The 71208-nt window shown below is 43.1% G+C and overlaps 3 protein-coding genes across 3 annotated transcripts in view; all 3 read left to right on the forward strand.

Annotated features, from left to right (window-relative positions):
* The first annotated feature begins 2053 nt into the window (after nt 1-2053).
* EIF3D (eukaryotic translation initiation factor 3 subunit D) lies at nt 2054-16418 on the forward strand. Its single transcript, XM_060245521.1, has 15 exons — nt 2054-2196; nt 4212-4345; nt 6014-6059; nt 6455-6591; nt 7685-7770; nt 8144-8216; nt 8392-8504; nt 9422-9554; nt 10202-10349; nt 10564-10694; nt 11149-11234; nt 11430-11559; nt 12326-12468; nt 13997-14277; nt 16276-16418. The coding sequence occupies exons 2-15, from the start codon at nt 4223-4225 to the stop codon at nt 16287-16289; spliced, it is 1644 nt and encodes a 547-aa protein (XP_060101504.1). The 5' UTR covers nt 2054-2196; nt 4212-4222; the 3' UTR covers nt 16290-16418.
* Nucleotides 16419-24629: 8211 nt separating this feature from the next.
* Nucleotides 24630-48750, forward strand: FOXRED2 (FAD dependent oxidoreductase domain containing 2). Its single transcript, XM_060245522.1, has 9 exons — nt 24630-24940; nt 27925-28677; nt 29152-29403; nt 32659-32922; nt 34510-34676; nt 38512-38677; nt 41134-41375; nt 45427-45597; nt 46386-48750. The coding sequence occupies exons 2-9, from the start codon at nt 28112-28114 to the stop codon at nt 46646-46648; spliced, it is 2091 nt and encodes a 696-aa protein (XP_060101505.1). The 5' UTR covers nt 24630-24940; nt 27925-28111; the 3' UTR covers nt 46649-48750.
* Nucleotides 48751-51657: 2907 nt separating this feature from the next.
* Nucleotides 51658-71208, forward strand: part of TXN2 (thioredoxin 2) — a 22242-nt gene continuing 2691 nt past the window's right edge. The window contains exons 1-3 of the mRNA XM_060245523.1: nt 51658-51964; nt 56669-56952; nt 62083-62206. Of these exons, the coding sequence (XP_060101506.1) occupies nt 56669-56952; nt 62083-62206 (408 nt within the window). The 5' untranslated portion in view covers nt 51658-51964. The remainder of the gene's footprint in view (nt 51965-56668; nt 56953-62082; nt 62207-71208) is intronic.

The raw sequence follows: 71208 nt of genomic DNA on the forward strand, positions 1-71208 counted from the left end.
TACTCTCAAACAAATCAGACATCCAGACCTTGTTGGCTCCATTTCTTGAGTGTGATGTGATCCTCTTGGGGAACCCTCGGTAAGACAGCTGCATGGCAAAACAGCCAGGATGGGCAGCAGCCTTGACAATTAAAATGATACACACTGTAGTGTTTTGGTCTTAGGCTTTGATTATGGTGGATCTATATATTCTACACAATAAAAGGAACAAAAACATGTTATAACAATTGCTATTTCCACAACATCACATGGAAGCTTGCCAAAAACACTGTATAATTTAAAAGTTCAGTGATTTCAGATGCTGAATGACAATAACACAAATAACAAATAACTAATACAATAGCAGCAGTGACTGAATTAGGTGTAATATGCAAAGGGGAAGTAGGTATGGAGAAATCAGTACTGGTAATGAGAGAAGAAACCTACGTCTTGATTCAGTCTAGGAGGATGCATTGTCTTGAGCTTCATTGTCAGTTGCAAATTCAGCAGTCACTTTCTAATCTCCCTTAGAAATTCCTTTGTAAGAGAACTACTATTCTTAGGTCAGCAACAGAATGTCCTGGAAGGTTAAAATATTCCCCCACTGGTTTTTTAATGTTGTGGTTTCCAATGTCAGTCTTATGTCCATTTATTCTTTGTCATAGGCACCGACCTGTTTGTCCAGTATAGAAGGTGGAAGAGCATTGCTGACACGTGAGGTCATGACATTAGCGGATGAGCGGTATGAAACTGAGATGGTATGGCTGATGTTGCTAGGATCTTTAAGAGCAAAGTTGGCATCTTGGTTTGTTGCAGGCCTTGTTACCAGAGTCCATGTTACTGTTAAATAGTGTATCATAGAATCATAGTGTTGGAAGGGACCTCTAGGGTCATCTAGTCCAACCCCCTGCACAATGCAGAAAATTCACAAATACCATTGCAGATTAGTTGTTTTAGGTTTGCAGGCTGCATGTAAGCAAGTGAAGGTCAGCCCCCCAGGTGCCAGTGTGAGGGAAATGTCACTATCCAGGTTGTAGGTTGTTAATAGTTGAACTGGCTTCAGTTGTGAACTGTAACCACCAATGTTGCTGTTGTCCTTTTCTTTGGGCTTCTTTGGAGTTCAAGTGTTGGAGCAGGGGAGAGAAATTTACTTGTCAACTATCTCCACCCCATGCATAATTTTATAACCCTCTATCATGTTCCCCCCTAGTCATTTCTTTTGCTGAAAAGTCCCAATACTTTTGGAGGAACTTCTGTATAAAGGAAATAACTGAATTATCATGGAAGTATTTTTGTACTTGACAAGGAGTCAGAAAATGCTACTATGCTTTTTCTTTGGTACCATAAAAACATTATTTGGGTGAATTTGCCAAAGCTGGTTGATTGAAATTTGCTTTTAAGCCTTTGCCATCTTCATTTCAAATGCAAGCCTGGATTTTGTTCTGTTCCTGTTCTTTGAATTAGCATGTGCTCACCGTTGTTTATCCCTTCTGCTAAGAAAACAGAAGATCCAGAAAAGAAACAATAAACTAATCTGGGTGTGCGGGTCTGAGCAAGCGCAGAGACAGCTTTTGTTTCCAGCCTTTTTCCATTTAAGAAGGCAAAAACAAAAAAAAAGATCGCTTTTTAAGATTTTTTAAAAAAAAAAATCCTTGCGGCTACCATACGCTTTCCTGCCCTTTAACAGTTTCTCTTCGGTTCAGCTAAACCTGCCAAATAGTTATTATCGAATGTTTTCCCTGTCACCGCCTTATAATAAAGCACACACAAAACAGATAACGAATGGTGTTACCCCCTGTCCATCTTTATTTCCACACCCATACCTATAAAGAGCTAACGTCCCTGGGGCGGGTAATGACTGACATGCATGGTCTTTGCCTTCACATCCTACCTATGCCCATCATGTTAAGTCCCAGTGTGTTCAAACTCCTCTCCCCTAAGCATGCGTACTACAATCACAGTTATCGTATTCGTCTTATACAAAGCAACATCGCCCCACAGAGACAACCGCTCCCTAAAGTAAGCCTTTTGCTTTACGGGCCAGACGTAAGACGCGGCAGCTTTTGCGACAGCTGATAGCGTCGCGGTGGGATGGTGTCATCGCAGAGAAGCCGGGCCGGAAGCTGTTGGTTTTTTTGTGGGGCGTAATTCCTTAGCTGCCCCGTGGCCCTTCCCGAGCCGAATCCGTCGCCATCGGGACCCGCTTGGGTCGCTTAGGTGAGACGGGGGCCTAGGGCTGGGCCTGGGACGCAGGAATCCTTCTCACTCGCCTCATTTGGACGACTCGCGCCGTCTTTGGGCGCAAGGCGGGTCTCCAAAAACTCGGCCGTCGCCTTTCAAGTGAAGGGAGTGCGAGACTAGACCCGGGTTCATGGGGGAATCAGGGGCTTAATCTCACGCAGGTTCCTCTTCGGTCTTCCTTGCCGCGGCTGCTGTGATCCACGCCCCATAGATAAGTCATACACGAATGGGCGACCCCATGAAATATGTGGACAGTGTGCTGTTTCTGTCCACATCATGGACTTTTTAGGAAAATCTGCTTTAGCCCGACTAGTGGGAGGTCTGCATTGCTGAGTGTCCCAGGCGGTTCCCCGAAATAAGTTCGCAGTTTTATTCGGTTTTGTGACCAATTTCCTAGGAGCCGGCTGACACTGTAGTCTTCATGCCCTAAAAAGTTAAAATCTGTTCACTCGTTGGATCACAATAAAAGAGTTACACGGGGCGGGGACCTGGAGCGTTACCGTGGTGTAATAGAGTATGTGGCCTAGGATCTGAAAGAGAAAGGTTGAATTTCCAGTCTGCCATGGAAGCTCACTGACTAACCCTTGGGCTGTCTCTGCTTAACCCTACTACATAAGGTTGTTGTGGGAATAAATGGGAGAAGAGTGATGTAAATCCCTTTGTGTACCCATTGGAGAGCAAAGGGGGACATAAGCAGGGCTTTTTTTGAGCAGGAACGTAGTTCCGCCTGACTTGGTGTCAGGGGATGTGGCCTAGTATGCAAACGAGTTTGTGCTGGTTTTTCTGCAAAAAAGCCCCATGCCGAACAGTGGTGCTGTCAGGGGGCATGCCCTAATATGCAAATGAGTTCCTGCTAGGATTTTCTACAAAAAAAAGCCCTGGACATGTATCTAATCAAATAAAATTGAAATATTAGCAGTATTTATTCCAACAGAAGCTTTCACAGACTAAAGCTCTAGTCTACAAAAGTTTTACTGGAATAAAAGCTTCTTCCTCTTTAAGGAGTTGCACGATCACTATCTAAAACTACTGTGGAATTACTACTTGGGGGTAATAATTGCAAGGTGGGATGATATTTTAATTAGACTGTTTGAGAACTTTATGCTCTCTGATGCAAGATTCTCAGTTCTTAGTCCCTAATTTAGATCCACAGTTTTGCTTACGCATTCAGAAGAATCCGGATGAGTTCTTTCTTATAGTTTCTTGGGCACCTGATCTAATAGGCATTGAATAGAGTCCTTAAATAAATTCCCATTAGAAGTATGAGGAGCTTTTGTTACAAGACTGGTTGTGTACCTTTTCAACCAGAGGTGTCAGGTTAATTTTCATATTTGGACATAAAACTAAGCATAAACACTACAGCAATAGAGTTGTTGGAGTATTGTTGCTTTCAATCTATTTTGGTGGATACATTACATTTGCAAAAGTTGAGCAGGTTCTGTTGTAAGGTGAAGTGTAGTGCTTCATAGCTAGGAAGTTAATATTTCATTGAATTGTGACAGAGATGCTGAGGAAGAGACCAAGGCTCAAATCTCCTCTTAGTTGTGAAATTTACTGAATGATCTTGGGCCAATCATTGGGTCTTAACTCCACCTACAACACAAGTTTGTTGTTATGATAAAAGTGGAGGGGCCTGTACACCACCTAGAACTCACTGGAGGAATGCTGTAGTCTGAAAGACAGATGTGAATCAATTGACTATCCTGCTCAGTTTTAGGAATTACAATTTCTGTATCTGCCTCCAAGAGAGATTAGAGATATTGGGGCATACTTTATTCTCTATTAATTCCCTAATGTCTGTCAGTCATGTAAGGATACCCTTGAGTATAAAGATTGAAGCCTAACTGGGGTTTTTTTTTGGGGGGGATAGGTTTCCAAGGTGACTTTTTCCAGCATTTCCATTTGTTTTGAATCTTGCTTTATTGAAAAGCAGTATCATCTACTCTATAATTAATTTACTGGAAGTTATCTCAAACCCATTTTCTCTCTAGAGTTGTAGAAGATGGCAAAATTCATGACACCTGTGATTCAGGACAATCCTTCAGGATGGGGTCCATGTGCTGTTCCTGAGCAGTTCAAAGACATGCCTTATCAGCCATTCAGTAAAGGGGATCGGCTGGGAAAGGTACTTAGCATGACAACTCCTATTAATTGTATTTGATGTATTTTTCTGCCCAAGATGTGTGTTTTCATTCATTCTGCTGCATAGCATGCAGTTAGTCAGTTACTGCATTGCTCTTGACAATGTTCTCTTATCAGATGCCGCATGCTGCAATTTTTAAGGCTGTTTTCACATGGCAGATTGACTGAAATTAAGCTATATCACATAACAAAGGGGTTGGATCCTACCTAGAATTGTTAGGCCTGTGTTTTTGGGTGCAGAGCATGTGACACAACTTCTGAGTGAAGACCCACCAGTGACTTCATCCTGTTAAGCAATGTACTAGGAATTTCCTGATCTCTATTGTAAAGACTATAAATTGGGGAAATTCCTAGAGTGTCACTGCTGCTGTGACCAGAAATGACAACACTGTGTCTGTGCTGCCCCCCATTTTCTCCTGTCCTGCCTCTCTAGTGAGGAAAGTGCAGTTTCCTCCACCAAAAGAACCACTTAAGTTGGTGAAAGGTTCTGTGGAGGAAGGTACATACAACATGCTATTATTTTGGGAGTTAACTGCAACATGAAATGTCATTGTTAATTGGTAGTTTATAGTGGCTTGCTGACCTCACAGTGTAGATGGATGGCGCATGTCAGCTCTGGAGTTGGTTTGCTAGAACATTGCATGGAAGTTTAAAGGAAAGAACTGAACTTTAAGTTAGGGCCCAGGTAAATGTGTTTTATATTATAAAATGATGTCATAATTATGTTTAAGAACAGGACCTTTGGAATTTTTTTTCAAATACTGATCTGTACCCCTTTAGGACATATTGGAAATCTTAAGGATGACCTGATAAAAATGGCATTCCTTTGGTGAATTCTCCCAGATGTAAAGTGCAATCATGTGGACTGTTTAATAGAAAGAGGGTTGATCAGAGAAGTGTACTGAATACTGTTTTGACATGCTGCATCAAAGTGCAGTTAAATAGAATATTTTTTTAAATGTAGAGTTAAAACTAATTAAATATTGAATGAGCTTAGTTACAAGCACAAACTCATTAGATCCAATAAAGAGATACTGCTGAATACTTCAAACCAGTATAAAATGACTTTAGAAAATCCACACGTTTATTAAGAAATGCCATGACCAGACTTCCCCAGATATGATACAGAAATCCATTGGAAGATACCAGATGCATTTTGACATCTAATTATTTGTTGATGCAGAGGGACTTCTTTTAACTTATTGTTTGCAGCTTGTACAATGTCAAAATGTTTTTTCCAAAGGAAAATCCAAATACAAGATTTTAGCATTCTATAGGCTTAGCCTCATACGGTCTGTTACAGTCATGTTAAGTGTTTCCATACTGCCACCAGAGCTGTCTAGCTCTGGGGCTCAGGAACGCTTTCTGTACTAGCTGTTTCCACAGCAAGATATGCTACTGCATTGTATAGCTGAGGTTGTGGAGACTGAGATGGGGATGCCCTCTTTAGCAGATGTCTGCTGGCAAGCATAATATACACTGGCTCTCTAGGAGGAGAGCTTGGTGTTAAAATTTGGACTGAAGAATCTCAGAACTTGAGCTGGCATGGGAAGCATTTTTAGCAATTCTGCTGGAAATCTTGTAAATTTACTGAAATTAAGCCATATCACATCTCACAGACCTGTTGTTATTTTTGCTTACTGTTGGCTAGGTTGCAGACTGGACTGGAGCTACTTATCAAGATAAGCGATACACAAGTAAGTAAGGTAGTGCTTGCTTTTGTTTTCTGTGCTTGAAAGGGAAGATTATATTATGAGCTTTGACAGATATCTGCAAGTTGTACCAAATGGTCACATTGGGATTTAGTTGTGTAAACACTGATGTAGTAATAGATTGAAACTTTGGCTGGGTAGAAATCAAGGGGATGTCTTATCTTGTGTTGATCACTATACAGATGTTTTTCTTTCTCAAACTGCAGGAGAGGAAACTTCCATTTTTGTTTTGTGACTGCTTAGCAAAAAATTCACAGTGGTGTTAACACTTCTTGTTTCTATAAGATTTGGAAATGTCACCTCCAGTTTTTCAGTACAGGAGGAGAATGACCATTCCAGTCATGGGAACATTGAAGTGATCACAGTAATTTTGTTTCCAGATAAGTATTCATCCCAGTTTGGAGGAGGCAGTCAATATGCTTATTTCCATGAGGAAGATGAGGCCAGTTTCCAGCTGGTGGACACAGCACGGACCCAGAAGACCGCCTACCAGAGGAATCGTATGAGGTTTGCACAGGTATGATGAAGGCTGCTTGAAAAGCTTGGGTTTGGCCCCTGGACCTGGGGAGATTTCTGTTCCATATGTAGATATGAAGTTGAGAGCCCTCCTCTTAATGAACAGAGTCTCTTTAGGTGTCTGACCAAGTGAACAGTGACTCACAAAAGCCCATACCCTGCCACAGCTTTTGTTAGTCTTTAAGGTGCTGCTGGACTCTTGCTCTTTTCTACTCCTAACCCATCTTGGCTACCCATCTTGATGTATCATTAGGATTTGTTAAAGATTTATTTTCTTGCACACCAGAAAGCTGGATAGTTTCAGAGGGTAGCGTGTCGGTCTTAGTTGAACAGCTAGATTCAAGTCTAGTAGCACCTTACAGATCAACAAGGTTTTGGGGCTGTAAACTTTTGATAATCAAAGTTCCCTTCATCAGATGCGATAAAGCAGGGTGTTGCAGTAGATCTTATAGTCCTGAAGGCAGAATATTGTAGAAAAAGGTTTGCTAACTTTTTAAAAAAATTGCGGCAGGGCATAGCAGATGCCATTACAGCATTAAAAGGTTGAATCGTTTCAAAGCAAGGGAAAGCATATTGTGAACAAGTGATTAGGTACCTACTCAGAGCCTGTATTTTTTTTAAGTGGAAGATGTTTGCAATATTTGCGTTAAGTCACACAGAACCCAAAGCCTACCTACTTCTTTGCCATCCCAAACAAAATTTTGAAAGGTTTACAAGTTATTGCAAGATTTACTATTATTTTTAAAAAATATTTTAAACCTCCGGTGTGGGAGGAGGCTTAGGATTGCAACTTTGGCACATTAGGAGCACTTTCATGTAAGTAAGCCTCACTGAACAATATAGGACTTAATTCTGGGTAGACCTGCTTAGGTTTACTCCCCAAGTAATGCTTTTGTTTTCCCTGGATTCCTGTTTGTGTAATGTTCTTGATCATTCTGAGCTCATTTAGTGATGTGTTTGAGTGCATATTCCATGCATTCCAGTGTCTGCCAAACAATCCTTTGCTGGGTTGTCTGCCAACAATGGCACTTCAGAAAACATTTCTGAGATTGATTATGCCCCGCTCTTTTGTTTACACAAACAACCTCTTTCAGAGGAACCTTCGGAGAGACAAGGACCGCAGGAACATACTTCAGTTCAACCTGCAGACGCTGCCTAAAAGTGCCAAGCAGAAAGAAAGGTGAGTTTGGTCTTTGGATGCCCTAAATTGGCAGTTGTTGAGCAGAGCTAGTTTAACAAACATATACATTATCCAGAAAAAGTACATTGGTAACCAAGCATTTTGACCTGCTCTGCTGAGATCTGCCCTAAATTTATGATTCCTGAATTGATCCCAAAACCAACTCAAGAGCCAGTAATCTGTCATTTTTAGTTTTGATTTTAAGGCTATGTTAGTTATTCAGTGGTATTACAATTTGGCTTCCAACCATTCTAGGACCAAAAATATCAGCAAATATCCTTCAAAGCTTACAACTTAAATTCTATTTTTCACTGCAAGTGGATTCTAGGGACCCTCTGTCTTGATGTTGCTGTTGTTTTTTGTGTCATTGCAGAGATAGGCTGCGTCTGCAAAAAAAGTTTCAGAAGCAGTTTGGAGTGAGGCAGAAATGGGACCAAAAATCGCAGGTAGAGTGAACTTTCTAATCTGAAGAGATTTCTCTTTGCCTGATATTACATCCAGCCTCACACATTTCCTGGGGTGCCACCATCTTGCCCCCTTTCAGCTCCTACTCCCTTGTTAACCATGGCTGTTTTGTCCCCTCTCCTCCATCCACTTGTATTTCCTCTGCCTGCAAAGCAGAAGCCTCGTGACTCTTCTGTTGAAGTTCGTAGTGACTGGGAGGTGAAGGAAGAGATGGATTTCCCGAGGCTGATGAAGATGAGATATCTAGAAGTGTCAGAACCTCAGGACATGTGAGTTTTTGAGTCAGTTGATGACTGTGGGGTCCTGGAGCTAGCTGTGTATGGGCTGTACCATTGCTTAGATCTGCATGATGATGCTATTAATCATGTCCTCAACAAAACACAAGCTAGTATCCAATATCTGAGTATCTTTAACCAGTGGTGGTAGCAGGTCCCTTTTCTTCCTTTGTGTTCTAGACAGGCATCTAGAGTTTTAATTAATACTATTTTAGTTCTTCCAAGTGTTCTCTACAAACAGGAAGATAGGACTGAATGCAAGGAACGAGTGTGGAAACTGGACCTCTAGGCCTAAAGTGATGTGGTAGGCATGCATATGGAGCATCATTTTGGTTGTCGCTGTTTTGTTTGTAGACTAGACCTAGTCCCTCAACTCTGATTTAGTCAACATAAAGTCAGATTGTGGTGAATACATCCTGCCCTAGTGGATTTTGATCTCACCTTGAGAAGAACATAATGACATCAGTTATTTTTATTTCCATTCCTTGATGTTCCCAAGAAGACTTTTTTGTTTTGACTGTGAATTCTCTGTTGAGAATCAAGAGTCAGAAATTGCTGAAAAACACTGTGATAAGCTTCCTGAGTGAAGTTGTATATGAAAACATAATTGGAACAGAAATGGGGACGAGAACACATGAACTAGGGGAGGAAAGAGAGAGATGCAAGTGCTCAGAAGCTGCACCCTAGATGCTCACATTTTTGTAAATAATTTAAAAATTCCTATCTTGAACCCAAACCTTCTTTTCAGAAGAAGCATCCAGAATGGCACCGTTCTGCTGTTTGTTATTTTGAGGCAGATACAGAAGGGCAAAGCCTTGAAGAAACTGACTCCATCCATAGATGGAGAAACTGGCCACTCTGCTTTTGGCAGTCAGTGTTCTCCCTTGATGTTCCTTAATTTGTACTTGCAGAGAGTGCTGTGGGGCTCTAGAATACTATGACAAAGGCTTTGACCGCATCACCACAAGAAACGAGAAGACCCTTCGCAGCATCAAGCGCATTTTCCATACCGTGACCACTACTGATGATCCTGTCATCCGCAAGGTCTGCCTCTTCGGTCTGTCATGAAGATTATAAAATAGCCAGAGAGTAGAAAGCAGCGAGCCTTACCTGTGACTGAAAGTGGGGAATCGGACAGACATTAGGGGTGCCTATAAGATTTGCACAGACATCAGATGGGTAGGGGAGGTATTCCACAATCCTGGCATCTCCATTATGAAGACCCTGTCTGCTTTATTCTCTGCCTAACCTGCAAAAGAAGGAGTACCTTAAGAGGGCCCTCTGATAAAGAGCTCAATCGAGAGGCAGGTTCATGCGGAAAGCAAGCCATCTTTACTGGATTAAGGGAGAAAGTTAAATATTTTTGGTCAGACTTAATGAAGGCTGGGAGACTTTTTAGACCTTGTATTTCCCATGAGCCTTGGAGCTGCCTTCAAGATAAAAATCTAGTTAAATAGTGGATTGTGAACATTTTAAAATATTTCTTCCCTGTGTTGGAGAAACCATTTTCATCGCATAGGGCCTCCTCTGTTTTCCCCTTCTGCCCATTTTATAATTGCTGAAAGAATAATCTCAGAAAGCGCAACTTGGATCCAGTTTCATTGTTCTTTTCTACAGAGACAAAATATTGTCCTGTAGCCTTTGGGAGGAAAAGGATTCACATTCTCTTTCTGACTGTTCTATATGCACAGCTGGCCAAGACTCAGGGAAATGTGTTTGCTACCGATGCAATCCTAGCCACCCTCATGTCCTGCACTCGCTCAGTGTATTCCTGGGATATCATTGTTCAGCGAGTTGGATCCAAGCTCTTCTTCGACAAGAGGGACAACTCTGATTTTGGTGAGTCTTTAGTATGTTATGGTTGAGTAAGAAAAACAGATGGTATCTGGAAATTTTGGATTTTGAAGGAAAGATTAGTCTAAGGAACAAGGAGGGCTAGGAAAAAACAATCAGATGCAGTGTCTGAGCCCAATTACCATATTGGACTGACTTGGTGCTGTACTCTTGTGATATTTTGACCGTCCTGATGTTTTCCACTTTGCTGTATTCTCAGATCTCCTAACAGTGAGTGAGACTGCTAATGAGCCACCACAAGATGAGGGCAATTCCTTCAATTCACCCCGCAACCTTGCTATGGAAGCCACCTACATCAACCACAACTTCTCCCAGCAATGCCTGAGAATGGTAAGAAGAAAGGATGGGCTTGAATCATTCTACACTGTGTTAACATTTAGGAGGGTGGGAGTTGCTATGGCTGTTCAAAACTACTTTCCCATGAGAGGATTCTCTTTCTTAATAAGCAGCAATGGGATCATATCTGCTGAGAAGGAGTTGCTTAGCTCTTAGCCACTTTGGACAATTCCCCCAGAAAGGCTTATCATAACAATATTCAGTAAAACATAGGGCCTCTGGATTTGTTCTTTGAGATTAGTATGCCTGTTGGGAAATGCCAGATAAAATTACAGCTGATGTAGCCATAAGGAAATGATCTTGCTACTCAAGCTCTGAGAGGAAGGAGTTGATGAAGAAAGGAAGTTTTCAGATTTCTCATCTCAGAGATGGAAAATAGGAGACCTTGTCTGAAACCCAAGTTCTCATGTCATTCATCTGGTAAATTTTTGCATGGCTTCTTTTACAGGGGAAAGAAAAATATACATTTCCCAATCCAAACCCATTTGTGGAAGATGACATGGATAAGAATGAGGTGGCTTCTGTTGCATACCGGTATGTGGTATTTTCTAACCTGCAAAGAGATGGGGGGCAGTGGCTCATTGCGTTGTTCAGCAACTTCCAGACTTGTTGGATACCCCATGCAAACTCACTGTTATTGCCTGCATATCTTGTTATGATGATAGAAATTGATCTGGGTTTGAATGAATCTCTAATGGTAATGTTACTGACCACCATTCTTGGTTGTAGGTATCGAAGGTGGAAGCTAGGAGATGACATTGACCTGATTGTGCGTTGTGAACATGATGGAGTGATGACTGGAGCCAATGGAGAAGTGTCATTCATCAACATTAAAACATTGAATGAATGGGATTCGAGGGTGAGGGAGATCCCAGAGTTTTAAGTTTTTATCATGTCTGTTGTTGCTGGGTACAATATCCAAGATACAAAACAGCCTGTGTAAGAGGAGTATTTTGTAGAAGGGCTTTTTCAGAACTTGTTTATATATTAGGCCACACCCTCTGATGCCAAGCCAGCCGGAACTGCATTCCTACTTTTTTTAAAAAGCCATTTTGAAGGTTATCTGGCTGCTTGTGACTTGTTTGGGCTGGGCAATTTTAACTGATGTTTGCTCTAAATGGCGACCAGTGTATTTCTCCCTTCCCTTTGAAGAGGAGTCATTTAAAGTGCTGACTTCTTCTCCCATTGATCTATGATAGAGGAAGAACCCCAGAGAACTCACTTAATAAGCTCACAGTGTGTTGGAACGTGAGATTGTCACATCTCTGTTTACTGTTGAGAACCAGTTTGAGTTCAGTGGCACCTTTAAAACTGATGACATTTAATTCTGGATATAAGCTTTTATGTGCATACACAGTGCAACAGATGAAGTGTTTTGTGCACACGAAAGCTTATAGCCAGAATTAAACTTGGTTGGTTTTAAAGGTGCCATTGGACCCAAACTGTTGTGTTGCTACTGACCAATACAGCTACCCACCTAAACCTATCCTTATGAAATCAATAGAAATGATTTATAACCTGTTTTCTTCTCAGTGGGGACCCAAACAATCATTCTTCCTCACAACAGCCCTATGAGTTAGTCTAGGCTGAAATGAAATCTTCATAACTGTACCTACTTTTTTCAGCATTGTAATGGAGTAGACTGGCGTCAGAAACTGGACTCTCAGAGAGGAGCTGTGATTGCTACTGAACTGAAAAACAACAGCTACAAACTTGCCCGTTGGACATGTTGTGCATTGCTGGCTGGATCAGAATACCTAAAACTTGGGTGAGACTAAAGATTAATGTCTCTCAAATGATTTTTGTCTGAAGATTGGGTGTGTAAGAAGAGGGAAACACACCTTTGTCAGGGACACCAAATGCTAAGATCTAGAGTCAAAACTGCAGCTACTGGTCTCGTACGACTTCCAAAGTAAAAGAAATTAGACTGAATGATTAGCTCGTGGGTGAAAACTTGAAATATCTATAGTTAGGTGAAATATTGATTTTTTTTTTAAAGCTTCTCTGGGAGCATGATGTGCTTAATGAAATATTGGGCATCACCTGAGCTACTGTTCTGAATTAGACTCCATTACCTATTTGTCAGGTAATTGATTGCTGCTTTGATAGTCTTTATAACAGAAACACAATAGAAACATGGAGGACAAGAAGCAGATTCCCCAGAGATACCAAGTACCTCTTGATTTTTATAAAAAATTATCTCTGAATCTTGTGGAAGCCACCTTCTACAACATTGTCTATTAGTCTCCTTGGCCCCATTAATTGGGTCCCTAGTGTTTTGGGACATGTCTTAATGATTTTCATTTATTCTTGGTTATAAGCGCACACAGGCAGCACAAGATCACAAGTGGTATGTTACTGGTGAAGCGCACCTCCTGAGAGAAGCATAGCATTGCTGAGATCTGGGTTCTTCTATTTGTGCTGCTGCAGCACAGGAATACGATGTGTTGCTGCAAGCATAAATTTGCTCAGGGCTCTGCTAGCAACTGGCTGGAAGGCTGTTAAGCAATATGAGAAGAATCTGTTTGGCCAGAGATGTGGGAGTTGCTGTGATGGTGCTCCTTTTCCCAGGACATGCTAAATTGAGTGTCCTTTCATGGTTGCTGGATAGTGTAGGCTGCAGAACCATAGCCACATTCTAAACTCATGATTTCTGGGTATAGCTGTTATATGTAAACAAAAGGCGCTTGGAATCAGTTTCTTGGTGTATAGCTTCAGAAGCTCCAGACTTTGGAAAAACTGCTGCTTTGGCAGAATACTCCAGTTATTTTTACATTTGTTCCCCTGATCTGGAAAGCCCATCGGACACCTTAAATAGACTGTACAGACAGAAAACCGTGCAGACAGAAAGCATTCTAAATAGCCTCAAAATAAAGGTTGAGAACTTAGTTATATTGAAGTTAGCCTGAGAAGTAAAACCCTTCAGGCACACAGAATAGGCACGCAAGTAAAGTGGATATTTCATGTTCTGAGCACAGAGAGGGTGGTAGGTCAGCAAGAAGCGAACACATTCCTACTTTCCCTAGATTGTTTTGCATCAAAAAATTAGACTTCAGAAGCATGTCCTGTTGAGTTTAAGAGTAATTTTCAAATAGATGTTTAAATAATGTGTTTATCAGTACCCTTTGGAAGATGCTAACATGGAAGTGATGTTATGCAGACTTAAGCATGAAGGATGCTCTGTGAACTTCATTCAAAACACATTGACCCCCTGCATGTTCTTTCTATCTGCCCATATCTGTAGCCCTGGGCTTCATTGCTGCCTTTCCTAACTGTCCATTGGCCATCCTTTTCAGGTATGTGTCCCGCTACCATGTCAAAGACTCCTCACGGCATGTGATCCTGGGAACACAGCAGTTCAAGCCCAACGAATTTGCCAGCCAAATTAATTTAAGCATGGAGAACGCCTGGGGCATATTGCGCTGTGTCATTGACATCTGCATGAAATTGGATGAGGGCAAGTACCTCATCTTGAAAGACCCAAACAAGCAGGTCATTCGGGTCTACAGTCTGCCTGATGGTACCTTCAGCTCTGATGAAGAGGAGGATGACGAGGAGGAGGAGGAGGAAGAGGAAGGTTTGTAGAACATTACATTTCAGATGCCTGCTAGCGTTGTCACAGCACAAAGAACAAGACCTGAAAATGCCCAAGTTTTAAAAAGCTGAGTCATGGGGGAGTACTTTTCCCGTTCTTCGGTTTCAGCAGGGGTGACTTGATAAAACCATTAATGAAACCTGCAGTTTTGTCCCCTCAGCACCATATAGTAAGAAGAGCCAAGAGCACCCACATGAAATAGTCACAAGTGACAGTCAGGAACATCTGAAACAGGTTTATTAAGAGAACAGTCAAGAACAGAGGAATTTATTGTTCAGAGCAAGAGATCTGTTGCTATTAGAGTTGACATACCATGGAAGACTTTCCTCTTTCTACTTTGCATGCCCTCTTCTTGTACGCAGTGGGTGAAGCAAATGTCCAGTGATGTGATCAAATTGCTGCTTTTGAAAAAAATCTCACTCTGTGCCCACCTGTCATTTGGCACACTTAGTAATCTTTAGGGAATCCTATGTACAATGTATTGCAACATCCTGCTGCCTTTCTCTTCCCCTGTTTTGTTAGATCTTTGAAAATAAGCAAAAGAAAGACATGGAATGAGGTTGCTCAAAATAAATGTATATTCTTTTTAAAAACTACTTAGTATGACCCTGATGTGGATAGCCCAGGAAAGCCCAGTCTTGCCAGATCTTGGAAGCTAAGCAGGGTTGACTCTGGCAAGTACTTGGATGGGAGACCTCCTTGGAATACCAGGAGTCAGGAGGCGGGGCAGCCTTTATTCAGGCACCTCTCTGAATATCCTCCAGGGCCCCAGTAGGGGTCAGTCTCCAGAAGTCATCATGACTTCCAGGTGCACACACACACAATACAAAAATACCCTGCCCCCCTCCAAAAAAAGTATGGGTAGTTAGGAAATTTGGAGAATGTGATAGAGATTATGTGAGTCTTGTTCAGGAGAGAAACATTTAAAGGCAGTTTAAAATGTTGATCAGAATGCATCTAACAATATCTGGTTTATCCATTGTGGATGTGGCAATGTACATATTGCTGAGGCTACAGTGTCCAATGTTGAAAGGATATATTGGAGAAACTAAATACAACTTTATTGTAACTAAAAAAGGTAAAGGTAGCAAGCACCAGTCGTTTTTGACTCTGGGGTGATGTTGCATCATGACGTTTTCACAGCAGACTTTTTATGGGGTGGTTTGCCATTGCCTTCCCCAGTCATCTACACTTTACCCCCAGCAAGCTAGGTAGTCATTTTACCAACTTTGAAAGGATGAAAGGCTGAGTCAGCCTTGAAGAAGAAAAAGAAGACTGCAGATTTATACCCTGCCCTTCTCTCTGAATCAGGGACTCAGAGCGGCTTACAATCTCCTATGTCTTCTCCCCCCACAACAGACACCCTGTGAGGTGGGTGGGGCTGAGAGGGCCCTTTCAAGGACAACCTCTGCCAGAGCTACAGCTAACCCAAAGCCATTCCAGCAGTTGTGTGGGGAATCAAACCCGGTTCTCCCAGATAAGAATTCACACACTTAACCATTACACCAAGCCAGCTACCTGAACCCAGCTTCCGCTGGGATCAAACTCAAGTCGTGAGCAGAGCTTGTACTGCAGCTTACCACTCTGCCACAGGGCTCCTCCACTGTAACTATTATTGTAACTTATTTTTATAATTACTGTAATTAGGTATGTTTAAATTTCAGTATATTTTTCTGGTTGCATTAGACCTTATTAGAACATACTGGTTTCTGAAAGTTTTCTTGATAAACATTGAATGCAGGACTTGGATTGTCTCCATTTAAATCTACATCTTGAAATGATCAGCTATCAACATGCTGAGAAAGGGTCTATTGTGTAAGAAGTTATGATCTATCTTCACGTTGACTGGCATTTGGCAGTGTGTGGGAAAAGGGCAGCAAAGATTGTGGCTGTGTTTGTTGTCTGCTTTTGATGTTTGCTTTGTTGCCTGGCTTGGGATGGGAAGAAACGTTCTGTTTCAATTTTTCTTCTGTGTTCCAGAGGAAGAGAGCTGAACATTGTACCACATCACAGTGACTGTGACTTGAAGGCACACACATTTGGTACTCAGTGGATGGATCGAACCTGAATCTGTGCCTCACTTACTTACAACCTAAAGAATACAATAAAATCAGTTCTCTTAATGAGTTTTTCCTTTTGTCTGATTATTAAGGATGTTGCAGGGGGAACTGACAGATCTAACAATAAGCACTGCCTTTCCATTTTTAAGTCTGAATTGCATGATACCACTTTTCCTGTTCCTGTACTGCTTCAAACTGCAGGTGAGGAATTGCATGTGTGCTCACGTGGGAAAGGAAACTATTTTCTGAATATAGAAAACAGCCATATTGGGTAAGAAAGCTAAGGATCATTTGCCCTAATAATGGCTTGCTTTGAGCAGGGAGGCTTTTTTATTCCCAGGTATAAGGTCCCTAACTGTGTGTGTGTAACCAAAAAAGTGGAGAAAAACACAACTCTACATGAGAAAGATAACCAAAAAGGTTGCAACAACCCCCCCCCCCCTAAATGTTACACACATAGTGCTAATGTGCAAAATATCATATATAATTCAATTATACATTCAAAAGTGCTAAGATGTTTTAAAACAATCCTATGGTTCTGCATGTAAGTACCTAGTCCAATCACATAAATACAGGTTAAAAGATATAAATGATATCCATATACAAGAACCAGTACTAAATGTGTTTCAGCTAAAAGCCTTCCTCAGTGGTAAAATGCAAACCAAGCATTCCATAAATATAACAAAAATATACATAAAATTCATCATATACAGAATGGACCTTATTCACACTGAGATGTTCACCCATGGAGTAAGTGGTGATAAATATTGTTGAGATGCAATAAAGGCAATTCATCAAGATAACTGAAATGGATTAATAAAATTATCTGCTCTGAAATTTTGTTCAGTAATGAGCTACCATTGCAAAGAAATGCATAAAGAAACCCTTTCTTTTTGGTTTAGTATTGTATTCACACCCAAGGCACTACTTCAAAAGTAATTTCTGAGGAATCTTACTCATGGGTTGTTAGCCTCTACTTCCACTCTCCTCTACTTTAGAGGAAACTGTGTTCTCTCCTCAGGGCCTTCAGGGACTGAATTCAAATAGAAAACAATATGTCTTTTCCTGTGCTCACCAATTGCAATAAACTATTAAAAGCTATTATCAGTAACATTTTAATGGATGGTATTTGTACTCTTCCGTTGCCAAAAGCATGCCTTGGACAAGGGCCTTTGCAAGGGAAGCAGCTTCCTGCCAATTAAATGAATTTTTATGCTGCAGAGCTAGAGGGGGCAATTGCTTGAACCTCAGCGTTCTCATTAATGGCCTTGGCAGGCAGACCTGGCTAGATGAGGGTACTGCAGGGTTTTCTCTAATCATATTCCAATAGTTCCCGCGTGGCCTTATCTCTTCCCAGCTGCTGCAGAGAGGCATACGTGTGATGCCTGGTGCTCCGTAGGAAGAACTGGGAGTTCCATTGCAAGGATTTTCACTGTTGAGAGATTGGAGCCCGGGATCCGAGTTCATTATCATCTTAGATCCCCAAAGTCCTTCACAAAATAATAAACAGCGCTCATAGCCTCGTTAACAATGCACAGCAGGGAGTCAATGCACCACTGGCTGGTGCAGCACTTCCTTGCTATTGAAGGAGCAACAAGCTGTTCTCCCATATACACGCGCAAACTGGGTGAAAAAGAAGCAACAATATGCATTTTGAAAGTTTGAGTGACTGTTCAGTGTGGGTGTGTCTTACGATGTTCTAAGCAGCAACACCAAAGTGCAAGTATTTTACAGCTGTATTTCTACAGCTGGACCTCGTTATCTTTGGTTTATGCTGGCTTTATCCAATGAACATGAACAGTTTCAGACTAGGATATGGGAGACCCCAATTTGAATCTTCATTCTGCTATGGAAGCTTTTTGGGAGACCCTGAGGTAGTCACTCTCGGTCTAACCTACCTTGTAAGGTTGTGGTTAGGATAAAATGGAGAAAATGTATGCTGTTTTGGGTCCCATTCAGGAGAAACGTTGGGTATAAATGAAGTAAAGAAACTTGCAGCGATAAATATTAGCTGCTTTGTGGCACAGTTCTATGCAAACTTCCCTGGAATCCCCCACTGTATTCAATAGCACTAATCCCTATGTGTGTACATATGGCTGTAGTGTTAGTACATAAGTATATTTTGTTTTGTCTGATTGTTGCAACTGGCCGTTTCAACCTATTTATGTGTGGGAGCAACTGCTTTGAGAGTGAGGGAAAGAACAGATAATTGCCTGGATGTGATTTAATGCCGCTCTTCTGTCTACTGGGCGAGCTTATTTCGAAGGCAGGAAAGTGAGTAACCAAAGGATTATAACAAAAGAATAAACACTGGTTGGTGAATAAATTTCACAAATTAATAAATTTCAAGGCCTGAAAAATATGTGGTATATAAACCTCATGGACAACAAAGTTCTAATTATAAACTCAAAACTGGTTGAAAATGCATTCATCAGTGGTCAAATCCATGCAACCATCAATCAGTTTACATACACAAAAGACATACACACAATAATATATAGTTTCCCTTTGAATATCCACTATACTGATCAGGTATAATCTTCAAAGAGCACCACTGGTAAAAAGTACACATAAAAATTAACTTCCCAAATTAAACATAATAAATCATGTAGAAAATACAAAAATGTTAAAATCATAATTAAAATGTCTTCACAAAAAATTCCAATTAACAAATCCCAGTGCATCCATAAACATGATCATAAAACCTTTTTTAAAAGATACTTTATGCATGCACATTTTCGATAAATATATAAAAAATACCAAATTCCTGATCATTATGCAGCTTACTATAATATATGGTTGTTTTAAACTGTTCTGGGTCATTCACATTTTTAAAAGGCCATACACGACTAGTTTCACTATAGAAAAATGAAATGAGTTAAAGGATAGATCAAATGAGCAGGAAACAGCTACCATGTACATATATCTGTTTAGTGCGCTCAAATTGCTTCCATGGCCCATGGTGACCCTATGAATTAATAATCACCTGAAAGTCCTATTGTTGCCTTGCTTGGGTCTCACAAAATGAGGGCTGTGGCTTCCTTGATTGAGTCAATAGGTTTCATGTTGGGTTTTTTCCTGCTGCCTTCAGCTTTTCCTAGATTATTGTCTTTTCCAGTGACTCTTGTCTTCTCATATTGTGACCAGTGTTCCCTCTAAGCTGAGTTAGCGTGAGCTAGCTCACGGATTTTTAGCTCAGGAAAGATGACCCCAGAGTAGATTAATTTATGAAGTAGCTCACAACTTTAATGCCAGTAGCTCACAAAGTAGAATTTCTGCTCACAAGACTTTGCAGCTTAGAGGGAACATTAATTGTGACCAATGTACAATAGCCTCACTGTAGTCATTTTACTTTCTAGGGGGGAGTTCACACTTGATTTGATCTACAACCCGCTTATTTGCCTTTTTTATGCCTGCCACCTTTAATGGTGTCCATAAAACTCTTCCAACATCACTATCATAGGTATCACAAAAACATGAACATAACCGTAAATGAAATGTTGTAGACCGCATAGAGGTTTTTAAGTCATTTAGTAAATGAAACGTCCTGGCCTCAAGAAGATGTGACTTGGAGTAATTCACTTGAATTTCTACCCATCACTCCTAAAGTTGGGAATTGAACCTGTATAGTTTTGCATGCTACTTCTCCACTGCTGTCATAGGTTTATTGACTCAATGAATGTCAGATGTTTGAGAGCTGCAAGACAGGAAGGAAGAAAAATAGATGGGAGAGGGAGGAGGAAGAGGTAGAAAGACAGCACATTTAACTTTAAATGCATTTTCCAAGCTGCCAGCTGGCTTGGCTCAGAGAAGTGATTTAAAGAGAAAAATACTTTCTTCAAGCCAACCAATGGGGTGGTGGGGGCTTCAATAGCCACACTATATGTGTGAAAGAGCCACATGTTTGGCCACCCCTGGACATTATGAGATTAGACTGATTCATGGAGGATAGGTCTGTCAGTGGTTACTAGCCATGGTGAATAAATGGAACCCCCATGTTCAGAGGCAATAGCAATAAATGGAACCCCCATGTTCAGAGGCAGTAACAATAGCAGGAGATGCCCTTTGCCTCTGTGATCTCCAGAGGAACTGGTTGCCCACTGTGTGAGATACTGCGATGCTGGACTAGACAGACTGGTCTGAGGTGGCTGGCTTCTTATGATCCAGTTGGAGTCCCAACATATGAACTGCAGAGACCACTGCATGAGGAAGAAGTGTTAGTGAGCAATGCACATTCTTAGGAGGCTTTGAATGGGGATGTTTCCATTTATCTTCTAGCTGAGGAAGGCTTTGAGGACCAGCAGCAGAGCATCTGCTTTGCTTTCAGAAGATCCCAAGTTAAGTCCCCAGTATATCCATTTAAAACTTATCAGGCAGCAGGTGATGTGAAAGACCCCTATCTGGGACACTGTGGAGAAGCCTTGCCAGCGAGAGTAAACTGTACTGATCTCAATAGGCCAATAAGCCAGCTTAATGTGTTTCTGGAACTGATGCATGGCCATGACCTCATCCCTTCTGATTCCCAAGCTGACTCCATGCAACCATACTAGAGGCAGCAGCAGTACAGTCCAGCCTATGCTCACATTAGGAGTCACATGTTAACGTCTATCAAAGTGGCTTCAAGAGCCACACTATACAGTACAACTACTATCAAAGGGGCTTCAAGAGCCACACTACACAGTACAACTACTCTTCTGGCTTTGGCTCCCCTACTTGGTCCCAGTCCTGTTGTGTAGATGCTGAACTTGAACAACAGATCAGCCACCTAGCTATGCTCACTTGTGCATGCAAGTACAGAGTGATGGATGTGTCTCAGTGTGGTAGGCATAACCTCTCCAGACCAGGCTATGGGGAAAGGGGGCATGGCTCAGTGGCATGTGGAAGGCCCTAGATTTAATCCTTGGCATCTCCAGTTAAAGAATCTGGAATTTGTGATGCAAAAGAGCTCTACACGTGATCCTGGAGAGCCACTCCCGATCTGAGCAGACCATGCTGACCTTGATGGACCGTAGGTCTGATTTAGTATAAGGCAGATTCATGAAATCAGCTCCTCCAGGATGCACAAAGAACAGTTTATGCACATGGTCTATTTTCTTGAGCAGCAGAACAGACCAACTTAAAAAATAATTATAACCTCCCTTGTAATCCAATCTGTATTGTTTGCAGAGAGTGAGGTGCTCTCAAGTCAGGGACAGCTCTTTGGCCAAGCCACCTAAGTAGTTGTTGGGGGCAGGATAACAATAGAAGTGGCTAAGCTTACTCCCAGGGAATGCAGCAGTCCTTTAAAAAGCTGATGCCAGAGGTTGAAACTAACTGAGGGGAAGCACCAGGGCTTGTGGAGAGGCCTCAGCTGGAATGTATTCTGTCTTGGTCACTGGAGTGCAAAAAAAGATCACATGAAATTAGAAAAAAGGATAAAGGCAGCAGGAAACTGCAACAACATATAAGCAGAAAGCTGTTTGAAAGGAGGCCAGGGGAAAATCTACACCCCCATTTCTACTATGATGTCCATGGGCAGAAAGGCTCCTGCCAATGTGTTTTCTGGTGACAGTGGCTTCTTCAAAGCATCTGCAACTCAAAGCAAAGAACCAGTCCTGGCTTGCCTCCCCTTCACTGGACAAAGAGGTGTTCAGATAGGGTTGCCAGGTTCAATTCAAGAAATTTCTGGGTACTTTGGGGGTGGAGCCAGGAGACACTGGGGATGGAGCCAGGAGCAAGGTTGTGACAAGCAGAACTGAACTCCAAAGGGAGTTCTGGCCACATTTAAAGCGATCACACAGCTTTTAAATGCCTTCCCTCAATTGGAAATAATGAAGGATAGGGGCACCTTCTTTTGGGGTTCACCAGGGGGTCCAATTCTTTTTAAACTTAGGGGGAGTTTTGAGGAGAGGCACCGGATGCTATGCTGAAAATTTGGTGCCTCTACCTAAAAAGCAGCTCTCCTAGAGCTGGTGATACCTGTGGATCCATTCTCCATTATACCCTATGGCAGGGGGGGCCAACAGTAGCTCTCCAGATGTTTTTTTGCCTACAACATTGGCCATGCTGGCTGGGGCTGATGGGAGTTGTAGGCAAAAAACATCTGGAGAGCTACTGTTGGCCACCCCTGCCCTATGGGAATTGGTCTCCATAGGGAATAAAGTGCCCAGCAGATATTTCCCTTCCCGACTTTCTGATGACCCTGAAGCAGGGGGAGGGCCTCCAAACTGGGGATTAGCAACCCTAGCTTCAGAAGAGCCCAGGAGGCCTCACCACTGGGTCTGCAGAAAGTACACATTGAAAAGAGCATCACATACACTGAAAAGCATGCTGTTTTCCATGGACCGTGGACAAAGAGCCACACATTCTTGCTGTCTACCTGAAGTGTACCTCTAGCATTTCTTGGTCTCTTTGCAGGCACTATTTACAGTTTTCTTTTTTATACACATATATTTGTAATCTGCTAATGACACATTCTCATATATCTAAACATATGGATCTATGAATGCTGATGTTACATCTGCTAGTGTTTAAAGTTCCACAAGGTCTTTTCTTTGGCTGCAAGACAAATAGAGCTTCTCCACTGGGACGTACTAAAATGAATGACAAGATTGTCCATAGGAAAAAATGGGAGAGGCTGGATTGTCCATTGAATATAATGGGAGAGAAGATTGCCAACTGACTCGCATGGGCTCCATTGAAATACATTGAAGCACAAAAATGGCTGCACCAGCCTCTCCCATTGTTTCCTATGGACTATCTCGTCATTCGTTTCAGTACATCCCTTCTCCACTGGACTTTATCTACATTCTTCCCAGCTTTTCTATACTGCCCTAATAGCTGTAGGGCAGTGGGTCCCAACCTTTTTGGCACCAGGGACCCACCGGTTTCATGGAAGACAATTTTTCCAGACTGGGATAGGGGGTGCGCAACACTAGGGATTTTGGACCCCAAGCTGCCCCCCCCACTTGTACCCCATCCCTCCCCCCTATGGAGGGGTCTTAAAATTGGACGGGGAGGGGAGATTGGGGCTGCTCCCCCACTCCCCACCCAAGCAGAAGCAGCAGCCAATCTATAAATGAGGGGTAGACAAAGGTCGCAGCAGCGCTGCCCCTTCCACCTGAGGCAGCCTCAGAGCAAGGCCACACCACCTCTTTCATTAGGGTTGCCAAGTACAATTCAAGAAATATCTGGGGACTTTGGGGGTGGAGCCAGGAGACATTAGGGGTGGAGCCAAGATCAAGGCTGTGACAAGCATAATTGAACTCCAAAGGGAGTTCTGGCCATCACATTTAAAGGGACGGCACACCTTTTCAATGCCTTCCTTCCATAGGAAATAATGAAGGATAGGGACACCTCCTTTTGGGGCTCATAGAATTGGACCCCTGGTCCAAACTTTTTGAAACTTGGGGGGTATTTTGGGGAGAGGCACTAGATGCTATATTGAAAATTTGGTGCCTCTACCTCAAAAAACAGCCCCCCCCCCAGAGCCCCAGATACCTGCAGATCAGTTCTCCATGATTTTCTATGGGAATAAATCTCCCTAGGGAATAATAGAGTTCCCAGCAGACATTTCCCTCCCCCCCCCCCCCGCTTTCTGACGACCCTGAAGCAGGGGGAGGGTCTCCAAATCGGGGGATCCCCTGCCCCCACCTGGGGATTGGCAACCCTATATTTCATCCACCCGCAGCCAGATGGGCGGAAGGGGCAGCGGGGCTACTCTGGCTGGCTCCGAGGCTGCGCTGCCTCTTTTGTCCGCCTGGGTCCGTGGCCCAGGGCGGGGGGGCGGAATTGGGGACCCTTGCTGTAGGGGAAGAGAAATCAAACTAGCTTATCAATTATAGTGCAGCAATTTCATGCCGGAGTCTACCCTTCGAAGTTGTTGTTGAAAGCAGAACTGTGCTACAGACCTCGTCAGCCCCCCAGCCCCCGCCTTCAATTAGAAACTTGAGTGTTACATATTAGACTTGGGCTTATAAACAACTTTTGATTCCATTCATTTACGCTTGATCAAGTGCGTTGTTGTCACCTGCTGTTGTAATTGCTCGGTATACCGTATGTTTTTAAAGATTCCACATTCAAAGTCTGTGTCTAAATGCCTGTTCAGCCCATAGTATATCCACCACGAGTTATTATTTTCCTCCTAATGCCAACTGACGACACACATAATACACCTGATTAAGTGAACCTCGTAAAGCCATTTCCTCCACAACAAATATTTCATCTTCATGGGTGCTACAAGACACTGTGTGTTAGGGCTTTATAGTGTGGTACACGACGGCGGGCGGTCCCTTTAAGAATAACGTACTTCCGCCTTCATATCAGCACGTGACCGAGGACACGGCGTGGAAGCGTTCTCTTCAGCGAAGGACCAAGGCGGTCACGTGACTCGTGCAGGGAGAGGCGCGAAGCGGTCCCGCACTTTTCCTTAGGGAGGAAAAGGGAGGCCGCGCTAGCCGAGAATCCCGTTGCTTTTCTCTCACGTTTGCTTACTGGAGGACCGAAGCAGAATCAGCTCTACTGTGCGAGTTTAGGGTTCACTGCTGCGGGGCAGCCGCGCCAGACCAACAGCCACCTGCCCAGTTCGGGGCGGCGGGGCACGCCAGGTACGTCAATGCGTCACGTCGCAGACCGTCATGGGGCTGGTCTCGCTCCCTTTTCCCATTGGGCGGTAAAAGAGGGTCATCCGATGTCACGCCTCAGTCTGTTCGCTTCGCGGCCAAAAGAGGGCGCGCCGCGCTGATAGGGAAAGTGAATGTTCCCTGGCTCTGTCCCAGAGGGCGGCACAAGGGTGATCCCGGGTCAGTCTTTATAGACTTTCCTTTTTCTTGCCATTGCCTTCCCCAGTCATCTACACTTTCCCCCCAGCAAGCTGGGAACTCATTTTACCGACCATGGAAGGCTGAGTCAACCTGAGCCGGCTACCTGAAACCAGCTTCCGCCGGGATCGAACTCAGGTCGTGAGCAGAGAGTTCAGACTGCAGTACTGCAGCTTTACCACTCTGCGCCACGGGGCTCGTGCCTTGGATGTTACAGGTGTACAAAATCATCGCCATCAGTGTTCATAATCCAAAATTGAAGTAATATATGTCATTGAGACCATATTGTTGCATTATTTTTTGTTCTTAATAAAAGGCATTCATGGATTTTGTTTTGCTATGGTCCAACACAACTTACTTTTTGAATTGATAGGAATCATGTCCTTGTGCCTGGTTTCCAGGACATTACAACAACTTTAGTCCTCTGGAGGGTCTATTCTGAGCTCACCAGCTGAATTACATAAGAGGCAGAGCAGCACCCATCTCTGCACTGCTTGGCTCCCATATTTTAACATATTTCCTAAGCTTGCCTTTTTCCAGTACAACTTGAACCCAAGGCAGGTAACAACAGCTGGACAAACAAAAAATATTCTAATCAACATCATAACTAAAACAACAACAACAGAATCTATAGTTAGCACACCACTGATTCTAGGGAAATCATCAAGCCAGAAGAAAACCTGTTCAGCCCATATCATGTGCCCTCCTAAATAATTCAGTTTTGTAGCGTCTTCTAAAAGGCAAGCAAGATAAAGCCTGCAGTACTTTCCCAAGAGGACATCCGGAGCAGAGGAACAGCAAACAGAAAAGCCTGTACTCAGGCAGCCATGAAACTAGGGTGACCATAGTGCCTAAAAAAAAGAAGATAAGAACCCTGAAAAAAGATGGGAGACATGTACATAAGATTTGCATATGCTAATTTACATATGTAGGTATAACTTTACAGATTATTTACATAGAAATGCAGTTCACCGTGGTGCCAGCTCTGTCTGGGGCAACAGCCTGTCAGTCAAATGTTTACAAAGAGCTTCTTTAGCAAAAACAAATGGATATGAGGGGGGTGGACAGTGTGCTTAATTTGCCAGAAAAGATTGTTTCGTAGTCTCAGTTGACTGGAAGGTGGATGGGTTGAAAATGTGTACTTCATATGTGTACTTTGTGCATCCTCAGAAGTGCTCTTGTTTCCAGTTAAACAAGCATAGCTGCCCCAGCTAGTGCATGGTACAGGTGAGTCAAGCTGCAATCCTGTGCACGCTTACTTGAGTGTGTAAGTACCATTTAACTTAATCAATCTTATTTCCCAATAAACACAGATAAGATTGAGCTGTCAGAATCCAAATCCTCACATTGGCTTCTGAATAAGACAATAGATACATTATGGTGCCATCTTACACTGTCACAACCTTCTCAGTCCACAGAAGTCAATGGGTCTGGCAGTAATTTTGGTTAGGATTGCCCTGTTAAAGAGGCCTGTTTATATAAAGCACTAATCCCAGATCTTCTATTGCTGCTGCTGTGACAGGGTCCTAACTATTGAAATGTAGACACAATCATGTCAGATTTCCACAGATAGGAAAGAATGTAATCTGTGTGATAGATAAATTTTACTAGGTTTCTGTAGGGCTACGTCCATGCAGTGGCTACACACAACAGCCATATGGGACTGGCCAGCTAATAATAATAATTATGGTATGATAGCCAGGAAATTCTAAAATTGTTTGGCAGCCTTAAGTTCTAGCTCTTTTAGTGTTATGCATGACTAGATGGCGAGCTGTACTTGTTTTGAGGGGCTGAGAGAGCTCAGAGCTTTGTGAGTGGCCCAAGGTCACCCAGCTGGCTTCACGTAGAGGAGTATGGAAGTGAATCCAGTTCTCCCGATCAGAGTCCATTGCTCTTAACCACTATACCACGTTGGCTCTTAATGACCAGCTGTTCAAAAGGTGACTCCTAGGCAAAGAGCAAATCCAAGGTAAACATTTGTCTCATAGCACCTTGCCTGAGATAATCTGTAAAGCCAAAAGCAACTGACTCCTGGCCTAAAGGGAAGGTCGAGAAAGTTGCCTACTGAAGTATGTCAAAGGAAGAAAATACAATCTGTGACTGGCAGTTGTGAAAGGACAATGGGAGAGAAATATACTGAAATGCTGGGGAGAGAAGCTATGATATTAAAGGCTGGGGAACTGTTGTGCAGAAGTACAAGTGGCACCAAGTTTCCTGTTTTGCTCATTATGAAACTAGCAGACATATTGCATGCATCCACCAGCCAACTGTGCCATAAATGAAAGTGTTACATTCAACAAAAACACACACAGTAAAAAAAAACAAACCCAACAATGTGTTGTATTAAAGCCATTGTAGAATATGCCACAAGTACAGGCAGAAAGCCCACTCATTTTGTAACATGTTTGCCCTATGCAAGAATTGGTACGTGTAACTCTTAGGTTTGTGCTCTGCCTCCCAAATGCATTCCTATAGAAGATCTGCAAATAGAAGCCACAACACTGGTGGTGCTAGAAGAAAAATTGGGAAGCAAAGAACAGACAAAATAGAGGGAAAGCTTTGTTGAGTTGTTAGGGCCACAGAGCTTTGCAACGGGGTAGAGCAACAGGGCCAAGTCATTTCTTAGATGAGACATTTGTCCAATCCCTTTAGCTCCACTATATAACCGAAGCCAAACAAATGATGACATTCATACCCAGCACAGGGTCATCAGCAGTCCTGGAGGAAAATATCCTGTCCCATTAATAGATAATCTTCTTGATGTTTTCCAGGAGTGGGTTTAGCAAGATCTGGCTATACATCAATCCTGGAGAAGATGGAAGACACAGAGACATAGAGTTGCCTGCATGAAGTACCTAGAGAGGCTAGTACCAGTAAAGCCACCTCTGAAGTTTGCAGTGAATTGATCTGACTTCTGCCTCCTTGGCTCTTGCCAGTGCCTTGTCTTTAGGTTTTGCAATGAACAGATTTGACTTGTTTGCCACCGCCATGCAGCCATCTGCCTTCAAATGCGTGCAAGAACTTCTGCTAACCTTTGCGTTCTCTTTGGCCTCTGCTTGGGCAGATGACCTTCCAGTGTTTCCGCACCATGACTATTGCATCCTTGGGGCTGGCCCCTCAGGATTGCAGATGGCCTATTTTCTCCAACAAGCAGGCCGAGACTATGTGGTCTTTGAACGTAGCCACATGCCAGGACATTTCTTTGCCTTGTATCCCCGCCATCGCAAGCTTATCAGCATCAATAAGCGCTACACAGGCAAAGCCAACCATGAGTTCAACCTTCGCCATGACTGGAACTCATTACTCAGCCATGATAGTAGGCTTCTTTTCCGACACTACTCCCCTGACTACTTCCCTGATGCTGATGATATGGTGCGCTACCTGAGAGACTTTGCTTCGTTGCTAGACCTCCAGGTGCACTACAACACATCCATTACTCATGTGATGCTGGAGAAGGACACCAAGGCATGGAATGGACACTATTTTTTCCTTACTGATCAGAACGCTCAGCTCTATAAATGCAGGTGAGTATCAAAGAAGCCCATCTAGCCTGTTAAGGCATTCACATGTTGCAGTTCCTTCAGTCACAGTTACAAAATGGTAATTGCCTCAAAGTGCCACCTTTCTTGGTCTTTGCATGATGGCTCTGTGTCATACTGAAACAAAAACAACAGCTTGAGTTGCCTTCTAACTTTGAACTAAAACAGGTTAGTCGAAACACTGTGTGAATTTTTTTTTTAAGGGTGAGCTGCTACCTTGGCATTATTGGCTCTTGGAATCTTGGACCACTATCTGAAGGCTAATTTTAAATCAGGCGGTTTATTGTATCCATGATCATGAGTCGTTTTCAGGGCCATCATTCCGTATTAAATATAACTGAGGTAAACTTCAGATTAAAATTATATGATTCTATGTAATTGGCCAGAGTGTGGACATCAGATCTTTTCTTTTGGTGTGTGTATGGTGAACCTGATCAGAATCATTACCTTACATTGCAGCGTTCTTTTGGTGGCCACAGGGACGTGGGTTCCTCACAAAGTGAACTTTCCTGGTTCAGAGTATGTCGAGGGCTATGAGTCAATGTCTATTGACCCAGAAGACTTTGTTGGCCAATCAGTATTGATCCTGGGCCGAGGTAACTCTGCCTTTGAAACAGCTGAGAACATTTTGGGAGTCACCAATTTCATACACATGGTGAGCCGCTCTCGAGTTCGCCTCTCTTGGGCTACCCACTATGTTGGAGATCTGAGGTAAGTCTTTCTCAAAGTGAACTGACTACTAAATTCATCTAGGGCTGTTTTAGAAGTGATGGAACAAAAGGCACCTGCACTTTGTTCAAGCTGAGTAAATGAATAAAACAGGAATCCAGTGCCACCTTAAAGACTAACAAAATTTATTTCAGAATAAGGTTTCATGAGTCGGAGTGCACTACATAAAAAGTTAGTGTGTCACTGGACTCCTGTTTTTGCTGACACAGACTAACGCCTCTGAAGAGCACCAGTGTGCCGTGACATGCTGGGCTCAATAACGTCACCTGGAAGGCACATGGGGGGCATGCTAGTATTTGGGGGGAAACTATGATAATCAGTTTTTTCCAAACACTAGAACCATCCCCCCTCCCTCCCATATGTGCCTGGCATGATAACATCACTTCTAGGTGATGTCATGCTGTATGTGTGAAGAAAACTCCTTGCTGAGAGTCAGGTAAGACCTGGCAACCCCATTGTTAGTTAATTATTTGCAGTATTGGGTACACTTTATTGGGTATTTGTTTATTGGGTATGTTTTTCTTCCATGAATCCCCCATTGTTGCATTTGAACCTCCAGGTGGTGCCTGGAGATCTCCTGGGATTACAACTGATCTCCAGGCAACAGATCAGTTCCCCTGGAGACAATGGTTGCTTTGGAAGGTAGAATCTATGGCATTATACCCCCTCTCCTCCACAAATCCCACCCTCCACAGACTCTGCTCTCCAGGTATTTACCAATCTGGAGCTGGCATCCCTACTAACACAGCTGCCCATATGGAAGGACAAGCATTAGAGGTGATATATCTACACCAGGCCTATATACAAATTCTAACCCAACATACCAAACAAAACTCAATGACTGTCTTGTAGCCTATCAAGTTCTTCACTCTTTCTCATTCTCACACATATATATCAGTTCTGCAGATCCAGGCAAGCAGCAACAGGAATTTTATTGAGCTCTCAGTAGACCTTCATAAATGGCTGGTGGACCATATTTTGTTTGGTGGGTCACAACATATGAGTCTACAGAAAAGAGCCATTCCAAATTCTCTCAGGGCTGCATTTGTGACTGTGTACCAGGGGAAGCTCTACGCTTGCTGATTCTGTATAATTTTAGCTAATCTTTCTGCTGCTGCTAGGTTTGATCCAGTTTTTAGTGATTGCTGGTTTGTGTTTAGATTTATTTATTTCTTAGTATTTTGTTATTTGTGATGTGTTATGTCTGTGTGTGTGTGTTTTATTCAACTGGAAGTTTTTGTGAGAATCCTTCTGGTTAGCCAGTGGGATATTAAATATTAGAAACAAATAACATTTCTTGCATGGAAGAAGTTTACATGTAGTGAAAACTTCTTTGTATTAATTTTTGTGATAGCTAACTCAGAATTATTTCATTATAAATTCAGTTCCTTGGAGAGGTAGCAGCCATTCAGAGTTTCCAGGCACACATAGAGAACAAAGTGTGCAATCATGTGATCTTCATGCCTTTTTTTGACCTGGAAGCGTTTGCAATCTGTAATGTTGTATTTGTGGCACAGCTGTCTCCTGTAGAGTTACTCCAGTCTATTTTCATTGATTCCAGCATGCTTTGCTTGTAGTAACTGCACAGAGTTGTACTATCAGTCACTTTTCTGTTGTGTGCTCAAGGTATCATACCATAATTAGGGTTGCCAATCTCCAGGTGGGGGCAGGGGATCCCCCGGTTTGGAGGCCCTCCCCCCACTTCAGGGTCGTCAGAAGGTGGGGGGAGGGGAGGGAAATGTCTGCTGGGAACTCTGTTATTCCCTATGGAGATTTACTCCCATAGAAAATCATAAAGAATTGATCTGCGGGTATCTGGGGCTCTGGGGGGGCTGTTTTTTGGGGGTAGAGGCACCAAATTTTCAGTATAACATCTAGTGCTTCTCCCCAAAATACTCCCCAAGTTTCAAAAAGATTGGTGAAAGGGATCCAATTCTATGAGCCCCAAAAGAAGGTGCCCCATCCTTCATTATTTCCTATGGAAGGAAGGCATTGAAAAGGTGTGCCGTCCCTTTAAATGTGATGGCCAGAACTCCCTTTGGAGTTCAATTATGCTTGTCACAGCCTTGATCTTGGCTCCACCCCTAATGTCTCCAGGCTCCACCCCCAAAGTCTCCTGGCTCCACCCCTAAAGTCCCCAGCTATTTCTTGAATTGGACTTGGCAACCCTAACCACAATACAAAGCAAAAATAACATTAATCTCACCTTCAACAATGAAATTACAAAGACAGGAAAACCAAAATAAGCAAAATAGGGCAGCATGATTTTTAAAAGCTTCAAGACATAATTTTTTTTTTACCATCCATTGGTAAACGTACAGGGAAGCATCTTGTTGGATCTCATGCTGTTTTCAATGTGGGACATCATGAAAGTTGTGCTCCATGTTCTAGGTAGTCTTCCTTTCACTTTAACAAGAAACAGTGCTTCCGCTAGGGACCTGCAAGTCCAAGAGGTTTGTGTGTCCTCCTCTCTGAAACTATGAATTTCATTTCCCGGAGGTAGCTCCCTTGCTCTATTTTTAATCGATACTTCATGTCAGAGCAAAAGGGCAGTGCATTAAATGTCCTTGAGCTGCCAGTTGTTATTGTTGATTCTTTTTCAGTACATTTCAGCCTTCCTTTCCCAATTCTATTCCAGAATTCCTGATTTTTTAAACCAGGGCCCCTTCAGCCTTTTTTAACCTGTGGGCACCCTTGAAATGTTAAGTACAGGTAGTGGGTGCCAGACCAATATGGCTGCCATGGCAGGAAACCTATCAAAAATGAGTGTAACAGGAACTCAGTACAATTACGGAATGTTAGGACATTCCATAGAATCTTAGACAGCTTCAGGCATCTTTATATTATGGAGGCAGCTGTTTCCAATTGGGTGCTCTGTGCAGGCCCAAAATGATGCTTCCTGAGTTCTTACAAAGCATCTCCTGCTGCAGTGACCTGAGGAAAGCCAGAATTGGCTCTTTGTTTTGATGGGGTGTTCTGCAGAAGAAGTATGTGGGTGCCAGGAAATGCACTTGCAAGTGCCATGGCATCAGGAAGCATCACTGATATAAAGAAACAGGCCTATAATATAGGAATTTACTTACTCTTGGAAAAGATTTTTTCCAGCTTTAGTTAATTGCTGCAGCTTCCTACTGAGTACGTGGTCTGTATTCATCCTCTGAAATGTTTCCAAGTGAGACATGTAAACCTCTAAATCTCATTCTCTTCTGGACGTGTTCCCAACTCGTTCTCCTTTAGAGCAATTAACAATGGCCTCTTGGACACATATCAGCTGAAATCTCTGGATGGCCTACTGGAAGGTGATTTGGAAGACCTGGTTCTTGTCAAGGATAAAAAAGGGAAACTGCACATTACCCTTCGCTTTTACCTGGAGAACCCTAACAGCAGTGAAGAGTCCATTACCCTCCCCCAGGATGAGCTGGACAACTTTGCCACTCGGGCACCCTACGACCGTGCCATTCGCTGCCTGGGTTGGCAGTTTGACTTCTCCATATTTAACAAGTAAGACTGAACTGGCACTAAAGTGACAGGGAGGCTAGATGAGAGTGACCATAAATGAGGTTGCTGAAATACTCCCAGTGTAATTGGAATGGGTTCAGGGTTAAGCTGAGCTTTTGAGCCGCTCCTGGCACTGTTGACATGTATGCAGCAGAATGTTGACCCAAGTGAGTGGCAAGAGAGCATTATGGTAGCTAGTCCCTTGGTTTTGCAGTGATGGCTGTCAGGTCTGTTCTCTGTTGCCTGGAGATAATAGTTACTCACTATAGGTGACTATGAGAACTCTAAATTAGAAGTTTGTGTTAGAAAATGAAATCAGGCTTTCCAGGGATGGAGGGAAGAGTCTTAACAATACTCTGTTACATCACAGTGTAAGCAATCACATGATTCTCTTAAGTGTTCAAAAGCAAGTAGGGATTAGAACAGGGATGTCAAACTCATTTGTTAGGAGGGGTGCTTCTGACATAAATGGGACTTTGTAGGACCGAGCCACATGTGTCATAACATGTAATGCCAGGTAGTATAGATATAAACTTTTAAAAGACACAAACACAAAAATATTATTTTGACTAAAAAAAATACAAACATACTTAAAACTCTTGCAATATTTTGTTTAAAATGGAAAGGTGGGGAAATAGTAGGATTTGGCAATGCAGGTTTTAGAACAGAACACCAAGAAAAAGCACAAGGATCACAGCAGAAACTAAAAATGCTCTGAGCCTAGGAAAACATTAAATGGCTGGGCATTGCAAGTTTCTCTCCCCCCACCCCCTGTGTCTACTGAGATTGGCAATGGCTCTACAGTGTAATATCCCCCTTTGACTGTAGTACTCGTTAGGCACCAGTTCTCAGGTCCATGCAGCAGAGACAAACTGACTCAAGGCATCAACTCTTTATTTGTAAGGACACAACACCAGGAAGCATGAGCTTCAGCTGGCCATAGGAATGCTGAAAAGTGAAACTCAGCTCCATTCCATTGAAATACATTGCAGCACAGGCAAAGTTGCAAAGAAAACATGGAAAATCCATTCTGCATTTTCTTTGCAGCTTTGCATCTTGGTGCAGGGTGCAAAAACAAGGCAGAAAGAGCAGGGAACTTAGGCAGCTTCTGAGCTTCAGAGGGGGAGGACAGGAGGAGAAGGAGGGGAAAGAGAAGAGCCCTGTGGGCCTGATTAATGTCCTGGGTGGGCCAGTTCTGGCCTGTAGGCCAGACATTTGACATCCCTGGATTAGAAGGTGTGCAACATACACTGCCTTGATCACAATACAGAAGGTAAATTGTGCACTAAACTTGGAATGAGGTCCATTCAAACATTACCACTGTGGTGTAGGAACCTCTTTTGCATGGCCTGCTCCCATGCTGCATTGGTAGTGTCTGTAAAAAGCTACCCTGTGGCGCAGACTACAGTTTCATCCCATGTTAGAATTGCCATCAGCTTTCTCTGGAGGATTCACTTAGGTGAGGGTTGGAGGCTCTCTCTAATGACCTGCTCATCACTTCTGGTTCATTCTCTGAATCCAGCTAGCTTCCAGTTACCACTTGCTAGGGCTTGAATTACAGCATGTGCTATTTGTTGTTTTTCCAATCAGATCTGTTGGGCTGTTGCATGGCAAAGGCAATAAGAAAAAATATCCTTTGATCAAGCCCAGCTATGAAGCCAAAGCAACTCGAGGCTTGTTTGTCCTGGGCACCGCAAGCCACTCTGTTGACTTCCGCAAATCTGCTGGAGGCTTCATTCATGGGTTCCGATACACAGGTAAGCTGGAAGACATTCGCTGGCAGTGTGGGAGACAGAAGTCACTGAGCCTGTTGGCCAAGACTAGTCAGGTACTGAAAAGGCCTCGCTCAGTTTTTATTTTTTGTATTTTGTGTAATTGTGTGTGTGTATGCGTGTGTGTGCCTGGAAGTCATGGCTGACTTCTGGTGACCCCTACTGAGGCTTGGACATTCAGAGAGGTGGATTGCTGCTTGCCTCTGCCTCCCAGCCCTGGTATCCCTAGGAGGTCTCCTGTCCAAGTACTTGCCAGGGTCGGCCTTGCTTAGCTTCCAAGATCTAAAAAGCTCAGGCTTGCCTGGGCTATCTATTTTTTTTTTTAAATAAATATTTTTATGTTTTATTGACTTTAGTACAATTGGCCATTACAGCATATGGATGTTGAAATTACAAATAACCCTCGCCCCCCCCCCCCAACCCTCCCCATCTTCTTTTAGTCTTTTCCCCTCAGCCAAGGGCACAGAGTCCTGATCTTCCACTGAATGTCCTTCCTTGCTTCTCCTGAGATCCACTCTAAATAAGGGTTCCATCTGGTCTCGATTTCCTTGACTTTATCTTCCCACGTGGAATCCTTGTTGATTGTTGCCACGATGTCAGACTGTATGTAATCAAACAAATAGCTGTGCCAGCTTTCTATTGACCATTTACTTTTATCTTTCCACCCCAAGGCGATGACCGCCTTCCCCGCTAGTATCATTGCCTTGACAAGGTTTTGCATGGGTCTACTTAGTGCCAGACTTCCTATTGTGCTTAACAACATCATATTAAAGCCAATGGTTAATGGTACATTGCAGACTTTTCTAATAAATTGAATAATTTCCCCCCAAAAGGGTTTAACCTCTTCACACTCCCACCACATATGTGCAAACCAACCCTTAAATTGTTTGCAATGCCAGCACTTGGAGCTCACTCCTGGGAATATATTGGCTATTTGTGCGGGAGTTTTGTACCATTTTGTGAAAAAATTATATTCCAGTTCTTTAAATTTGGTTACTTTAATCCTTTCTAGACCATCCAAGATTTTCCCAGCCAACCCCTCTGTTAACTGACCTTCATGACTCCAAATCTTTTGTAAATGTACTATTATTTCATCTTTATTTGAAATCATTTTTCTGTATAATAACCCCACTAGACCCTTCCTTTGTTTGGCCATTACCTTATATATCTCTTCCATTGGAGTGTTTAACCAAAGCTCTCCCTTTTCACTGATCATCTTAACTCTCTTATGCAAGCCTGCTATGTTTAACCAGTATTGATTACCTAAATCTTCTATAATTTCCTGTAAGGGTTTTAGCTTACCACCCCTAAACATATCGTCCACTCTAAAATAGCCTTTGTTTTTAAGCCTTTCCCACCATTTTATAGCATGCACCTCCTTAACAATAGCTTCTAGGGGGCTCCACCTTGAAACCTTCCCTAGCCACTGTGGGTACCATTTCATCCAGGTTTCTAATGCTGCTCTTCTGGGCCCTATAGCTAATTTTAGATCTTTTGTCGACACAGTTTCCGCCTGGGCTATCTAAGTCAGGGAAGGCTTAGTTTGCTTTCAGCCTTTCCTATGTGTCTCGGTAAGTTAAATGAACTATGAAATGCATGTTCTTTCCAAAGTTTTCTAACAACTGGAACTGCAAGACAGTTAATGCAAATAACATGTCATGGAGTACAGCTATTGATTTTGTTACACCCACAAGTTTCCAGATCATACCCATCAGTCTGGAAGTTGCTAGAATTTTTCTTCCTTTTTAAAAACAAACAACTTCAACAACAAACTCCACTTCATTGCATAAACATTTTTAATTAATTTATCTGTAGCCACTTCACATCTGTTCTGAATCAGTAAAAACAGCTGTTGGCTATCCACAACAACATTTTACCTTTAAATAACAATTCAGAATAAATTTAAAATATCAGATTTCAGTTGAAATTAGCCTTATAATGATTTCTTTTAGTGTAAGGACATCTTCTTTGGCTTTGTAGTAAAGAGCTAGTCCTTTGCATCTTTTATCATTAGCATGCCTCCCATTTTCTCCCATATTTTTTTTAGTTATTTCCCAGTGACCTTTCTAAACACATTTAGATAGAATGTGCCTTTAATAACATTCCTCTCACATGGCCATCCTAAGCAGAGTTACACCTTTCTAAGACAATTGCAGTCATTGGGGCTTAGAAGAGTGTGACTCTGCTAAGGACTGCACTGTTGTGGATTTATTGCCCATAAAGGTTATTTCAAATTTTGTCATAGCCCCCCCCCCCCCGCTCCTTACAATGTAATTCCTTAACTGAAAATGCTAAATCATGGAATAGTGGCATAACTATCATAAGTCTTATTTAATGCCAACAAACAGAAGCAACCCTGAATTTACAGCCATGTTTTATCCAATTAAGGTATAGCTGTGACAACATTGTGGTTGAGTATAAAATAATTTAATGTTCAGCTATTCTTTTATTTTTTGCTCTCAGAGGCTTTGAAATGTGGTGCTGTTTAAAGGACTTTTATATTAAACTTTAGTAGGAAAAAATCTGTAGATGGTGTTTTGTGTGTTGTTTGGATAAAGAGTAACCTTGTTCAAAAATTAATTGTGATTTACTCACATCTGCTGTGAAGCACTGGAATAAAGCATTAAATGAGCAAGCAAAATGAAAATGGGAAGGTGTTTCTAACATGCCTGGTTTGCATCTCCTCTTGGCTGGGTGTTTTGTTTTCTCTTGTGTTCGCTGCCTGGCTTTGGCCAGTGAAGTGTTAACAGAGTGCATGTATTGAAAAATAAACAGGGGAATAAATAGCAAGAGACCCTTTGTTCTCTTCCTGGGAGAGGAGACAGCAGGAGGTGGCTTTGCTGTTGAGGTACTTTACCCATTGTCAGGCAATCCTCACTTAGGAAGCAATCCTAACCAGGTCTAGTCCTAATCTTACTTAAATCTAGGGCTTTTTTTTGTAGCAGGAACTCCTTTGCATATAAGGCCACACACCCCTGATGTAGCCAATCCTCCAAGAGCTTACAGGGCTCTTAGTACAGGGCCTACTGTAAGTTCTTGGAGGATTGACTACATCAGGAGTGTGTGGCCTAATAACCAAAGGAGTTCCTGCTACAAAAAAAGCCCTGCGTTAAGTCTATTCAGTGGGGCTTTCTCCCAAGAAAGCATTTGTAGGATTTCACTGTTAAACTCTTATTTTAGCTAGCAGTAATTTCAGAGCTCCTGTGTCACTAAGGTGTTGGCTACAGACTCTCTGTCTTTACCTGTCGCTTTAAGATCTCTTCGGCCGCAGTATAGCAGTAACTCCACACACACCCTCCCCTTCTACCAGCTGAAGGGTGAAACCACATTTACCAACCTCCAGGTGGAGCTTGGAGTTCTGTCAGAATTACAACTGATCTTTAGACTACAGAGAGCAGTTGCCCTGGAGGAAATGGCAGCTTTGGAGAGTCTACAGTATACCACAGCACTGAGGAGAAATGGAAGTCACAGAATGACATCAGATTCCTGCTTAATCCCCTCCGCATGTCTCCAGGAACCCCAAATCTCCAGGAATTTCCCATGCTGGAATTGGCAACCCTGGATAAAGCTGGGCCAGAAATTTGCTTGTTTGGCAGGCATCCATTAGTTCTTCTAATGGCTGCTTTGCATAGTAGGGCAATCATAGACAGTGTTTATACCCTTCAAAACCCATTGACTTCAGTGGACTTAAGAGGATGTAAATCTGTTTAGGATGGCACAGTAAGTGGCATAACAGCAAGGTTTAGATTTCTCAATCCACAACCCTTAGTCCATTTTTTAAAAAATAGCACATTTCTTTCTTTTCTTCCATACTGTACAGCTCGTGTTGTCCATCGTTTATTAGAAGTGCGCCACCATGGTGTCCCATGGCCATCCTCCACCTACCCTATTATTCAGCTAACCAACTCCATTGTCAAGCGGGTGAATGAGGCATCTGGGCTCTATCAGATGTTCACGGTGCTGGCAGACATCATTCTGCTAAAAGAGTGAGTACTCGCCCTCTAGTGCCTTCCTCCCCTGTGGGTTGGGGCAACAGGGGACTTCCATGACCTTTCAGTGGGAAAAGATTGATTGGGAACAGAGCCATAGCCAGCAAGGGGGCACTGGGGTGGTACCCCCTATAGAATCTGCAGCACCCTCATTCTCTAGGGGGCACTGTCCCCAATGCACCTTACTGGCAGCGGCCCTGATGGGGAATGATACAACTTTTGCCTCAGCTTTGTTTTGTACTTCAACAAGAGAATGTCTTTTCTCCCAATCAAAGTCTTCTATTAAGTCAAAACATGTAACTAGAAATCATTACCATTTCAGAGGCATTCACTGACCTGAGGGGATAAAATTAACCCAGCAAGCAAATGTTTTGTTTTAGCATTGGAGAAAACTGTCAGTAGCTTTGCAGTTGAGCCTGCGGGCTTAGAATTCTACATTATCAAAACACAATGCCATGGTCCAAAAACTCAATTCAGAATCTGTCACTGGAATAAATTGGTGAAGCAGGGAGTATTGGCCAGCATGTTGTAATCTGAATGCACTGTTTTTTTGAAGATTTGGAGTCAAGCTCAGTGTTTGTCAGGTATCAAGGACTGATTTTTATATTATGCTTTGTAAGGGCTTTTTTGGGTAGAAAAGGCCCAGGAGGAACTTATTTGCATACTAGACAACACCCCCTGAAGTCACCATTGCCGTCCAGCAGGAACTCATTTGCATATTAGGCCACACCTCCTGACACCAAGCCAGCCAGAACTGCGTTCCTGCTCCAAAAAAAGCCCTGTTTATAGGATATACTTCCCCTGGTGAGTAACCTGTCAACACTAAGCCCCATATGTAGTCATTTCTAGCAGGTTTAGCTTATGTACCTAGGAAGAGAGGCAAGTATTTGTTTTATTTAGCCAGGGCTTTTTTTGAGCAGGAACGCACAGGAATGCAGTTCTGGCTGGCTCGACCAGGGCTTTAGCTCAAAAAAAGGTCTCTGGGAGAGGGAAGGCACTAGGCAGCCATGCAATCCTAGACCGTGCACTCCATCCTCTCTGCTGCCTCCATGAGCCACCCATGAGCAACCCCTCCCAGGAGAAGCTGGTCCTGCCACTGTCTGCTCTGCTGCACATGGCTCTCTCTCTCCAGTCGCAGGGGTGGGGACGAAACAAGGTCTCTCATTGGACTGTGTGAGAGCACACATCCATGAAATGCAGCTGATGGCACTGTACTGTTCTGTTTCAATATGCAGAAAGTAATCTACTGAATGGGTGCCATCACTTCCAGTGACATCAGGGGGTGTGGCCTAATATGCAAATGAGTTCTTGCTGGGCTTTTTCTACAAAAAAGCACCCTGTATTTAGCACATTTGTATCCCACTCCTCTTTCAAGGAGTTCAGGGTGATGTGCATCATTCCCTATTTTATCCTCCCAACAATACTGCGAGGTAAGTTAGGCTGAGAGTGAGTGACTGACCCAAGACCACCCAGCAAGCTTTCATAGCAGAGTGGAGATTTGAACCTGGGTCTTCCAGATCCTATTCTAGCCACTACCCAGTGCCAGGAGAAGTTGTTTTACTTGCAAAAACAGGAAGATAAAAATGTGTGTGTGTGTGGGGGGGGGGGTTTAAAGGTCTGTGCAATTTAGCTGTATCACACAGACCCCCAAGCATTCAGTGCAGGCTGTCTGTGGATTTTCAGATGTTCAGACAAAAAACTTGCACTTTTTTCCCAGTGTGAGACTTGAAAGATTTGGTGGGAACTGCTCTAAACTGCACAGCTAGGTCCTGTGCTCTGTGATATGCAGGGCTAGCAGCACAAAGCTGGCAACTCTGCAGGAGACTCACTGTCAAGGGAGGTCCTCCTCACTGGAGATTTACATACATCATCACCTCACCAGTGAATCTGTAGCATTCTGGCCAAATTCCTTGGATTAACTCTATGATGACACGGTGATGTAATTTCTGGTCACACTGGAAGTGGCATCAGCACATCAAGATGCTGACAATTGCTCCCCTTGGTTTTCTCTTCGTGTCCAGTTGTGCATTGGCAGGAATGGCTCACTGGAGGCAGTTGTCCCCATTCATAAATCACCGGCAGAGGTTTTTTTTTTAAAGGTAGTGATAAATAATAATAGTAATAATGATGGTAATGCATCGGTAGGCACTGTATGAAAGGACAAGGCCTTGCCTGCTGGTTTATATCTTCATTCCTACTGTGTGTCTGACTGCCATGGAGAGAGGGATATGGAGGTACAATGCGATGGCATCAAACAGTCCTGAAATACAGGTTATCTTCCTTTGCATGTTTTTTGCTGAAAAAGAGCAGCAGCTTTTGGATATTGTCTTCCAGTCTTTCCCCCCTCACCCCACCATAGATTGGTGCAACTTCCTTGTTTCTGCAAGGTGATAGTATACCTACAAAAACTGTACTATTGACAAGTTTCCAGCTAATGTGATGGTTGTGTCTAGGAATGCCACTGAATTTGAGTATCTGGAAGAATTTCCAGTTGGAGTCCTGCAAGACCTCGAATGGCGCACAGGAAGGAAAGTTCAGAATGGGCTTTTTGTCATCATAATGGAATATGGGAAGAACTTCTCTGGCCCTGACAAGGATGTCTTCTATTATAATCGGGCAGTGGGTGAAGCACAGCATGCTTGGCAATCTAATTTTTTGCACCCTGTCATTTATTACTACAAACGACTTCCCACTGGTAAGTACAGTGATTCTTTCCTCCTCCTGACACCAATGACAGCTTTTCATAATGATGGAGTGGTCAGAAATGTTAGAACGTTGGAGTTTTTCTGGTGAGGACACTTTGGTCCCTCATGATGTAATTCACAATGTATGTAAAGAAGCAGGTGTGGCCTTTATGGTGCAATCTTGTGCAGTGTTACTCCAGCCATGGGCTTAGACTGGAGTAACACTGTATAGGATTGCACTAGTGATCTGTTGAAGCTCATAGTAGTTTAGAGTTCAGTGTGGCTAGCAGTGGCATTTATTTATTTATTTATTCATTCATTCATTCAATTTATATCCCGCCCTCCCTGCGAAGGTAGGCTCAGGGTGGCTTACACACCCTGGGGAGGGATGGTGGCTCAGTGGCAGAGCATCTGCTTGGTAAGCAGAAGGTCCCAGGTTCAATCCCCGGCATCTCCAACTAAAAAGGGTTCAGGCAAATAGGTGTGAAAAACCTCAGCTTGAGACCCTGGAGAGCCGCTGCCAGTCTGAGAAGACAATACTGACTTTGGTGGACCAAGGGTCTGATTCAGTATAAGGCAGCTTCATATGTTCACCCATGTAAATACATGGAACAAAATCACATTAAAATATAAAAAGATACAGAAAACATAAAACCATTTCAGGTGCTATAATGATATTCAATTTTTCTATTTGTTATTCCAGCTGGTGTGTCATTTCCATCATATCAATAGCTTAGGGTTCTCAGCACTGCCTCAGCAAATTCTTGGGGATTTTGATGATGGTGCTTGTGGACAGTGGAATGTGGGGAGGATGTGATGTGACCTCCGGATGACACTGTAGGCTGCCTCCCCAGTTTCTGTGGTCTTTACCATAGAGACTAGCGGAAATTCCTAGGGCATCACTGTTTGGAGGTCCTTTTTTTCTTCTGCTTCTCAGTGCCTTGTGGCCAGGAAATAGGAAGTGGGAACATGAACTTTCCCACCCTGGGTGAGTAAATGGGAGGCTTATTATAGCTTCAGCTGAGAGGTACTAAAGAAAGTACACACCCTTTCTCTCATTTTCTATTTGACTTTGTATTTGATTGACACTTGCTTGTTTAGGGTTGTCAGCTCTGAGTTGGGAAACAGCTGGAGATTTTGTGACTAGAAGATGATGATGATGATATTGGATTTATATCCCGCCCTCCACTCCAAAGAGTCTCAGAGCGGCTCACAATCTCCTTTACCTTCCTCCCCCACAACAGACACCCTGTGAGGTGGGTGGGGCTGGAGAGGGCTCTCACAGCAGCTGCCCTTTCAAGGAAACCTCTGCCAGAGCTATGGCTGACCCAAGGCCATTCCAGCAGGTGCAAGTGGAGGAGTGGGGAATCAAACCCGGTTCTCCCAGATAAGAGTCCGCACACTTAACCACTACACCAAACTGACTAGAGCCTGGGGAAGGTGGGGTTTGAGGGAGAGGAAGGACCTCATTAGGGCATAATGCCATAGAATCCCCCCTCCAAAGCAGCCGTTTTCTCCCAGGGAATTGATCTCTATAGTCTGGAGATCAATTGTAATAGCAGAAGATCTCCAGGTGCTGGAGGTTGGCAGCCCTGTGTTAACTCAGTTGTTTCCATTGAATCTTCTAGGAATTTTGGAATCCATGGGTAATTGTTTATTAAAAGTTCACTGTAATTCTCAGTGTGGTGTACAAATTTTATAAAGTTGATCTGCTAATAAATTCTGGGATGAACAAGAAAAGGAGGCAGTCCCATCTGGAAACAGGTTTTGCAAAAAATGTATTTATTTAAATGACTTCTTGTCTGCCTTCTCCCAAGGGCTTAAGGCAATAAAATTATTGTACCATCCCCCTCTCTGTCCCTGGCCAGAAAAAGCAGTTAGAATAAAAAGATCTTGTGCCACTCCTGGAAGATTCCTAGGATCAAGCTTTGGATACTGACCGGAGGAAAGAAGGACATAGAGGCAAAGCACCATGCCATTTAAGGAAATAAGGTTGCCAGGTCCAACTCAAGAAATATCTGTGGACTTTGGGAGCGGAGCCAAGAGCAAGGTTGTGACAAGCACAATTGAGCTCCAAAGGGAGCTCTGGCCGTTACATTTAAAGGGACCACACTACTTTTAAATGCCTTCCCTCCATTTGGAAATAATGAAGCATAAGGGCACCTTCTTTTGGGGCTCATAGAATTGGACCCCCTGGTCCAGTCTTTTTGAAACTTGGGATGAGGTGAGGAGAGCCACCGGATGCTATGCTGAAAATTTTGTGCCTCTGCCTCAAAAAATACATGGGGCCCCGAGCCCCGGATACCTGCAGATCAATTCTCCATTATACCCTATGGGAATTGGTCTCCATAGGGTATAATGGAGTGCCCAGCAGACACGCTTTCTGATAACCCTGAAGCAGGGGAAGGGCCTCCAACCCAGGGGATCCCCTGCCCCAAACTGGGGATTGACAACCCTAGAGAAAGCAGTGGGGGAGGGGCACTTAAAAGCCCTTTCCTGATAAAGAAATAAATTTTGTACTGGATTAAAAATTTTATACCCTATTTTTCCCCCTGAAGGGATGCAAAGCAGCTAACAATTTTTTTAAAATACATAAATAAACCAATATACAAAACAATATATTGGACTGTTCCTGGATGCAGCAGCTGGTTCACAGAAAGTCACAATCTAAAATCCACAGGGGCAAGAGCCTCTTGCTTTTCAGCTCTGACCACACCCAAGTACCATCAGGAAAGGAAAGTGAAAGATGTTCCTCCCAGCATTTCTCTCCCTGATGAGAGTGCTTTACTAGTTTGATTCCTGACTGGCATGATACCTAAGCAAAGGAAGAAGCCCTCTAGCTCATATACTTCCTGCCTCCTTGTTAAATTTGCACACAGCTAGAAAATTTGAAGATTTTTGGTTCTATAAGTTTTGTCATGACATTCACATTAAGAGAAACAACGGATTTTAATTTGTTCTCTTGCCTTCAGATCAGGATTTTAAATCAGAGTCAAACTGTTTTATATGACACAGAGGGCATGATGAATTTCAGTTAAATAGAACCGAGGAAGCATTCATTCATTCATTCAGCTGCCTGCAAGGGAGGAGGGAGAGGAGTTCCTGGCTTACTCTTGCTACAGACAAATCGACATTTGTCTGTAAGACCTGGATGCAACTGATATTTCCCAAATCATCTGTGGGGAGTTGCGATGCCCTTCAAAGCAGGATTTTACTTGTTGAAGTCTGTTTACTTCAGTGGTGTATTTCTGTTTAGGCTGGTGCTAGTAAAGTATCCATTATTTGTCAAGGTGTACAGGGGATGGGGAATAGATCATTCACTACATTAGGGGGGAAAGGTGGAGGAGATTCATGTGTTCCAGTGCTTGAGAGGGGATGCTCATAGCCTTTAAAGAACTTTTTTTTAAAAAGCTGTGGTTTCAAGTTTCTCAAAATAGTGAGTTATTGCTTCAAAGGAAGAAAATCTTATGTTTCCCTTTTTTGTTTGCTTTAAAAGCTGCAGAAATGTTCAGGTACTTGAATGATACAACTGATGACTGCTCAGAATAAGGCAGATAGGAGGGAATGCTTGGGCTACTTTTATATCGAATGCCACCGTTTTTATTGTTAACAGTAGTCCGCATAGCCCACACATACAGCAACATTAACACATAGTGGCTTTACAGAAAATCAGACCTGTAGTCCATAAAGCTCAGAACTGTCTACCCAGAATTGTAGCTGTTCTCCTCAGTCTCTTTCATGTCTACCTATATCTGATCCTTTAACTGGAGATGCTATGGATGGAATTTGGAACCTTTTGCATGCAAGCATTTAAGCAGCGGCCCCTCCCTTTCACACATTCCTCAGAGCACTCTAAATTGCATGAGATTTGTTTGCTAAAAGACTTTCATTTCCAGAGCAACAAAATGTTGTAGGTTTAGTCTTGGAAAAACAAAGTTTTCCACCAAAAAACCCCCAAACATAACCTTGTGAACAGGGTGGAAGAAGGTACTCTTTCTTTTAGATGACTGTACCTAGACAAGGCAATCCTAATCTTCTGTCTTTCTTTATGGCTCACAACAGAACGTGAAATGAGGCGTTGTCCACCAGACTGGCCCCTGCCTCATCCAGACGCCATCCATCACATTGTAGAGGACTTCCTGACAGACTGGACTGCTCAGAATGCCCACATCCTCCCTCTGAGACGTTTCTTGGAGAATTGCCTGGGAATCGACCTGCGCAGGTTCTATGCAGGTAAATGAGATGGGGCTGGAGTGGAGTTGCAAGCTCAAGGTTGAGAAATACCTGGAGATTCTGGGGGTGGAGACTGGGAAAGGTGGGGTTTGGAGAGAGGAGGGACCTCAGGAGGGTATAATGCCATAGAGCCCACCCTCCAACGCTGACATTTTCTGCAGAGGAGCTGGCTTTGGTTGTCTGGAGATAAATTGTAATAGTGAGAGATCTCCAGGTGCCCCCTGGAAGTTGGCAAGCCTAGACTAGAGAGAAGCCAGTGGGATGAGAGCACGGAGGCCTAGGAGCAATGGAACAAAAGCAATCCAACAAGGCAGTTAGCAGTTATGGAACATTCGGCTTGTTAGTGATCTTATCATTACTATGTCTGCTAAAATGAACAGGCATATTTCCCCCGTTGTCAAGGTCAGATCTAAATCAGTGGGTCTGTGCAGCATTCGCAGCTGAGCTTGCTGCAGGACTGTTGTATCATCCCAGACTTAACTTGGATCAGGCTCCTTCTGGCTGCCAGTGGTCCACTGGGAATTTTCCCAGCAAGTTCAAGGGCCAGTTAGCTCTTCTGGAACACTCTGCATGTGAAACACATGCTTGATGAATGAGCCACATCCCCACCCCAATTACACTTTATAACTGAGGAACCTTCAGTCTTTTTTCTTACCAACCAACCAGATTAGGGCTCTTCTATTGGGTTACTGAGAAAATGTTACTATTGTTAATCCTTTTGATTCCCTGTGTAGTCTGGAAAATTTAAGAAATTTGCGATTGTAACATTTTGTTCTCCTCTTCTATAGAGTCCTGTTTCCTCTTTGCACTGACTCACCAGAAGCTGCCAGTCTTCTGTCAGCAGGGATACATGAGAAGACAAGGTCTGATGGGTAATGAGAGACTTAGACGACATGCAGTAGAAGCTGGATTGCTGGAGGACTATGCTGCTGTGGATTCTCTAAAAGAGCCGGAAGAGGGCAACGCAGTGTTGCATGACCACCTGTTGGAGGATCACATGATGCCAGACCATCACCTGCAGCATCTCATGAGCACCAAGGATGAACTTTAGTACTCCTTGGTCCAAATCCACAAGGAACTGTGGTCTTGGTACCATGACAAAGATCTGCAGAGGATGTCTAAGCTCCATTATGCAGAGATGGGTCCCTACCTACTCCTTCATGGGGACCATGACTTGCCAAAGGTTTGTGTGGGCCTTTGCACATTCATGAGGGATTAACAAGGGCAGTCAGTGGGTAATGCCAAGGCAGTCCTTTGCTCCCATTCATTGCCTGCTGATGGTGTTGCATTTCTGTTATATGAGCCAGTCTCTAGTTTATGACCCAAGGGAGGAAAAAGTGATACTTGCCAGGGAGTATTATTCGTGATCGCATGTTTTGTGGCTATCTGCAAGGGATGTGTCGTTTATGGATGCTGTCTGTATTGTGTTCTTGCATATACTGGCAAAGTGGTATGTGCATGGATGTATAAGCAATGTGGTGGAAGTTGCTGGGTGAGAGGTGAAAGTGCTTGGAACTTCCCAAACTGGGAAATATGAGCCGCTACCTCCATGAGGGACCAGTGTCTCTCAAGGCACTATAAGCCTGGATCCCTTTTGTGTTGTGTGGCCCAGTTGCACCCACTTCCTTAGGCATTATTTTTTCCTGTGGGAGTGGTATTCCCATGTGCCAGCTTGCCATTCTCAGGAGGCCCCTGAATCCTTACAAAACATCTCCTCTTTGCACTACCCCCCTTTTAGAAAGCTCCCTTAGTTCTGTTGAGTCTAGATGTAATCCTATTTCTTATTCCAATCATATTTTTTAAAATATCCCTTTTTTGTAGATTAGATAGGAAAGCTATTTGCACTTTATTGCACACCCTTCTCACATTTCCTGCAAGTCAGGAGAAGAAGACTGGAAGGAGTTCAAGTTCTTGTCTCTGATCTTCCTATCAGCTTATAAGAGGTAGAAGAAGGGACCTTTAAATCCTCTCTAATCTCTGCACTTGTGCTTCCTTGGTGACACCTCTCCAGCAGCTGATGCCCTAATGCTGTTTTAGCTCCCTTGCTCATCTAATATCTAATCCTTCAGTCTCACCTGAGATTTTTTTCAGCTTCACTTTCAAGAGTAAGTCTCGTTTGTGTCTGTGGTGTTAATGGTACACTAGTAAAAGTGCTGCTGCAAGTTAGAATTCCTCTGGGCTGCTGTCACGGGTTGACAGGTTGAGACAATCTCTGTGGGCATACGAGAGCCCAGAGAGCACCTTCCTTGCATGCAGAGGGTCCCAGAGTAGATGCCGAGCATTGGCAGATAAAAAAATCTCAAGGCCTCGGAGTGCTGCTGCCATTCAAAGTAGGCAGTGTTGCCTAAATGGAAGAAAAGATGTGATAGTAAAAGAAAGCTTCATGTTTATTTAATGCAGCAGTTGGGGTTTACGTGAGCTAAGAATCCTGTGCAAAAGAGAGTCCTCAGAAGGAATCTACAGCTAACATTTGCTCTGTCTTTGACACTTTGAGGCTGCCTTGGTCAAACTGGAATGTTCAAAGATCTTAAAGACTTTTCAAGCAGGGAGATCTGAATCCCTTGCCTAGAGCAGCCTTTTTGCTGACAATCCCTCTTCTTCCAACCACCATAAATACCCCAAAGAACCCAGTGCTGTAAATTGATAATATGAGTGTTGCCTTGAATTATTTTCTTAAAAGGTTTTTTTTAAGGCATTGTCCTGTTCTGCGGGTAATTTCCCCCTGGTTAGGCCCTGTGTCTGCTGTGCTGCTGCTCCACAGACAGAAGCCCAGCTGTCAAGCCAGAATCTAGCATTCAGCTGCTTTATTCTCAGTGCCTGCCACATTCATTCAGACATTTGCAGAGAACTTCATGGCTCCATAGTAGACGGGGCAGTTGCCAGCCATCTCTTTGATTTTTAATGCTCTTTTTCCTGAACAGTATTATTTTTAAATATCCATCATCAAACAAGTGGGGACCTGGTAATGCTGTTGCATTGTAAATGTGTCATGTATGGTTGTGTTCTTGGAATGAACTGTTTAAAACATTTCCAAGCTCGGGAGCTGGTATACTGCATTATTTTGCTAGAAGGTTGTGGTTGGTGTGGTGTATATGTAATGTGCAAATCAGTACTGTATACTTTGACCACGATTGGAAATCCTATCTCCAACCATTTCTATCTGCCTCTGCTATTGTTCAATAACCAGAGTTGTAACTTCAGCCACAATATTTTAATATGGGTTTAGGAAACTGCAAAACACTGAAATAGGTTTGGTTTTGAAAATACTGAGTAGCTTCAAAGCAAAGGCCTTGCAGTCTTACATCTGGAGAGTCACGTGATCTAGAAATCTAGTTCTGTTTTGCTTTCTAAATGAGCATCAGATGTTAAACAAAGGCCTGCGGATGTAAAAGAAAGCTGGAGAAATTATGCTGCTTGCCTCTGAATGTAGAGGTGTCTTCTCTAGCTTTGTAAAGGCCATAAAAGCAGTTCTTTCTCCCTCGTGGCCTTGTAGTAATGCACTGAGAACACAAAGCAGAGTGGGGTGCTCTAGGGTTTTGTATCCTTCCCAACTAAGAAATTCACAAGGCAGCTTTAAAAAATCAAAACAAAATCCATACAAGAATAAAACCACAAATAAACAGCAGCAAAAACATCAACAGGAAAGCAACAGCATAAATGTCCAGGAGAAGTAAAACCAAAAACACAGGAGAGGACAAGGTACAGAGAGAGAAAATAAGTCAAGGAAAGTATGTAACAGATTAACACAATGAAAACAGCAACTGACATCAACATCAAGCCACAAATACCTGGGAAAGCACAAATTTTTTACAGTAATTTCTGGACCATGGCAAATGGCTGCAAGTAGTCAGTTCCAAAGATGAAGTGCCACAGCCAAGAAGGCTGTGTTGGTATCCACCTCACTTCTGATAGCAGAATTCCATAGAGTCACTGAAAATTATCTTCATAGGTGGGAAAGTTTGTACAAAATCAGCCAGTCTTCTGTAGTGCCATCCTTAGAAGAGTTACATGCTTCTAAGTCCGTTGTGGACTCAGTAGGGTGTAATTCTGTTCACAATGGCACTGTTAGATGTCTTGGTCCCACATTCTTTGATGCGGTGTGCTACTAACATTCTATCAAAATAGTTTGGCAGCAAAGTTATGATCTGCAGGCACTCTCCACCAATGCTCATCAATGCCTGGTTCCCTCTTTGGCCGTTCCTACATGGCTATCTGCAGAGTTCAATTTTGGGATGATATAAGAAAGAAAGGCATATCTTTGCAAGAGAAATTCTAGAGGCTAACTTTTTAAAGAAAAATGAAAGCTGGGAATCCAGAAAGCCTGCTGTATTTATTGTTAATGTGGAATTTACTCTCAGAGGATATAGTGATGCCCATGGGAACAAACAGCTTTAAAGGGGGATTATATAAAGAATATGGAGGAGGAGGAGGAGGAGATTGAATTTATACCCTGCCCTTCACTTGGAGTCTCAGAGCAGCTTACGACCTTCTTCCCTTCCTCTCCCCACACAGACATCCTGTGAGGTTGGTGGGGCTGAGAGAACTCTTCAAGAACTGCTCTTGAGAGACAAGCTCTGAGGAAACTGTGACTGACCCAAGATCACCCAGCAGCTGCATGTGGAGGAGTGGAGAATCAAACCTGGTTCTTCAGATTAAAGTCAGCCACTCTTAATTACTACAAACTGAAGTATCAGTGTCTACTAGGCATGGTGACTGAGGGGGAACCTCCACATTCTCCTTATGTTCTTACAGCAGTATATCAATATACGGATATTCTAATGCCTTTTTAAAATTGCAAAATGCTAGCATCCTAGGGGAGGGGGTGCCCACTTCTGTGTGATTGGGACAGGGAAGCTGCCTGGAAATCACACTCCTTGATCCAAGGCAAAGTCACCAAGTCCTGGTTGGGAAGTTCTTGAAGATTTCTGGGTAGAACCCAGGGAGAGCAGGGACCTCAGAACTGCAGAATACCATAGCATGTACCCTCAAAGCAGCCATTATCTCCAGGGGAACTGATGTCATCTTCTGAACTAGAGATCAGTTGTAGTGACGAGATCTCCAGATCCTACCTGGATCTGGAGGTACCAACTCTAACCCAGGATAAGAAATAAGGGTCTTAGATTAGGGTCAACTCAAATTTCCCTAATCAAGAACATCTGAAGATTTATGTAAGATTTAACTATCTAGGAGCACTGGCAACGCTCTTCTCCCCTCCCCATTTTATTTGCACTAGAAACTGGAAAAACTTCCACAACCAGGCTTTATACTATTCACAAAAAATGGACTAGAATTCCCAGCACCTGGCTGTAAACATGAATGTATGAAATTATATAAATTCACTAGAACTACTCATACAAAAAAAAAAAGACAAGTGGGTTCTAGATCAAATCGAGTCTGAACTCTCCCTAGAAACTAAAATGACTCAACTGAGGCATAGACAAGAGTCACTAGGGAAGACAATCAAGCTGGAAGAAGTTGAAGGTAGCAGGAAAATGAGCTAATTCACATTATGGGCAATGTTCGCTCCAAACTGCAGTCTTGTGAGCAAAAATTCTACTTTGTGAGCTATTGGCATTAAAGTTGTGAGCTACTGCATAAATTATTGTGCTCTGGGGTCATCCTTCCTGAGCTAAGACAAAAATCTGTGAGCTGGAGTATAAAAATCTGTGAGCTAACTCAGCTTCGAGGGAACACTGATTACGGGCCCTTCTCACTGACCATGTAAAAAGTACAGTTGCAGCGGACTTATGCCGACTCCCTAGCGCTTTCGAGGCAAGAGACGTTCAGAGGTGATCTGCCACCGCCTGCCTCTTCATAGCGACTCTGGAATTCCTTGGCGGCCACCCATCCCAGGATTGATCTTGCTTAACTTCACCAGATCTGATAAAATCGGATTAGTTTGAGCCATATAAACCGGAACAATTATGAGCTACACGAATTTAAAAACACACATCACGTGCCTGTCCTAATATATGTACTGGGGGGGGGGGGAGACTCTCTCTCTCTGGGGGCGGGACCGCGATACAAGGACAGAAAAGGCCTCTGACTTGCTATTGGAGAAGAGAAATTTGGTCGCCAAGGCAGACTTCTTCCATAGCCAATCAGCACTTAGCCTAGAAAAAAAGTTCTCAACCTTCAGGAACTGCTTCTTTCCCCACCAATAAGCATTCAGGAAACGCTCTGGTTTGTCTCAGGCCAAAACGCGTCCTCCCCAGCCAATCACCTCCCAGAGTTCTCAAGGACTTCCTCTCGCCCGCCATTCATCGAAGCGGCGTTTACGAAGATACGTTTCTCCAGCCAATCAGCGACCAGGCTGCTCCGTTCTTCTGATTCCCTTGAGCGTGCGACTCTGGAGGGGCTCTGAAAGGTGAGCGGGGGAAGGTTGCGCCTTCGTCAGTTGTTTGTTTGCTTTTCGGCCGGTTTGCCCTCAGGGGCTGACAGCTGGCGGGGGAGGCAGGGGAAGCTTACGCTATAAATGATGGAGGGTTAGAGGATGTGAATGAGAAACTTTAGCGGTCAGCAGAAAAGTGGGGGAGAGGCTGCTGGCCGAGGACGGCAATGTGCCTGTGGGGAATACTGCCAGTTTACGTAGAAACCAGGCTGGGCTCCGTACAATTGGTGTTCGGGAGCATGTGGTGTAGTACTCTGAGCATATGTAGAGTGCCTTTCCCCATCACTGAGTAACAAAAGTCAGCTGCTACGCAGTTTTAAAAAGCTGTAACCTAGAAGCATGCTTGCTGCCAACTAATTTCTGGCTGGGTTCCTATCCCCGAAATGTAGCTCGCAAAACTTATTACTTTAGTTGCATGCCAGGAAACAATATTTATAATGTTGTAACAGCAGTAAAAAATATTGTTGACAAAATATTTGGTATTATTGAGGAGAGAATGTTATTAACCATGCTTGCAGTCTAGTTCATTATAGTGGTTAAAGGCCTGAATGGAAGAAATATAGAGCTATTAAGGCATAAAAGTGACTAGGAAATAATACCTGTCATTGGTGCTGTTGGATGTGTTTGGGGGTTGGGGGGGGGGGGGTTTGGGGTTGGGGAGGGTGTTCCAGGATAGACCACGCTAGCTCAGTCTCCCCAGATCTTGGAAACTAAGTGGGTTGGCCCTGAGTAGCGTTTGGATAAGAGACTCTCCAGGAATACCAGGGTCATGACAGGGGGGGCAGGCAAACCACCTCTGAACATCTCTTGCCATGAAAGCCCTGTAGGGTTGCCAGAAGTCAGCTGTGACTTGACTGCACTTTCCACCACCAAGAATGTTTACCTAATGCTGAAGTTCAGTTGCGCCATGTTTGAATAATGTTATATTGTTTGCCTTCCTTACAAAATTGATCTTGTGATTTTGTTAGTGGTGTATACTAGCATTGAAATTGTAAGAGTATTTTCAAATCTTAGCTACATAGAAATGTGACTGGCATTTAAATGTAAAAAGGTGTATTCAGGACATCATGAAACCCCTTGACTCTGAAATGACTCTTTTCAAAGTGGTTTTGGTGAGGTTTGCTTCTGAATCCCATGAAAGAGGCATTTGTTTGTTTTATCACTGTGTTGACTCTCAATTACCTTTCAGGTGTTTGTTTATTCATTACATTTTTGCCCTGCCTTTCCTCCAAGAAGCTCATTGTGGGAGATACATTTCTCTCCACATCTGTTCTGTTGTCAACAACAGCCCTGTGAGGTACATTAGTCTTAGAGAGGTAAAATTTCTGGAAATTTTGAAATGAAGGTGGGGATCCTTTGGACAAACTGACTATATATGTATTACTTACTCTTCTATCAAACCTAAATTTATATTGCTGATAATGTACAAATTAAATGCATTGTTTATAACTTAGCATATAAAATTGTATAGTGGCATATGTATGGAATTCAGAGGTATAAACTATTAATATTCTGTATTAAAAATTGAAAATATTTCTAATACTCGACAGTGGCTGCAAGATATGTGTGTTAGTTTTTGCAATTTGAGAAATAGGAAAAAATAAAAACTGAAGATAGAAAACAATTTCTGAAGTAAACAAAATAAGTTCTATTTGGATAGAAATACACTCATACAGTCACAGCATCTGGAACGATCAGGATATTTGGATATAAAGTTATTTATAATATTATTGGAAATCACTGCTTTAATAATGTGTTATCGTTACAGGCATTATGGCATATTAAATGTTGCTTAGCCTAATAACATTTAAACAATAAGTGTATTCTTGAATGTACACTGACTATCTGTACAGAAAAAATAAGAACCATCATTGTTCTTATATATATCTATAGGTTGTCTTATGTAAATATTTTCTGCTATACATTGTAAGTAAAGACAAAGCATAAAACCTTACCATAAAAAAACCTCACTCATTCTAAAAGGAAAAAATGTATGTGAGTTGTTTCAGTGCTCCCTAAAATTTCCCAATCTTTCCATTGGACAAATTGGGGGATGTGTCAAGACTTTCCATGCTATGAATTTTGAATGAGAAAACTCTTGTGCTGTGAAGCATTTCACTCATCATAAAAACAAAAATCATTCACATAATTTTTTTAAATTTCCAAACTTTTCTGTTGCAGAATTATTATTATTTTTTTAAGCTCATGGGAAAAAAAACTCAGGATTTTTTCTATTTTCCCTCCTTGGCTTTCATAAGAATGGTTCGGCTGAAAGAAACCAAGATCGCTCAGTGAATTTCATTACAAGTAGAGATCCTAGCCGAGCCGACTAAGCACTATACAGTACTGACTCTCTCTATAACTGTGGTCAGATGTATGACCATGGACCCCTTTGTATACATGTATTATCAGTACCAAGTGCTGTTATGCTATTATTTGTATGTATCTGATTTTCTTTGGAGGGTATAGCATCATCAGTGCTGTCTACAGCCAAAATGACAATTGCAGATAAATAGAAAGATCCTTTCTCTCCTAGTTTACAACAATGGTACCAAAAGATCTGGGAATGTTTCATATTAGAGAAACTTGTTGACAATCTTTTAAAAATCTAATTTTGAAACTCACTGATTTTGTCAAAACGTGGCACCCTACTTTTGAATTCTTGTCTTCATAAACCATAGCACCCTCATCTATAGCCTTTGAGGAATTTTGCTGCCTTTAAATATGTACTGCAGACCAGTGTTCCCTCTAAGATGAATTAATGTGAGTTAGCTTACAATTTTTTAGCCTCCATCTCACACATTTTTGTCTTAGCTCAGGAAAAATTGCCCCAGAGCAAACTAATTTATACAGTAGCTCACAACTTTAATGCCAGTAGTACACAAAGTAGAATTTTTGCTCACAAGACTCCACAGCTTAGAGGGAACATTGCAGCAGACACACAGATTTTGTGTTGTATAACATCAAGGATATTGTTACTTAGTTGTAATGCAATTGAAGATGTCAACCATAACATAATATTCTCTTGTAATATTTTGTAATTTAAAGCTCTCTTGTTTTCTCTTTTTTCCTTCTTTCTATTGTATGTTATGTCTTAATATATTGGAATAAAAAATTAATAAGAGAGCATAGCATAATCAGAACAGAGGTACATCTTTATTATGGTTGCTGGGTCATTCATTTTACACCAGAAAAAGTGATTCAATTATAAAGCCCTTTGAAAAGTGAATAGGGTAACATTTTGACTATTTTTTTAAGTCCTGTGATGCTACAAAGGTTAACAAATCTGTAACAGCACAATTTTTATGTGGTCTGCAAACTTTGGATGGTCTTCAGCACATTTAGCATTTGCCTTATATGGTTTGTTAGATGAAAATTCTGAAAATCCAGAGTGAAATTCTAATGGTACTAATAATGTGCTACATAAATAAGGACCAAAGGTGTTAGGATTAAATTTGCTTGCTGGAGCCCTGGCATTGAGGAAGAGGAGCTGTTTGTTTAAAACAAGGAATGTGCAATACCATCCTTCTAAATTCACTGGAATCCTTCTTAGGGTTGCATTGTTGGTGTATCAGTTGGAATGACTGGATGAGGATCTATGCCAATAAAGGGGATTGGATTAGACTGGATGGGGTACGGCCAGACCTCAGATTCAGCAGGAGCTCACAGGAGCACAGCTCCTGAACCTTTCTGAGGGTTCCCCCTCCTCCTCCCCACCTACCTTGTCCATTGAATAGTAGGTGCAGCTGCATAACAATCCCTGGGTTAGGAAAGCGGGCAGCCACACCCCCAGCAGCCCTCATTAACCCCTGGAGAAGCCCGTGCCACCCTTCCTCCACTTCTTATGTGATTTTGGGTGGCAGGTGGCTTGCTGGCCTTTTGACTGTGTGTGTGGGAGGGGTGGCCCAGGAGAGCCCCAAGCGAGCAATGCCTGGTTGGACTGGCTGGATCTTTAGCCAGCCCAAGCAGGCCTCGCCCGCCCAGGGCTTTCTTTTCTTGCATCAGGTTGCTTTTGGCTGTGGGGAGGGCATATGCTAATGAGCTCTACCACCTATTTTTCTACAAAATGACCCCTGGGTAGGGCAGCAAAGGCTAACAGGTCAGGAAGCTTGGCTGGATAAAGTGCGGAAGGGGTCTGGAATGATGAGCAAGTGACCCTGAGTTTCTCTCTCTTCAGAGCATCCTGTTTCCAGAGAGCAGGGCAAGTGTCTTGTTGATACTTGGCAACCCAAAGTGAGGCTGTGAAAAAAGTAGAGAAGTATGGTTGGAATGCACAAAGTAGATTATACCCCATTTGGCAAGGCCTGTCTGTCCAATTTATGTATGGTGCTTAGACAGGGACCTGTATTATAATAGTATTGGCACCCTAGACTGTTGGAGGAAGTGTCAGGAATACTGGAGAGCAGGGATAAACTTACAGTGGGACGTGGTAAAATTTTGCCAAGGCTATGAAGGGTACCCCATATGGGTAATAGCAAAGTGAGCTACAATGGGAAGAGGAGTGAGAAGCTCAACCCAACTGAAAAAGGAATGATGCAGTAGCAGAGTAATAGCTACACTGGAAATGAAATACACAAACCAGAGTGAAGGGATGTAAGTCTCACTTTTGCCTTTTCCCCCAATGATAATTTGTTGTCCCTCTCCCCACCCCCTTTTCTTTCTTTCTTTCTTTTTTTGCAGATGGCCCAGAAGCTGTTCCTCAGGCCATTCCGGTCTATCCCCCTCAAGCATCTTTCTGTGCCACTTCAATCTCCGTCTTCATCCCTGCTCTCCAGGGTGTCTGCTGTGCCATGCCACACCACCTTGTGTGGTTCCTTACCTGCCACTGCTGCACGTGCTGCAGCTACTAGGACATTTTCTACTACTCAGGTCTTCAGAGACACCTTTAATGTCCAGGATGAGGATGACTTCCAAGACAGAGTTTTGAAGAGTCAGAAGCCAGTGGTGGTAGACTTCCATGCACAGTGAGTAGAAAGTGTGTCTCTGTGTGTGCACTTGAGGTTCTCGCTGACTTCAAGTTGGCAGAGAGCTACAGCTTTTTAATGAGTTGGGTCTGTGTTCGCTGGACCTGGATTGTGTTTCCCACACTGACAGAAGAGCTGCAAGGAATTGCTTTCTAAAGAGCCACAGGAGCTGGATTTTGCTTGGGACCGCATGGGGTTAGGAGAGCTCCTGCCTTCTCCTGTGTGCTGTTTTCCAAACTGAAATGTGTATACGTGTGCGTTATTTGTCACATTTTAGAGCTGCATATGCAGTATTCAGTATGTGTGTAGCTCCGGAATGGAGCAAATAACGCTCTCCCTGGGTGGGGGGCATTTTAGATCTGAAAAGAGGCATGGGGGAAAGGCAGAAATCTCTCCCACTCCCCACCCTGTTGCTGTGGTCCTAAGCAGAATTGGGGCCTTGTACCTCTTTGAAAAGGAGTTCCCTGTAGCTCCTGTGATTGTGAGGAATATGAGTCAGGTCTGGGAACCCAGACCTGGTTCATTAAAAGTGTGAACATCTAGTCTGAACCTTAGCTTGATTCTTTCCCTAGCATTGACTTCTTGTGCTTCCCTAGCCACACTGCCCATAGGCTGGGATGACATCCACTAGGAGGCTTTGGTTTGCCTCTCTGTCCCTCACTCCCATGCTGAAGAAGTTGGCCACTGTTGTGTTTGCACTTACCTGCTTTTTTGAGGTTGCTGCTCCAAAAGGCAGACGTTGTCAGACATGAGTAATTAATTACCCCTTGCTATTTTAACCAGAATTTTTCCAGCTCTAATGGAACTTGGCAGGAATTTGCTGTGAAGAAATACCTGCTTCGAGGTCAGGTTGTGGCTGCCCCTGTGCAAGGCATCAGCTTCCCCCATCATTCCTCAAGTAGCCACTCTTTCATGGCTCAAGAATCCTGGCCAAAAATCATTTGGACTGATTGCAAGGTTGGGATTCAAATCCCATAAGATGCTGGTGATGCCCCCTTTTCGTTAACATCATATAGCAACTGATTCACTGCAAAATGCTGAAATACTGCAAGGATGAGTCTCATGTAATTGGAAAAATTGTCTTTGCCACATTAATTACCTCTGTGAGGCTGGACAGATTCACCTCTTTGTGCCTCATTGTTTCCTTATGTCAGTGTTTTAGAAGTTAGGATATAATTTTGTTCTAGGACCCTACTTTAATGGAGGGGGAAACAGATCTCTTGGAGCCTCTTCAAAGGTAATGAAGAAGAAACAAAGCCTAGTAGAAGCTAGGCTAGTGGAACTTGGTTTTACCCACAATCAGGCAGATTTGAGATCAGGCATGAGAGACTCCAGATAGTTTCCTAAAGTTTTATCTGCAAGTAATTGAAGAACACTGAAAACCTAAGGAGTTTTTTAGGGTTTTTAGGGTTCTTCCATCTGCTGTGAAAACATTGTGGAAGCAGAGTCGAAAATGACTGGTGGTTGCACAGGGGACTACCTTTATCTTTTTAATGGCCCAGAAGGAGTTATTAGCTGAGCTCTTCTGCCTGTTGGTGGGAAAGAAATAGTTGTTTCTTTCCATTCTGAATCTAAAGGAAAGAAATCCCATAGCGCAGATTTTTTGCCATAACTGGCTTTAATTTTTTTTTCATTTCTAGTTCTTGTGGCAGCAATAAAAGGGTTTGTGATATGTAGCAAAACGGAAGAAAATTTAAAAAGCCCATAAAATGTCAACTTACATCATTTAAAGTCCATATAAACAATTCTTTTTGAGGACTGTGTCATAATTTTTTTTTGGTTATGCAGGATAAATATTTTCAGAATAAAAACATTGAAATAAAAACCTTTACTAATAATAATCTGACATATTCTGCATATGAAATTACACCCCATCAAAGTTATGCATATTACCTGTCACTCTTTAGCTTACAAATGTGTTTGTAATGTGGTTTTCAACTCTGAACATGCTCTCGTGTCGCTTGAGCGCATCTTTCTTACCTATTTGTGTCAAATGCTTTGTGATCAGAGCAGAAAGAGCATTTTGGAACGAAGATTCACAAGTTTTATTCAGGGATCCACTTCTCTAATGGATAACAGACAGAATTTTTGCAACTTGTTTGCAATTACTGCCTGATTGATGGCTGTCAAATCTAAGTGTTGATTATGATATAACTAGAATTACTTTATAGCACTACAGGAACTGTGCAGAATAATTCTTTGTTCTGTGATCTTTGGAGCAAAATAGTATAAAGTTTAACTTGATTGAACTGTGCTCTTTATTCATATCTCCATCAAACTCTTAAATTGTACTAGAACAAGGATGGCCAAAATTGCTTAATGTTAGCGCTATATAGATCATATGTTTGAGAGCTGCAAGACTTGAACGTTAGATGTTTGCAAGCCGCATGGAAGGAAGGAAGGCAAATAGCTGGAGGGAGGAGGGAAGGAGAGGTGGAAAGAAAACAACTTTAAATGCATTCTCCAAACTGCAAGCTGACTTGACTTGGAGAAATTAGATATGTTTTCTGCAAGCCGGCTGACGGGGCAATGGGGACTTTGAGAGCCACACCATATGTGTGAAAGAGCCGTATGTGGCTCCCAAGCAAGAGTTTGGCCATCCCTGTACTAGAATATTTATTCGTTGCTTACAGCTACTAGCAGGGAAAAGAAGGAAATGGAGATAGTATGTGGGCAGTTGTCTGACAACGTAGTCAGAGGCAGCAAAAAACCCTGAAACCCAGTGGTCAGAGAGGAGGTTTTATTCTCTGTGACCTGTTTATTGGTCCTCTGGGGCAACTGATTGGCTGCTGTGTGAGACTGGGTACCAGTGTAGATGAACTACTGGTCTAATCTAGAAGGGCACTGATAGTGTTTTTAAAGATGCGGCAGTGGTGACATGTATGTCCTTAGAAAGCTGACTTGCTTCTTGGTGTGTTTCTGCCCACATACTATGCTGAATAAGTCCCTAAACCTGTTAGGACTTCCCTTGTCTGGACCTTGCAGTTTCAAAAACCTAACTGGACCTTACTTTTGGCAACATAGAAGCTGCCCACTGGCTCATGTGGCCACAAGCTGTTAACGTATCCAGGTGCCAACTCTAATTCAGCAAGATCATGAAGGCCCATCCCTCAATGATACTGTATCAGTTAGGTGGCTACTGGCATGGCAGGCTGGACAGCCACCTGTGCCTTTTGACCAGTGCTTGCATGCGTTGCTGCTGTGTGATGGAGCTTTACTTACGTTTGTAGAGTAAGGCTGGTTTTCAGCAGCTACAGCATTGTGATATTGTGTGAACTGGGCCTAAGGCCATTTGGCTGGAAGAAAAGGACATTTTGCTGTGTGAAGATCTGGGTCAAAATGATCACATTGCAAACCAACAAGGATGCAGGCTCTCTGTTTGTGTGGGTGGTGTTAAAAAGTGCCTCTGTGCAGACTGAGCATTTGCTGTGGATGTGGAGGACCCTTTACCCTTGGATGTTTCTCCTGTACAGGTATAGATAGAGGAAGGGAGCTGTCTGTACTGCCCTGCATGAAGAAAACCAAGGCTTGCCCAGGTTATAATTCCCACTGTGCCATGGAAGCTTGCTGGGTCATTTTGGGCCATTCAGCTCCACACTCAGCCTAATCTACCTTGCATAGTGGTTGTGAGGATAAAATGGAGGAGAGGATAACAATATAAAGTGCTTTGGCCCCTCATTAGGTGGTGGGGAGAAGAAAGGGTATAAATAAATAGGAGTGCTTCTGTGGACAGAAGGATTTTTGCCTCTGGAACAGAAATCTCCCCTCCTGTTGTAGCCCCAAATGCCCCTGAAATGCTGCTCCTGGGAGAGAGGGGCCCGCATTCCATGACTCTCCATCCCAGTGAATTCAAGCCCAAGACTCTCTTTTGGTAATTGTAAACTTGTGAGAAGGGCTTGCAACTGAGAGATTTGCCTCTGACAAAATAACTAAGCCTGATCTGCAGGTTTCTCTGAACCAGTATATACCTGGGTAAGGAAATGGATTCATGTAAGGACCTTGAGGTGTTTTGAATAGCTCAGTATGGGTGATTTCCTGTTTTCAGATGAGGTGAACAGACTTCAGATCTTCTCCTCCCATATCGGTTCCTGTTGAATAATTGCCAAGCTGGTGTTTCAGAGTAGTCCCCCATGGTGACTGATCAGGTGACAGTCTTCCACTTAGACATCCTCACAATCTAGCAAATAAATCTAAAGTGAGATTTGATCAGGTAACAGTGGCAGGAGTTCTGGCTCATTCGCCATGTGATTATTTTCATTAAAACATGAATAGTGGAATGTGTGCTGTTCCCCCCTGTTTGTTTCTTTCAAAACTCCTAGGGTTCTTTTGTGCTGCATTTTCATATTTGATTTGTGATGTGCAGGGCTCTTTTTGAACAGGAACGCAGTTCCAGCTGACTTGGCAGCAGGGTGTGTGACCTAATATTCAAATGAGTTCAGATAAGAGCCAGTTTGGTGTAGTGGTTAAGTGTGCGGACTCTTATCTGGAAGAACCGGGTTTGATTCCCCACTCCTCCACTTGCACCTGCTAGCATGGCCTTGGGTTAGCCATAGCTCTGGCAGAGGTTGTCCTTGAAAGGGCAGCTGCTGTGAGAGCCCTCTCCAGCCCCACTCACCTCACAGAGTGTCTGTTGTGGGGGAGGAAGGTAAAGGAGATTGTGAGCTGCTCCAAGACTCTTTGAAGTGGAGGGCGGGATATAAATCCAATATCTTCTTCTGATGGGCTTATTCTACAGAAAACCCTGTGAATATGTGAATATAAAACTTATATTGTCTAGAATGTAGATTGGATTTAGAGGTGGTTGTTGCTGAAAACAACACTCTCTTGCTTTCTATACCAGATTAATAAAATTCATACAAGGGTGCACATAACACAGAAGTAGCTCAAAAATACCTTTTGGGGGTCCTGTATAGAGGTGCCACTAATAGTCTTTAATTCAAGATTATAAATGCCTAATGAGCACATTTTAAAGGTAGGTGTTCAAAATTCAGAGGTTTTCCTTGTGTTGTAATAGTCGATACACCCTTGAAGCGAATTAGAAAAAGCTCAGAGTCTTGAAAAGCATCTCCTTTCCTGCTGTTGTTGCTGTTTTCCTGACTAAACACTTAATGTCCTTTTCTTCACTTGAAGGTGGTGTGGCCCCTGCAAGATCCTAGGGCCCAGACTAGAGAAGATGATAGCAAAGCAGAAGGGCAAAGTGCTGATGGCAAAAGTGGACATTGACGACCACACAGATCTAGCCCTTGAGTATGAGGTATGTGCCCCTAATACCTGTGTGGGTGTGAGAGTGAGCATAATGAATTCTTATTTACATAATATAAATATTGCACTTTTCATAAGGACATTCAAAGTAGCATACAGCCATCAGATAAAATAACTGCTGACACTGACATTAAGATATAATGGTATAAATGCAGGGTGTGTGTTAAGTCACTTTTATTTTACAGTGACCCCATGAATTAAGGAACTCCAAAAATGTTGCTTTTGCTAAAGCCTTGTTCAGATCTTACAAACTTCGGGCCATGGGACTAAAGAAAGAATAGCCATCTAGTAAGGTGAATAAAATGAAAGCAAAGCACCAAAATACTTAATTGTGGATTCAAAATATTACTTGCCAAGGCATGGCCTAAAACAGAAGAGGTTTTCAACATCTTGCAAAATGCTACAGATAAACGGCCTATGAAAGGGCATTCCAGAACTCTAGGGCACCTACTGATTAGACTCTGCTCCTTGAAGAACACCAATCTTGCCTTTGAATAAACTGGGACCTGGAGAAGGAGCTCCCCAGTTGATCTTAAATTTTAAGGTCATATGGCAACAGGCATTCCCTGAGATGCTTAGAATGTAGGCTTGAAAATGTAAAGGCAGATTGGGGGCGGGGGGAGAGACAGGAAAATTTTGAGGGAATCGACTTTATATTTTTCCGGTGAAAAATTTTGAATATATAGCCCAATTATGAGACCAAGACAAATTCTGAGATATTCTCCCTTTCAGAATAAGTACAATGCTTTCAGAATGTGTACAAGTGCTTTTCGCACTCAAAATATACAGTATGGAAAAGTCTGAGAACTTTTTCAGTTTTCCCAATGGAAAAATTGGGGAATTTTAGGGAGCTGTATTGAAAAATAGAACTCTTATGTTACAGATATAATGCAACATTTTCAGGAATAGTTTTTTTAAAATAGTTTCGGCAACAGTTAATTCGTTTAATGATAACAGCATTAAAGAGTTCAGTGTTTTCATTGTTAATAAAGTTTGGCTCAATATCCAAACATGGTAGTAATGCTGCCTATTGTGACTCTTGAGAGAGTTTAGTATTTTAAAATTCTATACATATGCTAGATGAGAACATAAGAGAAGCCATGTTGGATCAGGACAATGGCCCATCCAGTCCAACACTCTGTGTCACACAGTGGCCAAAAAAATTATATATACACACACACACACACACACACACACACACACACTGTGGCTAATAGCCACTGATGGACCTCTGCTCCATATTTTTATCTAACCCCCTTTTGAAACTGTCTATGCTTGCAGCCGCCACCATCTCCTGTGGCAGTGAATTCCACATGTTAATCACCCTTTGGGTGAAGTACTTCCTTATATCTGTTTTAATCTGACTGCTCAGCAATTTCATCGAATGCCCACGAGTTCTTGTATTGTGAGAAAGGGAGAAAAGTACTGCTTTACTTTCTCCATCCCATCAAGGGAAAATTAACACGTGGGCATTCAATTAATCACGTGGGTGATTAACATGTGGAATAGATAGTACCATTTTAGATGCTACTGAGTTATACAATGATGTTTTATGTTATTAAAACAGTAAAAGAAGTTTAGTTTTGGTAGGCAAGTAAGTCTTGCAATTTCCCTCTGAAATCTCTGGGGGGGTTTTCTAGAAAAAGTGGATTTTTTCCCAATCACTTCATAATTTCTCAACATTTCCAGGCTGTTCAGGGTTTGGGGGATCAACAGCATTTTGAATTTGGCTGGAACTGGACTGGTAGCTAGTACAGGTGTTCCATCATGGGTCACAAAGGGATTCTGCAAACATTTACCTGACACCAGCCTAGCTGTTGCATTTTTCTCCAGCTATAACAACTGTTTTCATGGGCAACCCCATGTACATTGTAATCTGGAGACCACTAGGTGTTAATCACAGGTGCCAGGTCTTTCTTCTAAAGGAGAATGTGGTTGATGATAAGGCACTCTGATCCACAGCCAACTCTTGGGAATTCAGGAGCAAGGCCGGGTCTAATGGCAACCCAAGATGCGACTGTGGTCTTTCAAGGAACATGTGATCCTACCCAAGACACACATTTCTCCTAACTGGTCCTCCTTGAGCATTCCTTCTCTTCCATATGCCATGTTTGTTTTATTTGTTCTGATTATCCTTTTGGGACTTGGAAGGAGAGCTGGTGGTGGGTTGTTCCCCTGCAGCAAAACTTTTGCAAGGACTGGGATGGCAAGGAAATCAGAAGAATATCAACAAGGATGTACGAAAACAGAAGCACGAGCCATGGGGGAAATTGAACAAATTGCCGTGTGAGGAGCAGAGGTGGTCCTGTCTCTAGTTTGTGATTGCTGGCGGCACAAGTACATTTGCAGCATTGCCTGTTGCTACTATTTAATGCTTTAATTAGTACCAGCAGGATGTTAGGTCGTATAGAAAGCACCAAAGTGACAAGATTCTTTTTTCAAAACGGGATTACAAACTAAGTGAGTCAGGAGGGAGAAGGAAAATGAGAGACAAGGTACTTTAATGTAGGAGTGGAGATGCACACTGGGGTGGGGATGGGTGATTGGCAGCAGACACCCTGGCGTGGACCAGGAAAGGCTTTGAGAAGGGATAAAAGATAATCCCCTGAGTGATTTTTATCAGTCCATCTTGATATTCACTGCATGGGGAATTGAGTTGAAGGATGACTGAATAATGAGGGGTGCAGGAAGGCTCAAGAAGGTCACGGGTGGATCAAGAAGGCTGACTGAAAGAATACAAAGAGTTAAGAATGCACCTTTGTGCACAGGGGAGACTATAAACAACTCATACTCATACTCTTAGGGAGAACTCCCCATTTGCAAAGCTATTCCCATGCAAAAGCTAGAAATTCACCTTTAAAAAAAGAGAGAGAGAGAATGGTTATATGTTCTTTTTCCAGGAACCCCTTCTTAAATCTGCTACCCAGTTCACTGTGTGTGAAACTGCAGAAGTCCCACTAGTCCATGTGGATTTTTTTACATGGAGCCCAAGACCAGCATAATTGGTTTTCATAGCCTGATTATGAAACATAACAAAAGGGAAGGAACAAATTTAGAGTGGAATTTATTTTTAAAATAAATTTATGTTTAAAACTTTATGGGAGCATCCATAGCTCAGCAGTAAATGACCTGTGGTAAGGCATGTCTTGGAGTCCCAGATTTATTTCCCAGAATCGCTACAAAACAAACAGAAAAATCTAATGTCACAGGAGCTCCACAAGCCAATATCTTGGGAAGGCAATTCCTAACTGGGTCAGCTGTACTGAGTTGTGGGGGGTCTGTGACCTCTCTCCATCTGTCTCACACCCACACACACTTGCCTTCTATCGATCAGACCAGGGGTGGCCAAACTGGCTCTTTCACACATATTGTGTGGCTCTCAAAGCCCCCACCATCCTGTCAGCTGGCTAGGAGAAGGCATTTCTCTCTTTAAATCACTTCGCTAAGCCAGCCAGCAGCTTGGCGAATATGTTTAAAGTTAAAGTTACTTTCTTTCAATCTCTCTATTTTCCTTCCCTCCCTCAAACATCTAATGTTCTTGTCTTGCTGCTCTCAAACATCTGACATTTATCCTATGTGGCTGTTACGTTAAGCAAGTTTGGCCACCTCTGGATCAGACCATCTGTTCATCGGTGTCAGTATTGTCAGGCTGGCCATACTCTCCAGGGTCTCACATCACCTACTCTCTGACAATAAATAAAGCTGACAGGAAGAAAGTTGATTGATTTGAAATATGGTGTTGAAGGAGAGTTTTATGGATACCGTAATCTTCCCAAAAAGACAAATAAGTGGGTTCTAGATCAAATCAAGCGTGATCTCTATCCTGGAAGCTTAAATGACTGAACTAAGACTGTCATACTTTGATCACATTATGAGAAGACGAGTCACTGGAAAAGACAATAATGCTAGGAAAAGTTGAAGGCAGCAGGAAAAGAGATGGATTGACTCAATCAAGGAAGCCATGGGCTTGCACAACTTGAGCAAGGCTGTTAACGATAGGACATTTTGGAGTTCATTCATTCATAGGGCTGCCATAAGTTGGAAACAATCAAACTACACTTAGCACACACATACTATCTAATGCTTACTGGAGATGCCAAGGATTGAACCTGGATCCTTCTGCATGTCAAGCAGATGCTCTGCCATTGAGCCCATGGCCCTTCCTCCAAAATAACCTAGAATACAGTACATACAAATCAGCCTTATACTGAGTCAGCCCCTTGGTACATCACAGTCTAGCAAATAACATATCTTAAGTGAGACCAAGGGGCTGATTCGTATGTACTGTATTCTAGGTTATTTTGTACTCTGTACTCAGACTGGCAGTGGTTTGCCAAGGTCTGAGAAATCTTTTGCATCACCTACCACCTAATCCTTTTAACAACTGATGCTGGGTATTGACCTTGGCACCTTCTGCATGCCAAGCAGATGCTCTACTATTGAGACATGCAACCCTCTCTCTCCAGACCCTTTGTATGGAGCTATGAATTGGATGCAAAGGTCAATCCTTGCTGCTTTCATGGACTCTGGTCCTAAAACAAGCCATTCTCTTTCAGCCTCTCATTTGAAATATGAAATCAATAATACTGACCTTTTTTTGTTTTTGCAGGGTGGTTTATAAGGATTATAACAATATATAATGTATGTGAAATGATTTAAACTATGCTAAGTGGTTGTGTGGGCTTATTCAGATCACGGCTGGGGAAAGAGTGGGGTGTGACCCTTTTACCTTTGCACCATTTTCTCAATGCAAATTGCACAGCCACACCAGAGCTGATTTGGGGGGGGGGGGTACTTTGGGGTAAATTGCAGCTGGTGGAGGGCAGTCTTGCATCAGGAAAACAGAACAGAGAGGGGAAATTTAACACCCTCGCCCCTTTCTATGCCACCTCAGCACCAGTCAGAGTTCTTTTTTGGTCCAGCATACTTGGGCTTTAAGACAGCTTGGTATGGGAGAAGCCCTCTGTTTTTGGTCTTTTAAAATCTTTCTGCTTGTGATTTTTTTGATCCTAAAATGTTTTGGTCTCCCTGTTGTTTTTTAAAAGGCCTCTCTTCCTAGCCCTGTGAGTTCCCTGCTGATTGCCAGTCAACCCCCACTCCGCCCCTCAGCCTCCCTCCCACCCCTCCCCCTTCCCTCTGTTTACAAGGTATTGGCTGACATCTTAGCCTGAGCATTTCACAATCTCTTTGCAGTGGATTCTTTAGCAGGGAGATGGAGAGAGAGCAAAGAGACCCCCTCTGTGAGGCTTGGAATGCCTGTGCATTCTTTCACACAAGCCCTCGCCTGCCCTTGGCTCCAGGCTGTCCCAGGGGAGCTTTCAGCCATGATGCGTTTCCTACTGGGGGTGGGGAGCAGAACCTTCACAAGGACTCTTCCCAGAGCTCATTGTCCACCAGCCAGGACATTATTTTCCAATTCTCAAGTAGGCTAGGCATGTATATTTGTATCTTGCCTCTCCCCCCAAAAGGGAGCCCAAAGTGGTTTACATTGTTCTCCCCTCCATTTCTGTCTCACAACAACAGCCATGTGAAGTGTGCTAGGCTGAGAGAGAGTGTAACTGGGCCAAGGTCACCCAGCATACTTCTGTGAAAGCATACAGATTTGAACCCAAGTCTCTAAGATCCTAGTGGGAAATTTTAACCTCTACACCAGGTGTGGTAAAACTGTGGCTTGGGTGCCACATGTGGCTCTTTCACACATTGTGTGGCTCTTGAAGCCCCCACTGCCCTGTCAGCCAGCTTGGAGAAAGTATTTGTCTCTTTAAATCACTTGTTCAAGCCAAGCCAGCTGGCAGCTTGGGGAATGCATTTAAAGTTAAAGTTGCTTTCTTTCTACCTCTACTTTTCCATCTATTTGCCTTCCTTCCTCCCTCCCTCCCTCTCTTTCTTCCTGTCTTGCTGCTCTCAGGCATCTGATGTTCATGTCTTGCAGCTCTCAGACATCTGATGGTCATATCTTGTGGCTCTCAGACATCTGGCATTTATTCTATGTGGCTCATACACTGAGCAAGTTTGGCCACCCCTGGTTTATACTGTATTCACATGTGGGCACTCTGGACCTTAGTTCTGCCGCTGCTTCTCCAGCTTTTGGTAGTGGGAGGCCTGTTGCCTGGTCCATCCTGTGAGTGTCTAGCTCCTTGTTAACCATTCAATTGTGTTCACTTCTTTGATGTGTATAGCATCTGGGACCAATTATTACACTTGTTCAAATGGTTGGCCCTTTCTCTTCAGGCCCAGGGCCTCTCCCTGCTATGTAACTCTTGTGGTGGTGCCCAGAAAGGCAGGAAGTGGGGCCTGCTTCAGCCTGCAGCCACCTCACTTTGAACTCTCTAGTACTCGCTTGGCTTACTGCTGCTGTTCCTGTTAACTTCCGGCTGAGCATATGCTGCCTCAGTGGTAACCCTCCTCTTCATCCTGCTGGTGAGCAGACTGAATTGTAGGTGAGGAGAATGAAGGGGGTGGCTGCTTCTTCGTTTGCCCAGAGCTTCTGTTTATCACCTTGGCAGCACAACATGTACACCTCTTGAGTGAAATAAGCTACCTCCTCCTTGGGGCAAGTGGAAGAATGGGTCACCCTCTTTTGCCATCCCAACAACAGAAATTACTTCATGCTTTTCCCTTTGAGCACTGTGGTGCCCACCTATGTGTTTCCTAATGGTCATTTGATCCTTTAGTGGGACAGGAAAACAAAAATGGGAGCTTAAGATCACTCTGTACCAGCTGCCTGCCTGTCAAAAGCACTAACCACCTCCTGGGCAATTGTGTCACTGTTTTACACTGAACTTGGACATAGATATACACTTTATGACTCTGGACTTGGAAGCCTCTCCCTGGGCACTACAGGGAGCAGATCCTTTACACAACACCCCTTTAAAAGCCCAGGCCAAACTGCAAAGCAAAAAGAGAATTCTGCTCCCATCAGTTGCTGTTTTGTGATGGCTCCACCCCAATGGCAGGCATTCTGTGATGGGTAGGTACTACCTGTTTTTTCCAAAAATAAACCCTAGAATGGGTTGTCAGCTCCAGGTGGGGAACTACCAGGAGAGTTTAGGGGTGGAGCCTGAGGAGAGTGGAGTTTGGGGAGGGGAGGGACTTCAGTGGGCTACAGTGCCAGTCAGTTTACCTTCCAGAGTGGCCATTTGATGAAGGGAATTGATTTCTGTTGCCTGGAGATCACTTGTATTAGCAAGAGATCCTTAGCTACCATTTGGGGTTTTGCAATCTTAAAAAACACCCAGAGACTCAATAAGCCAGGAACCCCCAGTCTCATGCACTCTTCTTTTCTAAAACTTTATAGTTCTAATATGGCATTTGAGAAAAGTTCAAAGCGGATGAAGACCACTTTGATGTAAAGCAGCTGTTGATCTCCCCCTACTCTAGAAAACCATATAGTAAAGTGATTCAGTGGTTTTGCTGTCCAGTACTGCCACAGACTTCCTGTACGGCTTAGACGTCTCTTTTACTACCCATTTCCTCCAGTTTCAGTCATGAAGGAAGGGAGAACAGATGGGGAGCCCTTAATTTGTAAAGAGGTGCTACTAATAAATTCTATCCTTCACTTTCCCATAAGCGTGCATTCGTACGAATATTCAAGTTCTCCCTGCCTCAGCCCAAAGGGTTGTGGGCTTTTGTGGGCTTACAATGATACTTGCTAACTAGCCCCTAGAGGGTGCTAAAGAACATCAAACTCCATTGATTTGCACATGGAACCTTCCCTTCCTGGATAAAGCATGGCATGGAGTGTGCTCTAAGGAGCTGTTCTGCATTGGCCAGCAGAGGGGAAAGGGTGGGGCCAGTTAAAACAGGCCTTTTGTGTCTGGAGCAGCCTGATCTGGAAGCACTGTCCATTGGGGTGGGTTTGCCTGTGGTAAATTGCTGATGGCAGCAAGACCTGAGGCAGCTGGGAGTGTGTTTGATGAGAGTGTACATTCCAGGGATGGACAGCATTGAAGATAAGGATGGGACATGACCCAGTGGCTAAGCTGCCTGAAGATAAGGGCGCCGGAGGAGCTGTGGAATGTGTCAGCCTGTTCTAAGCTATTTACAAAATCTTCCCTTCATTCCCTTAGTTTCAAAGGGGCTTGCCCTTGTGTGGCCTGTAACTTGTGGTTTTTCTATTTTAGCCTTCCAGTGTTAAACCATGCTGCATGAAAGTGTGAACTGACTGTTAGTCTGAATGTGTGTTTCTGTCTTCTGAGTCCTCTCCCTTCCCTTCTGCTCACTCTGGCTTGCCACCTTATCCTTAGACAAAAACTACACAGAGCAGCAACAGATAGAACAGGACAGTGAATTCCTAAATAAGATATGGTAGGACATGACAGAACACTACAGGGGGCAGAAATTTGGGGCCTGCTTTCTGACATTTCCCTTTGTATTGATCTAAGACACATGACTAGCTAGTCTGTGCATTCAGCAGTTACACGGGCAACTGCAAAAAGGCAGTGGGGGCCTGTGCCCTGCAGAGTTCCTTGTCCCTCCCTGTGAGAAGCAGACTGAATTAAGCAAAATAAGGGAGGGGCTGTGGTTTAGTGGTAGGGAATCTGCGTGGCATGCAGAGGGTCCCCAATTTAATCCTTGGCATCTCAATTAAGAAGGATCTGGTAGTAGGTGTTGTGAAATATCTCTGCCTGAGACCCTGGAAATCTGCTGACAGAATAGACCTGTCTGACCTTGACAAACCAAGTCTCTGGCTCAGCAGAAAGCACCTACATGGGTTCAAGTAAATGACTAACTTTTCTTAACTCTTCTTTCCTGCAGCAGTCTCCCTGATTATGTCCCCCGTGTGTCAGTGGGTGGGGGGTGGGTCGCAATGAGAAAAGAGGGCAAAATTGTCCTCCTGTTTTTCCATTAATGTAAAGGGAGCCTGCAATCCAGGCAGTGTGTACACCAGAGGCTACATGCTTGGGTAAAGGCCCTTGAAATGGGTGAACTGTGGCTCAGACAAGGAGGACATGCCTTGCATGGGTGAAGCCCCCTGTTCCTGGCATTTCCAGT

This window comes from Heteronotia binoei, chromosome 8 (genome assembly GCF_032191835.1).
Source record: "Heteronotia binoei isolate CCM8104 ecotype False Entrance Well chromosome 8, APGP_CSIRO_Hbin_v1, whole genome shotgun sequence".
In the NCBI taxonomy this organism is placed as follows: domain Eukaryota; kingdom Metazoa; phylum Chordata; class Lepidosauria; order Squamata; family Gekkonidae; genus Heteronotia; species Heteronotia binoei.

Bases quoted from the DNA above. Each gene is read 5' to 3' on its own strand.
- EIF3D (XM_060245521.1), top strand. From the start codon at position 4,223: ATGGCAAAATTCATGACACCTGTGATTCAGGACAATCCTTCAGGATGG. The intron at 7,771-8,143 runs GTGAGTTTGGTC...GTGTCATTGCAG, and splicing joins AGTGCCAAGCAGAAAGAAAG to AGATAGGCTGCGTCTGCAAA. The intron at 8,505-9,421 runs GTGAGTTTTTGA...TTGTACTTGCAG, and splicing joins GTGTCAGAACCTCAGGACAT to AGAGTGCTGTGGGGCTCTAG.
- FOXRED2 (XM_060245522.1), top strand. From the start codon at position 28,112: ATGAACAGATTTGACTTGTTTGCCACCGCCATGCAGCCATCTGCCTTC. The intron at 28,678-29,151 runs GTGAGTATCAAA...CTTACATTGCAG, and splicing joins GCTCAGCTCTATAAATGCAG to CGTTCTTTTGGTGGCCACAG. The intron at 29,404-32,658 runs GTAAGTCTTTCT...GTTCTCCTTTAG, and splicing joins CACTATGTTGGAGATCTGAG to AGCAATTAACAATGGCCTCT.